Here is a 50,479-nt window from a genome sequence, read left to right as displayed (position 1 = left end):
TCTCTGAGCTTTCTATACTGTTTCAGTGATCTGTATTTCTGTTTAATATATTTTAAATTAAATAAAATTCTATTAAGTCAGGTTCATCTATTTAGGTTAATGCCTGTGACCAGTCAATAGTTTTTTTTTTTTTTTTTTTCCTCCCAATGGATAAATGTTTCACTATTACTGTTTCTCTAATTTAAGCATTTCTCTCAGATACAGGAAAGTTTATATATTTTAAATTTATAGGCCAATGTTCTGAAAATGTTTCAAAACTGTGTTATTTTTAATGACATATAGATTTATTAGCTATCAATGTGCACAAAACTATAAAGGACTTTAATATTATCACATACCCAACTTAAAATGAGGTTAATATTGTTGAAGCTGTATACTGTCATATGTTATCTAGATTTCCAGATATACTAAGGAAGTTTTCACGTGATTGAAAAAAAAAAGCCAGTTCATTTTGGGTCATATGACTCACTTAGTATTTCATGATGCCCCAGAACATTAAGAGAATATTCTTCAATATCAATTTGATTCTTTGTTCTTCTTGGAATGTTAGCAAATTCATAACTTTATTCATGGCATCTAAAGCAACTTCCTCTGTGGTCTGAAACATGATGCAAATAGTCATGAAAGAGACTTTGAAAGTGATTTCAAAAGGTGATAGAAAGTAGTTTTCAAAAGCCTTTAAAATTGTTTAGAATACTGTTACCAAACCAGGGGACTACTTCTTGTTTCTTTAAAGGCAATACTCCAGAGACAAGTGTAGGGCAGAAAATGTTGCTTTAGTCTGGAGGCCAGCAACAGGGGGAGAAGGTGGACCTCTGTCTGAGAATCAACTCCTGGTTGCTACTCAGGGGGCAGGAGGTTTTAAAGGGGAGTTTAAATGGCAACCCATTCCAGTGTACTCTTGCCTGGAAAATCCTATGGACAGAGGAGCCTGGTAGGCTACAGTCCATGGGGTCACAAAGAGTCAGACACAACTGAGCGACTTCACTTCAGGTTTGTACAGATGGAGGAGGGAACAGAACAACACAGTCAGCTCTTACAGTCATCTTGATAATTAATGTAGCAGTCTGATCAGCTTCATCTTGGTTATTTTAAGTATAGTTAACCTTTAGTTTCAGAGTTTGTTCCCATTTCTATGAAGCAAGTTCTCAGAATTATGTTAAGTGGATCAGCTTATGTCATGGTTTCAGTTTGGTCATTATATAATCATCTTCCTCCATGTGATAGGGGCTTCTGTGTCTGCAAAACAGCTTACAGGATATGGTTCAGAATATTATCTATAGTTATTGAGGAGTAATTAAAAGTTCTTGGCTATGCTTAATGTCTAAACTATTATTATTTAGTCTGATTGGATTATTTTCCTCAGTTTCTACATTTAATGTAGTTTCTACATTTTCTCACTTCTCTGATTAAACTTGTTCTTTGGCTAAAGTCTTCCACAGACAAAAGGCAGATAGAGGACGTGGAGGAACAAGGACCATAGGGTCCTGCTCTGTTTCAATACTCTCATGGACCCATAGCCAGGCAACGAAGGACTGGTAGCCAGGAAGAATCTAAAAATGTTACAATCTAAGATACTTAAGTGAGTTAAAACAGGTAGTCATCAACTTCTTTGAAGAATTTAAGGACTTCTTTATTAAGCTTTATAGAGTACATATCTCATCTCAATTCATGTAATATCACTACATCCTGAGAGATTTTAGAGAGGAAAAAGATAACATTAACCTTTCTGAGAGAAGAGAAACTTATTCTTTGGGAAAGGTTTGGCAATGAGTGACCTGCCATTGCCCAGCTAAATTTTCTCTGGGTCTCATTCAGCCAAACTTGGATCACTTTGGCCTTGAAAATGCAGGATATTGTCTATTTCTCAATTCCCTATTTAAAACTTCAGGTAAAATCACACAGCATGAGGGTGAAAGGAAAACCAAGTCATTAAAGAACAAAACAAAATAAAGCTTTTAAAAAAACACACATATACAAATGCACCTATACGCAGTTATATTTTTAGTGAAAGTTCATGCTTGTTATCTTATTTCTAATATATATTTTGTTTAGGCTGGCCAGCAAGACCTTATAATGTGGAGTTGTTTATGCTTTCAAGAGCTGAGATGATGAACTCATTAATTCCTTCATTGCTATGGCACTGGAAAGCTGTTTCCTGGATTTTATTAGGCCCCAGGGATCCCAGATGAAGAGTATTGTTAACTCTTTACCATAAAATTCTTATGTTAAAAGTCCCTGAAAATAAAAAAGTGGCTAATGGCAAATGGCACTTCCTGACTATATACAGTTAATTACTGTATATATAAAAGAAGATATAAAAAAGATATAAAATATAACATATTATTTAACTTTAGAACATCTGTATAAGATGAAGTTAAATTATCTCCAGTCAAAAGCTAAAGTTGCCAAGCACTTATAGGGTTAATAACTTGTTCAAGACTGACTATGAAGCAGAGGTCAAATGTAAAACTTAGATCTACTATCTCTTTTTGTGTGGAACTAACAGCAGCGTGAATTGTTCTTTAGGGTAAGGAGTATGTATTTTTCTGCTGATTTGAGGCAGTGTTGATGTTAATAAAGAGCATGAACTTTGAGATTATGATGGTGTGAGTGGCAGCAATATGATAATAATCCTGGTAATAGTTAACTATTTTGAGTAATTTTTATGTGCCAGACAGCATGCTTCATCTTTATACATGTTAAATTATTTCATTTATGACATTATGACAATGAAAATGACACAATGACAATGGTTTTATGAATTGGATACTATCTATTAAAATGAAGACTTTTTATGCTCAAAAAAACAAAAACAAATTTACTTTCCCAAAGCTACATAGGTGGTAAATTAAAAAATTTTTATAACAGTGGCCTTTCCAGTACAAAGGTAAATGCTTCCATCAATAGTGTGTTATTTCCCAACATTTGAAACTTGATTTCAACATTTAAAATTTTGTGTAGTTGGGCAAGCTGCATAAACTCTAGAAATTTGTTATGATTATATGAATTTCAAAGCTATTATTATCAAGTTCAAGTGCAAATGTATGTTACAGAAATTACAATGCCTGTAAATGTTCAATAAATATTAATCTTATTCATAGCCATGCTGTGATGTTGTTCCATGTTGTTTTAGCTAATTAAATTCAATACTTGTAGTATAAGTGAGTGAAAGATGCTCAGTCATGTCTGACGCTTTGCAACCCCATGGACTGTAGCCCTCCAGGCTCCTCTGTCCATGGAATTCTCCAGGCAAGAATACTGAAGTGGGTAGCCATTTCCTTCTCCAGATAATCTTCTTGATCCAGAATGTGTGGGCAGATTCTTTACCACCTGAGCCACCAAGGAAACCCAATTGTAATATAGACTAAGGTTATTTATAAGACAGAGTGTGGGAAAGGAACACAGCCTCATTTCTAGGTATACAGCAAACAAAGAGCAAAAAACAGTGGAAAGTCATATAATGGAATTATTTATTGCAGAGATAAGCTACCAATGATCATATGAAAACTAAATATGAGGTAAGCAGCTCAGGGTCATACAGCTGGTTCATGGAAGAAGTGTGCTAAATGCCTTTCTTCAGCTTCCCAAGGCTGTGCTTTGAAGAGCCCCACAAATAGTTTTCCTAACATTAAAGTATTTTAGCTTTCATCTATTTATAAAAGAGCTAATAAAATGTGTCATTTTAAGGTCAAGTTCAGCTAAATATCAAAGTATCACTTTTAAAAGAACAATGTATTCATTTATCATGTTTAATATTCATTTTTCTATGATTAAGGCATATCCTTAATATCTTTTGGTACATCATATCCTTTGGTACAATATTTCATTATTTTAATTCTGTAATGGGCTTGAGAGTGAATTGTTTTGTTCAGGTTAATGTGGTCTAACATTGGCTTTTATCAATGCGAAGGATACTATATTATTTCTAGGTCATATAATTAACCTCCAGAGATAGTTACATTTCAAGGGACATTTTTCAAAGAAGTAAACAAAAGATGTCTAGGGAAAACAGCCATTTTTTTTTCAACATTTTGTGAGCTTTCACCAACTCAATTTCTTTTAAACAGAGTAAATTATACACCACTCAAAAGTATCATTCTTTTAATGATTTTGTGGCTCTGACTTGTAACTTCAGGATACTCATTTACAGCTTTCAGGAGTTTAAAGGTAAGTTAAATTTGATTACCTTTCTTCGATGAATACTTTCAGTATTTTTAGGAGTCATAATGCTACTTTAGAACATTGGACACATGCAAAATTTAAATTCAATTCAGGAAATATTAAAAGACACTGATATTATTAGTTTACCTTCTATGTATGATCCATAATAACCAGATATTGGCAAAAACACAAATATTCCAAAAGTTACCAAAACTTGTGTATAAATTAAATTAAAACATTTCATTGTACAATTCTCATACATGAAACAAGGTGAAAAATGCATAATATCTCCCTTAAGAAATGGTTCCAAATGAAATTTTACATAAGCAGTTAAATATATATGAATATTGAATGAAAACAAACATTATTAAAAGAAATCATTAGTGTAATTCAGTTGTTCTAAAAGTCATTCCCTATGTTCTTTAGTAATCTTTTCCATGTGTTTATGAAGCACTTTATTGTGTGTGATATTGAACAAAAAATAATGCTGATTTTCTATTTTTTCTACTTTAAATATTTCTTGTATCTCTAATTAGCTAAGCCTCATGGTCAAAATCTACAACTTGTAGTATAGGTCTACCAACCACCTTACCGCAATTTCGCACTTCTCTTATGTCACTGTATTAACATTTATTTCTTCAGTGTTTATATTTAAAAGGTAGTATAGAATAGTAATTAAGATTGCTGGCTCTGTCATCAGACTATGTGGGTTCAAACCCAGTCCTGCCACATACTGTGATGTTACTTGGACAAGTTACTGAAGCTTTCTCTATGTGGATTTTCCCCTGGGTAAAATAGGGGTAATAGAACTTAAATTAGAAGATTTTAAAAAATGATTAAATAACATAATACATGCACTGAAAGCAGAGTTGTGTGTTTATATGCATATGTGTATGAATGTGCATGTATTTTGAAAAATTAATTAGAATGCAAACTCCTTGTTGATTGGGTCTATGACCTACTGCCACTTCCCAGTATATCCCAAAGTACTAACTTGATGATCAAAATTATAGCTGTAAGATAAAATAATTAAATTCTTGATTATTACACCTAGAATATTGGAGTAGTTTCATTTCATTTCAGGATACATTTATTAGGACTTCCCAGATGTCTCAAGTAGATATCTCAAGTAGTAGAGAATCCCCCTGCCAATGCAAGAGGTACAGGAGAAGATCCCTGGATCAAGCAGATGCCCTGGAGTGGGAAATGGCAACTTGCTCCAGTATTCTTGCTTGGAAAACTCCATGGACAAGGAGCCTGGGGGCTACAGAGCCTGGTGGGCTACAGTCCATGGTATCACAAAGAGTCAGGCCCAAATGAGTGATAGAGCACAATCACGACAAATGCAATTACATTTATTCATCTCATTACAGCAAAGGCCTTGGAATTACAAAGTCAAATATATATTCCAATCTAGGGACAAGAACCTAAGTTCTGATTAGGGAAGTGAAAGTGAAAGTGAAGTCACTCAGTTGTGTCTGACTCTTTGTGACCCCATGGACTGTAGCCCACTAGGCTTCTCCATCCATGGGATTCTCTGGGCAAGGATACTGGAGTGGGTTGCCATTTCCTTTTCCAGATTAGGGAAGTAGACCCTGTAAACAGACAATAACAAAATATTAAAATATATAAAATAATATCAGTATATTCAATATATGGAAATGGAGAAGAAAAAGTGACTAATTTTGTCTTTAGGTCACCAAGAGAGCTTTTCAGAGGATGTGAAACTTGTACAAGTATTTAAGAAAAAAATAAGAGTTGTCGGGATCAGTTTAGTTCAGTCACTCAGTCCTGTCCAACTCTGCAACCCCATGAACTATAGCACGCCGGGCCTCCCTGTCCATCACCAACTCCCAGAGTTCACCCAAATTCATGTCCATTGAGTAGGTGATGCCATCCAACCATCTTATCCTCTGTTGTCCCCTTCTCCTCCTGCCCTCAATCTTTCCCAGCATCAGGGTCTATTCCAATGAGTCAGCTCTTGGCATCAGGTGGCCAAAGTATTGGAGTTTCAGCTTCAACATCAGTCCTTCCAATGAACACCCAGGACTAATCTTCTTTAGGATGGACTGGTTGGATCTCCTTTCAGTCCAAGGGACTATCGAGAGTTTTCTCCAACACCACAGTTCCAAAGCATCAATTTTTCTGTGCTCAGCTTTCTTTATAGTCCAACTCTCATATCCATACACGACTACTGGAAAAACCATAGCCTTGATGAGATGGACCTTTGTTGGCAAAGCAATGTCTCTGCTTTTGAATATGCTATCTAGGTTGGTCATAACTTTCCTTCCAAGGAATAATCTTCTTTTAATTTAATGGCTGCAATCACTGTCTGCAGTGATTTTAAGAGAAGAGTATCAGCTCAAAGACAGAATCATACAAATGCAGCAGCTAGATAGAAGGATATGGATCTTTTTTTTTTTTTTAATAGGGAGGGTCAGAGAAGTTTAAGTGTAAAAACCATTGCTAAATTCTCTAAACTTTCTCCTTTCAACATGGGGTTTTGATTAGGTGTTATAGAGATCATGATGGTTAGCAGGTGAAAGGGAGGAACTGAATTTAGAGATAAGGAGACTAATTTTAAGACTATTGCCTTAGTACATTATGGATGATGATAAGGGCCAAAAAGTAAGACTCAGGAGAAGGGAGATAATAATAATGACAGTATTAACAATGGCTGTGCTGTGTTCAGTCCTTGTCCAACTCTTTGCAACCCCCATGGACTGCACCCCACTAGGCTACACTATCCAAGAATTCTCCAGGCAAGAATACTGAAGTAGGTTGCCATGCCTTCCTCCACGAGATCTTCCCAACCCAGGGATCGAAGCCAGGTCTCCTGCCCAAGAATACTGGAGTGGGTAGCCTATCCTTCCTGACCCAGGAATTGAACTGGGTATCCTGCCTTGCAGGAGATTGTTCACCATTCAAGCTACCAGGGAAGCCCTAAAAATGGCTACCATTTATCAAATATATACCATGTTTTATGAGCATTCATGTTATATCTGTCATCTTATTTTTCCATCACAATAGCTTTATAAAGTAAATAAGTTACCACTGCTGTTTTAAATTGATGAATTGAACTTAAATTTGTGATTTGTCCAGAGTCCTCCTGATAATAAACAACAGACCTGGCATATAAATTTGAATTAGAGACTTTACAGTCTTAACAGCTGAGTTAGTTCATGAAGAGAAGGTGCTTTTCTCAGGTATTTGTTGTTGTTTGGTTGCTCAGTTATTCCAACTCTTTTGCAAGCCCGTTGACTCAGTAAGACATAAGGCTCTTCTGTTCATGGAATTTTCCAGGCAAAAATACTGTCATGGGTTGCCATTTACTCCTCCGGGGAATCTTCCCCAGCCAGGGATCAAACTCATGTCTCCTGCATTGGCAGGCAGACTTTTTACCAGTGAGCCACGGGGGAAGCCCCTTTACTGGGAATATTTGAAAGATCATGTTGATGTATGGCAAAACCAATACAGTATTGTAAAGTAAAATAAAATAAAATTAAATTAAATATGAAAAAAAAAAGAAAGATAAAAAGATCTGTGAGCCAAATGGTTTTGGAAGAGTCTGCTGCTGCTGCTACCTCACTTCAGTCGTGTCCGACTCTGTGCAACCCCATGGACTGCAGCCCACCAGGCTCCCCCATCCCTGGGATTCTCCAGGCAAGAACACTGGAGTGGGTTGCCATTTCCTTCTCCAATGCATGAAAGTGGAAAGTGAAAGTGAAGTTGCTCAGTCGTGTCTGACTCTTATCGACCCCATGGACTGCAGCCTACCAGGCTCCTCCATGCATGGGATTTTCTGGGCAACAGTACTGGAGTGGGGTGCCATTGCCTTTTCCCTTGGAAGAGTCAAGGAGAAGGTCAAATCTAACATGGCACCCAGATTTCAGACTTAGGTGGTGAGGTGAACGTGGTGTTATCAAAATATGAGGTATATAGGGATTCTAGGATAAGAACTCAGAGAAGGCAATGGCACCCCACTCCAGTACTCTTGCCTGGAAACTCCCATGGACGGAGGAGCCTGGCAGGCTGCAGTCCATGGGGTCGCTAAGAGTCGGACACGACTGAGCGACTTCACTTTCGCTTTTCATTTTCATGCATTGGAGAAGGAAATGGCAACCCACTCCAGTGTTCTTGCCTGGAGAATCCCAGAGATGGGGGAGCCTGGTAGGCTGCCATCTATGGGGTCGCACAGAGTCGGACATGACTGAAGTGACTTAGCAGCAGCAGCAGCAGCAGGATAAGAACTGGTTTGCTGGAGAGTGAGGTTATTGAGTTAAATTTGCTGTTATTGAATTTCGACTTGGCTAAGAAATGCTGGGGGAAGACAGGTGGTAGCAGTTGGATACCTAGGCCAGGAGCTCAGAACAGAAACCTAAAAAAATAATGGTAAATATTATCTTCTAGAGGCATCGGCTTACAGGTGGTTGTTAAAATCATAGAAAAAATGTGCAAAATAACATAAGGGAGCCAACCATGGGATTTCAAAGAAAAACAATACTTCTGTTCTAAATAGGTAGAAATATTTTGGGTATTTTTGAAAACCGAGAATAAACAGAGATGAGAAATTGGTCTATACTATCTGTGGTATGCTTGGCTATACTGCAGCAAAAAAAAAAAAAAAAAATCAAATACCAAAATATCTATGGTTTAACACAATAAATACTTATTTTTCACTGTCACTGTCTGAGGAAGATATCTCAATCTTGTACCTGAGTGTTTGAACACGTATGCTCCCAGGGCTCCAAGGCAGTAGAACAGAAGACTGGAGGGTAGAGGCATGGTTTTACATCACCCACAGCCCATCAACTAGAACTCAGGTCCTTGCTCTCTATCTAACTGGCTAGAGAGACTGAAAGATAGTCTTGATGCTCAGAAAGAGCTAAAGGTGTTGTGAATGCACTGCACCTCCCTGGCTAGCCCTTCCTCTATCACCAGTGCCTGGAAATAGTATTTGATGTTCAGTGTGTGTGTATGTGCTCAATCATGTCTGACTCTTTGTGACCCCATGGACTGTAGGCTACCAGGCTCCTCTGTCCATGGGATTATCAGGCAAGAATATTGGAGTGAATTGCCATTTCCTCCCTCAGGGTATCTTCTTGATACAGAAATTAACACGTCTCCTGTGTCTCCTGCATTGGCAGGCAGATTGTTTACCACTGAGTCACCTGAGAAGCCCTTGATATTCAGTAATGTCCAGAAAATGCTACTAGGTAACTATATCAAAATGTGTTATTTTGGAAGGAAGGGAGAGAAACAACCTCTAACTGTGCACATTTTAAACTTTACATTTCTTATGCTTTTTTTTTTTCACAGTTAGGAATTCATGAAACTTAGCCAAGGCCAACAGGAAATACTGCAGTACTATGGGGCTTCCCTGGTGGCTCAGAGGTTAAAGCGTCTGCCTCCAATGTGGGAGACCTGGGTTCGATCCCTGGGTTCGATCCTTGGGTCGGGAAGATCCCCTGGAGAAGAAAATGGCAACCCACTCCAGTGTTCTTGCTTGGAGAATCCCATGAACGGAGGAGCTTGGTAGGCTACAGTCCATGGGGTCGCAAACAGTTGGACTCGACTGTGACTTCACTTTCACAGTACAATTATATCATAGGACAACACAGTCATAAATTTGCTTTTGAGATATGCCAAACACAAAAATTAACTTATCATTATCTACTGGTATTGCAACTTTGTGGTCTTTATAAATCCTCAAATTCTTGGTTAAAAAAAGATAACTAATATCTATTGCAATTATATAATCCTTTTTCAATAATGTTCAGAAACATCGCAGAATCAGTTTTATCACGAAGCTCTTACATGAGGACAAAACTGCTTTTAAAACTAGGCACTGTGGCAGGTTAGTGGACATCCCTATTTCTGGTAAATTCTAACCAGAAACCTGGTATATCCTGGACACATTAATCACCCAGAAATGACCTGAAATTTGTAGCTTCTGCTTCAGCAATACGTGAACCGTGAACTTCCATATGTTCAAGCTGGTTTTAGAAAAGGCAGAGGAACCAGAGATCAAATTGCCAACATCAGATGGATCATCAAAAAAGCAAGAGAGTTCCAGAGAAATATCTATCTCTGCTTTATTGACTATGCCAAAACCTTTGACTGTGTGGATCACAATAAACTGTGGAAAATTCTGAAAGAGATGTGAATACCAGACCACCTGACCTGCCTCTTGAGAAACCTATATGCAGATCTGGAAGCAACAGTTAGAACTGGACATGGAACAACAGACTGATTCCAAATAGGAAAAGGAGCACATCAAGGCTATATATTGTCACCCTGTTTATTTAATTTATATGCAGAGTACATCATGAGAAATGCTGGGCTGGAAGAAGCACAAGCTGGAATCAAGATTGCCAGGAGAAATATCAGTAACCTCAGATATGCAGATGACACCACCCTTATGGCAGAAAGTGAAGAGGAACTCAAAAGCCTCTTGATGAAGGTGAAAGAGGAGAGTGAAAAAGTTGGCTTAAAGCTAGACATTCAGAAAACGAAGATCATGGCATCCGGCCCCATCACTTCATGGCAAATAGATGGGGAAACAGTGGAAACAGTGTCAGACTTTATTTTTGGGGGCTCCAAAATCACTGCAGATAGTGATTGCAGCCATGAAATTAAAAGACGCTTACTCCTTGGAAGGAAAGTTATGACCAACCTAGATAGCATATTAAAAAACAGAGATATTACTTTGCCAACAAAGGTCCGTCTAGTCAAGGCTATGGTTTTTTCGATGGTCATGTATGGATGTGAAAGTTGGACTGTGAAGAAGGCTGAGCACCGAAGAATTGATGCTTTTGAACTGTGGTGTTGGAGAAGACTCTTGAGAGTCCCTTGGACTGCAAGGAGATCCAACCAGTTCATTCTAAAGGAGACCAGTCCTAGGTGTTCATTGGAAGGACTGGGGCTGAGGCTGAAACTCCAATACTTTGGCCACCTCATGCGAAGAGTTGACTCATTGGAAAGGACCCTGATGCTGGGAGAGATTGGGGGCAGGAGGTGAAAAGAATGACAGAGGATGAGATGGCTAGATGGCACCACTGACTTGATGCACCTGAGTTTGAGTGAACTCTGGGAGTTGGTGATGGACAGGGAGGCCTGGTGTGCTGCAATTCATGGGGTCGCGGAGTCGGACATGACTTAGTGACTGAACTGAACTCACCCTAATTTGGGGAAGTATTCATACACTCCTCACTTTCTACATTCCAGGCATACAGACATTACTGAAACAGAGCAGGACCCCATGATCCTTGCCCCCACACCATGTCCTCTTCCTGCCTTTTGTCTATGGAAAAATTTCGTCAAAAAGAAAGTTTGATAAGAAAAATGAGAAATGTGGGGAAAAAAAGAAAAACAGTCAAAGGAGACTAAATAATAATAGTGTAGCCATTAAACACTTTCAAGGTAATTCAGTGCTAAAGAATCCACCTGCTAATGCAGAAGACATGGGAAAGGTATGTTCTATTCCTGGGTCAGAAAGATCCCCTGGAGGAGGACATGGCAACTCTCTCCAGTGTTCTTGCCTGGGAAACCCCATGGACAGAAGAGGCTAGAGGGCTATAGTCCATAGTGTTGCACAGAGTTGGAGACAACTGAAGCAACTTAGCACAGTATTAAACATAGTCAAGGACTGTTAGCTCTTTCTTAAGAGATATAGACAATATTTTGGGCCATATCCTGTGAGCTGTCTTATAGATACTAAAGCAACAGGTGGAGAACTACATGATGACCAGACTGTACCCAGGACATAAGCTGCCACAGTGCTGGGAATTGGCCCTCAGATAAATGGGAGCAAATGGACCTTGGAACTGAAGATCAACTGTACCTAAAATAATCATGATGATGCTGGGCAGATCACCGATGATCAATTTAAAAATGACCATCAGAGTTGACTGTATTTCTACATGTAGCCTCCCCTCTTCTGTCTAGAAAAGCTCTCACCCTCTGCTTGCTGGGGAGAGTTGGAATTCTGATAGATGTCCACCACCTCCCTCGCACTTACCAGCATCTGAAATAAAGTAAACTTTGCTTTCATCAACCTGGCCTGTTTATTGACTTTACAGCAGTAAGCAACTGGAACACACCCCACACCGTTTTTGGTAACAGATTTTGGTGCCCAATGAGGGGCTGTCTCCTGTGCTTTCCTGGCACCTGGCTGTCTTGTGGTTTTCAAGGGGGAGCTGTGGTTGTGACAGTGTATTAACCTGCTGCTCGTGGCTAGCTAGCCCTAAGTAGGGGATTTGGGAGATGTTCCTGCTGCTAAGGCACTTCAGTCGTGTCCGACTTTGTGCGACCCCATAGACGGCAGCCCACCAGGCTCCCCAGTCCCTGGGATTCTCCAGGCAAAAACACTGGAGTGGGTTGCCATTTCCTTCTTCAGTGCATGGAAGTGAAAAGTGAAAGTGAAGTCGTTCAGTCATGTCTGACTCTTAGCGACCCCATGGACTGCAGCCTACCAGGCTCCTCCATCCATGGGATTTTCCAGGCAAGAGTACTGGAGTGGGGTGCCACTACCTTGTCCAGGTAGATGTTCCTAGCAGCTGCCAAAACCATTTGTTTTGAGGGTCTTCCCTATTTCTCCCCTGCTTGGCACTTGCTGGCAACTTAAGCTTTTTCTGGGTGTAGTGGAAACATATTTGCGACAAGCTGATGAACTCCAATACTGGATAAGTCCACCAATGTGCACATCGGCGACCTTCCTATTTGTGAGTGCCAGTGGGCATTCTTGCTAATTGGTTCTGATGTCTCTCTGCCACTGAGGACCATTTGTTAATGATATTTGGGCATTCTTGCTAGTTAATTCTGATGTGTATCTGATGTTGAGAGCTGTTTGGGGCATGAGGTGTAATTTGGGCATTTTTGCCAATTGGTTCTGATGTGCATCTGATATTGAGGACCATTTATGAGCACTGATTGCTATTTGGGCATTCTTGCCAGTGCCAGTTTGCAGTTGACAGTGTCTGCTGGATATTAAATATTAATATTCAATAAGAATTTTAAAATTTATTTTACTTTCACAACATTGTCCTTTATGTCAGTATGTATGAGCTTGGTGACAAAAAAAGTAACAATAATAACAATATATGGTTCTAGAAAATATAAAATAAAAATCCTGGTAGCTAGTCAAGGACTTGCTGTGCATTTTTTTGGTTTTTCTCTGACATATTTTGACACAGTGGGTAATATGGCTGGGAAGGCTCTTACTATTTCATCTGCTGAAAAGACTGACCTTTGCAAAAGCTGCATGGTTGAGAATAAGTCTTTTCATATTAAGTGACTCACAGATAGTAAGAATCTGGTAAACATTAATGGACTGAATACAAATTGATGGCATTTCCAGAAACTTCCCCAGGAAGATCATATTATCTCCTCTAGAAATCCTCTACTAGCATAGATATGTTTCATATGTGATTATATTACAGAGCACAAAGAGCCTGAAACTCATAGGATGAATTGCAAAACAAGGCAATTTAATGGGGCAGGTGGAGGATTGAAAAGCAAGTCAATGTCTCGCTCAGCCTTTACATATTGATGTAAAAAGTGTTAATTACATATTTCATAGCAATACCCTGAAACATTTCTCATTTTAATAGTTTTTAATACATAAGAGAAAAACAAAAAATAATTTAGAAACTTGGAGTAAAGAGCCTGCGTTTTAGTACCAGCCTATAAACTATTTCTTGTGGAAGGGAAGCTGTGGGTAACTGGAAGAAACAAATTAGGGCAACTGGAAACCTGAGGCACAGTATAATAGAAATGTGAAAATAGAGGCTATAAGGTATGAGAAATATTAGGTAGTGGAGCAAACATTAGCTATTTTGAGAAGTTAGTATATAGGAAAAGGAATCAGATCATGGATTTAATTTATTACATATTAAAAAAAATATTTTTTCTATCTGACTATTCCTCCCATCCCAAGATCTTATTTTGAGCAGGAGGAAAGGATGAGGGATTTGGGGAAAATAAAAGTGTCTGAGCACTGCCACACAAATGTGTCAGTTTCCTGTGTGTTCTGAGGCTAAGTTACTTAAGATAAAATGGCATCTCTTTATGAAATTCTTGTGCTGTAAAATAAATTGGATTTTAACTAGAAAATATTTGTTAAATAGTTTGAACCACAATCTTTCACAAATCAAAGTAAATTTGTTTAATTTGAGGAATTAGATGATACTGTTTTCTTTTTTATTGAGATATAATTGACATATAACATTATAGTAGTTTCAGGTATGCATGCATGCCTGCTAAGTTGCTTCAAGAGTGTCTAACTCTTTGCAACCCTGTGGACTGTATCCCACTGGGTTCCTCTCCTGTGGATTGTATCCCACTGGGTTCCTCTGTCCATGGGATTCTCCAGGCAAGAATACTAGAGTTGGTTGCCATGACCTCCTCTAGGGGATCTTTTCGACCCAGGGATCGAACCTGCATCTCTTATATCTCCTGCATTGGCAAGTGGATTCTTTACCACTAGTGCCACCTGGGAGGCCCCAGTTTCAGGTATACAACATAATGATTCAATATTTGCATGTATTGCAAAATAATCTACACAATAAATCCAGTTAACATTCATCACCATGTATAGTTACCAAATATTTTTTCTTGTGATGAGAACTTTTAGGATCTACTCTCTTAACAACTTTCAAGTATGCAATGTAGTATTATTAACTATAGTTTGTGCATGTGTGCTCAGGCATGTCCAACTCTTTGTGATCCCCATGGACCGTAGCCCAACAGGATCTTCTGTCCATGGGATTTCCAGGCAAGAATACTGGGGTGGGTTGCCATTTCCTCCTCCAGGGGATCTTCCAGACCCAGGGATTGAACCTGTGTCTCCTGCATTTCCTTGTACTGGCAGGCAGATTCTTTACCACTGAGCCACATGGCAAGCCCCTTCAACTATAGTTTCTACGTTGTAAATTATATCTCCATCACTTATTCATGTTACAACTAGAAATTTGTACCATTTGACCCTCACTCACCTGTTTTGTTTTCAGAGGGACAGTAGTCTTGAAGCAGGATCTTATTTCCCTGTCCAGGGATTGAATCTAGCTGGCAGCCCACCAGGAATTAGAGGCTAGAGGCAAAGTTCCCTGATACTTACCCCATTTGAAAGCAAAAAATGTTTCAAGGAGGCAAAAACTGCAAAACAGGTACAAAGTTTACTATTAGAGACACAGTATAATGTATGGAAGAGCACACAGAGAAAGTTTATTTCTGTCAGAAGCAGGATACACACCCCCTAGAGGAGTGCAGGCATCCTGAATGAAGAGCACAGTAAAATGGTGATTTAAATTGTTGATATAGGACAGAACTTCTAGTCTTTGTTTTCATTTGGCCAATAGTTTTGTTACTTTTTTCACACCTGACTGGTCCTTAGACCCTCCCAAAGATGTGTGTGCCTTTTTGCTAAGATGGATCCCACCACAGAGGCCGATGGGTGCATGTCCACACTTATTATGGGATGGGATCTCCTCCCTTTTTGATGTCCAAGAAGCCTTCCTTCCTATGCATGTGCAGACAGGGAAGTCTACCTTGACCTCAGGAATGGGCACCTTGTCCCTTAGTGTCTGGGTGAAAACAAAGCTTCAATTTTACTTCACTTGATAAACACCAGCTGTCCAGCCCAGGGGCCCATCTATCTCCTAACTCAATTTTGCCCAATCCCTTCCACCTTTGACAATGACCAATCTGTTCTATCTATGAGCTCATTAAAAAAAAAATACTATCATTTTTGGATTACACATGTAAGATCATGTGGTACTTGTCTTTGTCTGACTTGTTTCACTTAGCATAATGCCCTCAAGTTCCATTCATGTTATTGCTGAAGAAAAGATTTCAACCTTTTTAATAGTTAAATAATATTCCATTAGATAAATAGATATACATACAAATATCATGTTTTTTTTTTTTCATTTATCCCTGATGGACACTTAGGTTATTTCCATGTCTTGGCTGTTGTAAATAATTCTGCAGTGAACATGGGGCTGTATATATCTTTTTAAATTACTGTTTTCATTTTCTTTGATTAGAATACTCAGAATTGGAGTCATATGGTAGTTCAATTTTTTTTTTTGATGACTTTCCATACTGCTTTCCATATTATTGCACCAATTTACATTTCCACTAAGGTGCACAAATGTTCCTTTTTCTCCACATTTTCCCCAACACTCTGTTGTTTCTTTGATCACAATCTTCCTGACAAGTATGAGGTTATATCTCATTGTGGTTTTGATTTGCATTTCCCTGACAGTGATTTTGAGCATCTTTTCATGTAACTGTTGGTATGTATGTAATATCTTTAGAAAAATATTTCTTTAGATACCCTGCTCACTTTTAAATCATATTGTCTTTTTTTGCTATTGAGTTGTATGAGTTCTATGTATTTTGGATATTAGTCACTTATTAGATAAATAATTTGCAATTATTTTCCAGGTTGCATATTAATTTTGTTACTGGCTTCCTTTGCTGTGCAGAAGCTTTTCAGTTTCAGATGGAGTCCCACTTTTTTTTTTTTTCTTCTTCTGTTACCTTTATTTCTGGTTTCAAATCCAGAAAATCATTTCAAGAGCTTCCAGTCTATGTTTTCTTCTATGAGGTTTATGGTTTTAGGTCTTACATTAGAGTCTTCAATCCATCTTGAGTTAAGTTTTGTGTATGGTGTAAGATAATGGTACCATTTCATTCTTTTGCCTGTAGTTGTTCAGTTTTCCCAACATTATTTCATAAAAAGATTCTCCTTTCCCTACTGTATATTCTTGGCTCTTCCATTGTAAATTACTTGACCATGCAATGCATTGGTGGAGCACTGTGGTTAAGACACGTTCTCCTGACTTTAAATTTCAGTAGCTTTATTATAATGGCACCCCACTCCAGCACTCTTGCCTGGAAAATCCCATGGATGGAGGAGCCTGGTAGGCTGCAGTCCATGGGGTCGCTAAGAGTCAGACACGACTGAGCAATTTCACTTTCACTTTTTCACTTTCATGCATTGGAGAAGGAAATGGCAACCCACTCCAGTGTTCTTGCCTGGAAAATCCCAGGGACAGGGGAGCCTGATGGGCTGCTGTCTATGGGGTCGCACAGAGTCGGACACGACTGAAGCGACTTAGCAGCAGTAGCAGCAGCTTTATTATTTAACATAAACATGTAAATGAATTGTGTGATACCTCTTTAGTTTTTATAATACCTTCTTATGCCACTGATTCATAATGCAGAGTCTTGTGACTAGGCTACTTGATCTAGAGTACTGAAATATCACTTTATTTAATACAATATTAACTTGTTTCTTAATTTGATTGATGTGGTTAAAACAAAGACCTGCTCCTCTTTGCTTAAAATCTAGTCTTTCAAAAATGGACAGCAAGCTGGATATATTCAGGAGAGAGTTGGTGGATGTTCAGGGCATCCCTCTTTTTTGGAGCATTGTTGAGGAGCCCAGGTGGAGTCATTTGAAAATCGACCAGATGACCTTCTGATCGCCACCTATCCCAAATCTGGTAAGATCTTTTCATTTATTTGTACTAGCTGATTGGTTATTGATTCACCTGTGTAAGCCCAATGATCGACAGATCACTTGACAAGGGGATATCTGGAGCAGCTGTTGGACAGTTTTAAGTTATACAAAGTCACTTCTTATTTTGAAAGGTCTGCAACTGAGTGGAGGCTATATCCGAGTGGAAATTAATGCTATTGGAATTTCTTTTTAAAGTCAAGCAAAAACAAACTACACAGATAAAGAATTTAAGAACATTAGAATACATATGCACACATAAACTTTCTATACAAGTTAATGTTTAAATATTTTGCTTATTTTAATATTTAAACATATTTTGTAAAACAGTGTTTTGCTATTTCAAACGTATTTATTTTGTGAATATGTTGAGAAGTATTTTGACCTGAGACCAAACTAGGGTGGAGGTAATGAAGATAATGGCAACCTCCTACAAAAGGTCCCTTGCACGCACTGATGCACTTAGTGCCCCTGACCTTGCAGCAGTCCAATAAGAACTGGACATGGAACAATAGACTTGTTTCAAATCGGGAAAGGAATACACCAAGGCTGTATATTGTCACCCTGCTTATTTAATTATATACAGAATACCTCATGAGAAATGCCGGGCTGAATGAAGCACAAGCTGGAATCAAGATTGCCGGGAGAAATATCAATAACCTCAGATACACAGATAACACCACCTTTAAGGCAGATAGTGAAGGAGAACTAAAGAACCTCTCGATGAAAGTGAAAGAGGAGAGCGAAAAAGTTGGCTTAAAGCTCAACATTCAGAAAACTAAGATCATGGCATCTGGTCCCATCACTTCATAGCAAATAGATGGGGAAATAATGGAAACAGTGACTTTACTCTTTTGGGCTCCAAAATCATTACAGATGGTGACTGCAGCCATGAAACTAAAAGACACTTGCTCCTTGGAAGAAATGCTATGACCAAACTAGACAGTATATTAAAAAGCAGAGACATAACTTTGCCAACAAAGGTCCATCTAGTCACAGCTATGGTTTTTCCAGTAGTCATGTATGGATGTGAGAGTTGGACTATAAAGAAAGCTGAGCACCAAAGAATTGATGCTTTTGAACTGTGGTGTTGGAGAAGACTCTTGGGAGTCCCTTGGACTGCAAGGAGATCCAACCAGTCCATCCTAAAGGGGATCAGTCCTGAATATTCATTGGAAGGACTGATCCTGTAGCTGAAACTCCAATACTCTGGCCACCTGATGCAAAGATCTAACTCATTGGAAAGGACCCTGATGATGGGAAAGATTGAAGATGAGAGGAGAAGGTGACGACAAAGGATGAGATGGTTGGATGGCATCACTGCCCTGATGGCCATGAGTTTGAGCAAACTCTGGGAGAAGGTGAAGGACAGGGAAGCCTGGCATGCTGCAGTCCATGAAGTCACAAAGAGTCGGACATGGCTGAGAGACTGAACTGAACTGAATTTAGAAGTATTTTGCTCTAAGCAAAATACCTTCTCACTTTAGTACACAATTTCAGAAAGGAGAGTTTAATATAACAATAAAAATCAATAATTTTTTAACTTCCCTAGTGGTTCAGTGGTTAAGAATCTCCTTGCCAATGCAGGGGACATGAGTTGCATCCCTGGTTCTGAAAGATTACATGTGTAATGGAGCCACTAAGCTCATGATCCACAATTACTGAGCCCGCACTCTAGAGCCTATATGCTGCAACTCTTGAGCCTGCATTCTGCAACTGCTGAAGCACACACACCCAGGGCCTGTGCTCTGCAACAAGAGAAGCCACTGTGGTGAGAAGCCCATGCACCACAACAAAGAGTGGCCCCAACAAAGACCCAAGATGGCTAAAAATAATGTAAGCAAATAACTTTTTTAAAAAGAATCAATATCTTGTATTTCTCAAAAACATATATGACTGAATCACTTTGTTGTACACATGAAACTAACACAATATTTTTAATCAACCATACTTCAATTTAAAAATGTGTATTCCTTCAGATCTTTTTATGATAGCTTTCCACTTTACCCAGTGTTAGATATATAGAAAGGTATCAGAGAGATGAGGCTCTCTCTTGCTTTTTATCCAGTTAATTTACTTGCACTCATAATCAACCAACTGTCCTGACTACAGAACTCTCTAAAGTCAATTTTCCTTTATATTCCTGCTTCATTTCTTAAAAGAATTGAGGAAAATAAAATTTTAATAAGTATACTGACTACCGATCTTTTTTTTTAGATTATAAATATTAAAACTACCTCAAAGCTATATGTTACAGGTCCTAGGAGGAAAGCCCTGCAAAGCTTGGGGGATTCTAATGTGCCAAAATTACAAACATTGCATGAGAATATAGGGTTCCTACTAGGAAGTAAACAAATGTATTATGCAGACCTTCATAGACATGAAAAATATGTTTCTTTTAGCAAAAGCTTGCTTTTCCTTTCTCTTGTCGCTATTATAGAAAAGAACTGTACACCAAGCTCAAATTGTTTAGGACCAAATCTACTTTACATTTCTTTGTTGAAGTATAAGCTTAGGAAAGGAAATATAGTCACTGATAACATATGTGTTCGTTTCTGCTTTTTTTTGATATATTCACAAGCAGCAATACATTAAGTCAACCTTTGTTTTGTTTTATTTTTAATTTTTATTGGAGTGCAGTTGATTTACAATGTTTTGGGTATATAGCACAGTGAATCAATTATACATATATTCACTCTTTTTTTTAGATTCTTCTTCCCTATAGATCATTACAGAGTATTGAGTTGAATTCCCTGTGCTATATGGTAGATCTTTATTAGGTATCACTCTTCTATATAATATATATTTATATATATAAATATATAATACTGTGCATATATCAATCCCAATAACTCAATTTATCCCTCGCTCCCCCTTTTCCCCTTAGTAACCATAAGTTTGCTTTCTACATCTGTGTTCCTGTTTCTGTTTTGTAAATAAGCTCATTTTTACTGTTTTTGTTGTTGTTGTTTAGATTCCATATATAAGTGATAACATATGGTGTCTGTCTTTGTCTGACTTACTTAACTCAGTATGTCAATCTCTAGGTCTATCCATGTTGCTGTAAATTGAATTATTTCATTGTTTTTAATGGTTAGCCCATAGTCCATTGTGTATATGTACTGCACCTTCTTTATCCATTTCTCAGTTGATGGACCTGTAGGTTGTTGTATATATGTACTACAGTAGGAATAGTCCATTGTATTAGACCACTAGTCCTCCCCAGGTGGTGCTAGTGGTAAAGAACCTGCCTGCCAATGCAGGAGACATAAAAGCTGTGGGTTTGATCCCTGGTCAGGAAGATCCCCTGGAGGAGGGCATGGCAATCCATTCCATTATTCTTGCCTGGAGAATCCCATGGACAGAAGAGCCTGGCAGGCTACACACAGTAGAATCACAGAGTTGGACACGACTAAAGCAACTTAGCATGCACACATATATGTGCTACATAGCTCAGTGGAATAGTTGTCCATTGTATATATGTGTTATATCTTCTTTATCCATTCTTCTGTTGATGGACATGTAGGTTGCTTTTATGTCCTGGCTATTGTAAACATAGTGCTGCAATGAACATTAGCTGCATGTATCTGTTCAGATTATAATTTTCTCTGGATATATTGGACAAATGTATATACTGCAGAAATATAAATCAATGGAATAGGATAGAAAGCCCAGAGACACATCAACACACCTATGGTCACCTAATCTATGACAAAGGAAGCAAGAGTATACTATGGAGAAAAGATAGTCTTTTCAATAAATGGTTCTGGGAAAACTGAAAAACTACATGTAAACAAAGAAATTAGAATACTTCTTAACACCACACAAAAACATAAACTCAAAATGGATCAAAGATCTAAAGGTGAGGCTGGATACTATAAAACTCTTTAAGGTAAATAGGCAGAATACTCTCAGACATAAATTTTAGCAGGATCTTTTCTGAGTCATCTCCTAGGATAATGAAAATAAAAACAAAAATAAACAAATGGAACCTAATTAAACTGAAAAGCATTTGCACAGCAAAGGAAAATATAAACAAAATGAAAAGATAGCCTTCACAGTGAGAGAAAATACAGTATTTACAAAAGAAACAACCAACAAGGGATTAATCTCCAAAATATGCAAAAAACTCATGCAGCTCAAAAACAAAAACAAAAACAAAAACAATAACCTAACCATTTGTTAATTTTTGTTTTTATTTCCACTAGTCAAGGAGGTGTATCAAAAATGATCTTGCTGCAATTTATGTCTGCTGCTGCTAAGTCGCTTCAGTCGTGTCCAACTCTGTGCGACCCCATAGACGGCAGCCCACTAGGCTCCTCTGTCCCTGGGATTCTCCAGGCAAGAATACTGGAGTGGGTTGCCATTTCCTTCTCCAATGCCTGAAAGTGGAAAGTGAAAGTGAAGTCGCTCAGTTGTGCCTGACTCTTAGTGACCCCATGGACTGGATCCCACCAGGCTCCTCCATCCAAGGGATTTTCCAGGCAAGAGTACTGGAGTGGGGTGCCATTGCCTTCTCCGATTTATGTCTGAGAGTGTTTTAATTATGTTTTCCTTTAAGAGTTTTAAAGTATCCAGCCTTACATTTAGGTCTTCAATCCATTTTTAATTTATTTTTGTATATGGTGTTAAGGGGGCTTCCCTGGTGGCTCAGTGATTAAAAAAAAAATCCACCTGTCAATGAAGGAGATGCAGATTCAATCCCTGGGTCTGGAAGATCTCCTGGAGAAGGAAATGGCAACCCACTCCAATATTCTTGCCTGGGAAATCCCACGGAGAGAGGAACCTGGCAGGCTACAGTCCATGGAGCCTGGTGGGCTACAGTCCATCACAAAGAGTTGGGCATGACTTAGCAACAAACAACAATAACAAATGATATTTGGGAGCATTCTAAAGACAATTTTTGGAAGCTACCATTATTCAAACAGTTCATCTATGAAAGGAATCCTTGAAGGTGAACTTTTTCTGGCATAGTAAGAGCTAAATGGCTTCATATAAATTAATCCTACACTCTTTATTCCTGTTATTTTCTTTTTAGTTCATTTCCTTTACAATCTATTGAGATTACATCTTAAAATTACTAATATTTGGTGCCCTGTTGATTTTTTTATAAAAAGTTTCAAGTTAATGAACTCATTAATGAGCTAAACCATATGCTATTTTTTTTCAAATATTGTGGAAAGTAAACATTTACAGTTCAAACCATAAATTGGCATCTTTTTCAATCAGATTTCATTGGCCACCATTTGAACCACCCACTAATAGGAAATAAAATGTGCTATATTGTACTTTGGCATTTAGGTCTCTTTTTCTCCCCCTCATGAATCATCGCTTAAGCCAAAACCATTTGCTGTCATTTAGTCACTAAGTTGTGTCTGAATCTTTGCGACCCCGTGGAGCGTAGGCCACCAGGCATCTCTGTCCATGGGATTTCCCAGGAAAGAATACTGCAGTGAGTTGCCACTTCCTTCTCCAGGGGATCTTCCTGATAGAAGGATCAAATCTGCATTTCCTGAAATATCAGGCAGATTCTTTACCACATGAGGGAAGCCCAAGCCGAAATCAGACCAAGCAACAAAATGTTCAAGGGTGATAATGATTTGACTCATCTTTTTCTTAGTACTATAATTGTCTATGTAGAAGGATAGAGGAGAGAGACTCATGCTCATGATGTAGGGACAAGGAAGAAGAAGAGTTGTCCACAAGAAAGGACTGAATAGTAAGGAAGTCTAAAGTACTCAAAATTGCATCTATAGACAGATCATTCTTCAGAAATGCTGTGTGCACAGATCAGTTATTTAATTTGTATATTTAGTTTCGATCTACGATTATGCAATTTAGAGACTATCATTACACACTGGGTAAAGAGGAAGAGGATAGAAACAATTAATAAAGTATTTTTCTCCGAGGTACTACGATGTTTGTTTTGTTTGTTTGTTTAGCAGTGCCTCAACACCCTGATCATTGAGTGCCGTAGACAATTGGGTAGACTATATTCTCATACACTTAGGTCCATTTCTCAAAAGACCAGTGAGGCACAATCTCAGAAGATCAGAGTGACTTGGTCTGCCCTGCTCATTCAGAATCCATTGTCTTTTGTTGATGAATGACACGTGAGTCTCTATGGATGCATTTACAATATCTTGTTTCCCTTGTTCACCATTCCACCAAATGTTGAACATTTTTACCTGAAGTGCTCTTTTGTCCCCCAAACTAATAACCTTTTTAGTTAAATAGGAAATATACAAGTTTCTGGTCAGATTCACTAAATGTGACTAATTCCCTCATCCATTTCACCCAGGAGGGTATGCTATTGCTATTTAAATTCTGTCTCCTTAAAAAGTCATCCTTACGTCGTTTGCCTGCCTTACTCTTATGGTTATTTTAATCAGATTTTAGACATATAGATACACATACATACATATGTACACAATACATATGTATATGTTCAAGATAGATACTGATATCTCCTAAGAAAAGAGATACTGATATTTCCTATCTCCTAGGAAAACAGAACGCAAATGAAGAACACTTTTTTTTTTTTAATATATTACAGTGCTTCTCTACCTCTATTAACCCTCTCATATACATTTTAACACAGAAGTTTTGAGTTTCTTTGATTCTTTTTTCCTCAGGAACAACCTGGATTAGTGAAATATTGGATTTGATCTATAACCATGGGGATGCAGAGAAATGTAAAAGAGATGCAATATACAAACGAGTGCCATTCATGGAATTAATAATTCCAAGACTTACAAATGGTAATATCTCTTAATGTTCCTTTTCTGTATAGGATTAAATCCCTATTTTTGTGGTGTTTGAAAGTGTTGTGATGGAAAATGATACAAATAGAGCTTGCGCATTGAATCATAAGTGTCTACAATAAAAGAGTAAGAATTTGGCTATGCCAATACCCTTATTATGGTCAACTTCCACCCAAAGATAATATCTACATATGAGGACATTTTAATGAGTATATTAAAGCTTTCAACATTTAAATAATGTGTGATCATTATATGTAGAAAATTCGGTGTTTGATTCATTATAGAATCATGTCTACTATTATGTAGCTGATGTTCACAGACTCAAATAAAATGATGATGGGAATATGTGGTTTTGTATTATTAAAATATTTAAAATTAGTCATGGATCTCATGGCTTAATTTGATTTTAAGATTTGAATATAAAAAAGCTGGAAAGAGATTTGGAAGTCCTGTAGTTAAATTTTCCCATACTGTAAATAAGTAAAAGAGGAAGATAAATGAAGGAAAAACTTGGACAACTAGCACTTGACTTACTGCCTCAGCAAGTCTTTTATCTGAGGATTTATAGACACTTCTAAAGATAATAAGCCCCATTATTTACAAATAAAAAATCCTAGCTCACCAGAATTTATCTGTTTTTACTTTATTGTGGATCTCAGAAGTATATGAGGATATGCAGTCATATATCCATTTCAAGTCACATAGTGGAATTAATGTTTACAAAGTCTTAGGTTATATTTTAATTAACCTTATGATTCCATATTTAAACTGTAGTTTAACTTTTATGCTTGCAGGTGTTGAGGACTTGAATGACATGCAGTCTCCTAGATTAGTGAAAACACACCTACCTGTCCAACTTCTCCCTTCTTCATTTTGGAAAAATAACTGCAAGGTAGCAAATTTTTAAACAGCAAACTTTATGTTGTGATTACTTTGACTAATTATGCAGAAATTAAGATGGGAAATTGCAATCCCTGGATAAATCATTGAAAAAATAATAATTTTGTCCATATATCCCAAGGATCAAAATAATACCACTGGACACAAGTGCTATAGATAAAGGATTATTCTCAGTGCCCAAACACTGAGAATCACTCAGGCTTTCTTGTTTTTAAAATGCCTTCTTGTCTAAATCCCTTCACTCATTGCTTTTAAACAATGGATATTTAAATAATCCATAACTCCTTCATTAACTCAGTATAATTTTAATTTACCAATATGAACTTATATATAACTTATAACATACAGCATATTATAATTTATAACATTTCCCTGATGGCTCAGTGGTAAAGAATCCACCTGCCAAGTAGAAAAGGGAGGTTGGATCCCTGGGTTGAGAAAATTCCCTTGAGAAGGAAATGGCAACCCACTCCAGTATTTTGGCAGGGGAAATCCCATGGAGAGAGGAGCCTAGTGGGCTGCAATCCATAGAGGTGGCAAAAGAACTGGACATAACTTAGTGACTAAACAACAGCAAAATATTACGTTGCAGTTTAGCTAACTACTATATTATGGATTTCACTGGTTGCTCAATGGTAAAGAATCTGCCTGCCAATATGAGACACTGGTTCAATCCCTGGGTCAGGAAGATCCCCTGGTGAAGAAAATGGCAACTCACTCCAGTATTCTTGCCTGGGAAATCCAGTGGACAAAAGAGCCTAGGGGGCTACAGTCTATGGGGTTGGAGATGACTTACAACAATGGACTTGTTGTAACAATAACAATGGATTTGTTTCAAGCTACCTTTTCAATAAGTATTTTAATTCATGTAATGTTTATAGTGGAAAGTACATAAATGCTAAGGATATGGATTGACGAGTTTTCACAAAGTGAGCATACCCATGAAATTAGACCCCAGAACAAGAAATTGACCAAGGAATTAAATGAGGAATAGAGCCAGATAAAGCTCTATTCCTGTGCATTTCCAGACAGGAACCCATCCCCATTTGCAGAGATAATCATTATTTGTGAATGTTTTCATCATAAAGTGATTTGCCTGTTTTTCTTGTAAAGTTATTCTCTTGAATGTTTCAGTTCAGTTGCTCAGTCGTGTCCGACTCTTTGCGACCCCATGAATTGCAGCACTCCAGGCCTCCCTGTCCATCAACTGCCGGAATTCACTCAGACTCATGTTCATCGAGTCAGTGATGCCACTCAGCCATCTCATCCTCTGTCGTCCCCTTCTCCTCCTGCCCTCAATCTCTCACAGCATCAGAGTCTTTTCCAATGAGTCAACTCTTCGTATGAGGTGGCCAAAATACTGGAGTTTCACCTTTAGCTTATTCCATTTAATGTAATATCTGTGGGATCAATTCTTACCATACTTGTTATTTTGCTTTTGTCTTGGTTTCCTTAATATAGACCTGTTTACATCATAAATTGTGGTATCATGAGCAAAAGTAGCTCACTAGAGATGCAAATTCTCAGGCCCAAATCCAACCTACTGAATCAGAAATTACGGGCTTAGGGTCCAGCAATCTGAGTTTTAATAAGACCTCCAAGCATATTTGGTTCATATTAACATTTGAGAACCACTGATGTTAGGCATTCCAATATGTACACGTGAATATTCCACAAATTACTTATTCATGGTATAATTGATGGACAGTTGGGTTGTTGTTTATTATCAGTAATAAAAATAGTTCTGCAGTGCACATTCTTATGCAAATATAAAATAGCACATATATGTATACATTTCTCTTAGTTACATATCTTGGGATAGTACTGTATCTTAAAGTATGCATTTGTCCAGCTTTAGAAAAAAATTTTCCAATTTCTTTTCCAAGCATATGCACTAGTGTACACTTTGATCAGTAGTATATGAGTCTAAGTTCTCCATGTCCTCATCAATCCAAAATATAGCTAAAAATATTTACTTTTAGCCATACTGGTAAATGGTGGCAAACTGGCGGCATCTTATTGTGGTTTTACTTTATATTTTCCTAACAATTAATTATTTCAAGCAACTTTACATAGCTTAGATATCACCTTTTCTGAGGTATGTGTGTAAATCCTTTGCCTTTTTCTAAAGGGGCTTCTTTCTTTTTAATTAAGCTAGAAGTTCTCCATATAGTCTTAATACAAGTGTTTTCATGAGATAATTTAATTTCTCTATGTCTTACTCTGTTTTTTTTTTTTTTTTCTTTTTTAACTTTCTCAGCAATATCTTTTAAAGAAGTTTTTAATTTTGGCGTTGGTGGATATATCAGTTTTTTTCTTTATGATTGGAGCTTTCTGTAATTGTTTAAAATCTCATCCCCCAAATCATGAATATATTCTCCCTTCTGTTTTCCTCTAAAGGCTTTATTGCTTCAATTACCACCTTTATATCAAAATATCTGTTTAATACCTATAACATAAGTAGTAATGTTCTTTTTAAAACAAATTTTGATATAATAATATTCTTTCTCTATGACCACATTATGCAAAGGTTTAAAAAGTCAGGGACTTCTGGTCCATACAGCATATAGTCTTATAGAATACATCAAATACTGTGGAAAAGACAGCCAAAATATACATATATATATATATATATATATATATGAAAAAATAATTACATATCAGCAAGGTAAGTGCCAGTGCATGAAGTAAAGTAAAGATTCTTTGGGGCAAAGTAGTCTCTCTCTCTGGCTATGCTGCACAACTTGCAGCAACTTAGTTCCCAAACCAGGGATAGAACCCCATACCCCCTGAAGTGGAAGCACAGGGTCCTAACCACTGGACTACAAGGGAAGTCTTGAAAGAAGTCTCATAAAAGAAGGAAAATTTTCATCAACATCTTAAAGAAAAAGTAGGAGATTTTCAGATTAACGAGGTCAGTTTAGAAAAAGAAAACTATATGTACATAGCCTAACATGTGAAACAGCAAGGCATGAGGCAGATTCCACAAATGGTTTAATGTGGTTGGAAAATGAATCTGGAAAGCTAGACAGTCACCAGACCTGTAGATCTGAGAAAGGTATTTAGAGCATGTCTTTATCACCACATCTTTAATAGAATGAGCAAAACAGCTGTTGTTTTTCAGCTGTAGTTTTTCTTTTGAAAAATTGATTGATTATACTTTATTTATGTTATCCAAAATGTCTTTGTATGTGTGTTTGTGTCTACCTTTGTTTTTCATTCAAAATCTAATTAAAACAAATGTGATAAGGAAGTAAGGATATAGTTTATCATCTTAAATCTTGAAGTAAAAACTCATAGAAACTCCCAGAAATACCTTGGTGTTAGGAGAATTGGGGAGTATCTCTGAGAGCCTTTTATCTATATTTCTATCTCACAGACTTCATTAAAGAAATAGAAGGGGTGATAAGAAAGCAGTTGATTCATCACCATGGTTGAAACAGAAACCAATTGAGAATATTTGCAAAGTTTATTATTTTCTCAAAAAATTATATCAGCAACAGAGTCCAAGCTCTAAACTTTTGAAAAATCCCTCTCCATTCATGTCACTTCTTTCTTCTTTCTAAGCCTGTCCAGAATATGAGAACTACCAGTGGTATGGGATTATAAAAGTTCCCATTTCCTTTCTCCATCAGTTGGAAAAGAAGAAGAAAGCTCAGATTCTGTTTAGATGAAAGGAGATTTCTTCCTGAAATACATTTTTACTTAGAAATATATTTACTGCATAAGTGGCTAGTGCTTCAGTGTTTTCAGGTGTGCTTTTACAGGGGATAAGTAGGCTTAATGGACTTCATAGGATTTGCCAGCAAGGCATAGCAATATCACTTTTATTGGGAAATGTATTCAAAATGTCTGCCTTCAAACATACTTGGCATCTTAATACATAAATTTTACTTCCATGTCAATCATTATAAACAGCAATGATCGTTATGTACATTGATTAAATGTACCCAAATAATAGCTTCTTTTCAATAAAAGATAAGGTGTTTTTTCAGCTTTATAAACTTGCTTTTTCCTTTCATTATTAGTTTTAACAAGTTATACAGAGAAATATTCTCAATTTAAGAGCAAGTTTAGTTCATTCTTAAAATTCAATATTTACTGTAATTCTTATTATACTTGGTTTTCCATGTGTTAAGAGATGTTCTTCTTTTGAAAGACTAAAGACAAATCAGGGAAGTGAGATATAAGTTTTTGTGTTATATATAGTCATGAATATACTATGTCAGAATATAAATATAAAGCTTAGGTTATGATTAAAAAAAGGAAAATAAACATTCTGCCAAGGTAAGCAAAAAAATACAAGTGATTAAAGAATATAAATGACTTGATGATTTTCCCTATCTCCCCATAGATGGTCTATGTGGCACGGAATGCTAATGATGTAGCCGTGTCTTACTATTATTTTTACCAAATGGCAAAAATGCATCCAGATCCTGGTACCTGGGAGGAATTCCTAGATAAATTCATGACTGGAAAGGGTGAGTCTAAATCTTATTTTAATGATAGAGTTCCATTGTGAAAAATCTTTTTACAAGGAGATATAAGGTTTAAATACAAATTTTGTATTTATTATAAACCTAATATATGCCCAACATTCTACTAGTGTATGAAGAAGATAGACAAAGCAAAAGATAAAACATATAGTCTCTTCCCTTTAAAGACTTTTGGGGAATATGAGACTTACAGAGTCATCAATCCTAAGTCTCTGTTTTGTTACTGCTTAGTGACCACTGATAAGCACTTTCTTACTGTCCCTCCCCTTATATTGTTTTGATTTTGTACATATCTTTTGGACTTTCTTTTCTCTACCATTCCTCCATTTTTATTATATAAACTGGAAATTCTTGAGTGAAAATTTTATATTCAAGTCTTTGTTCTTCTACAGAGCCTCTTTTAGGAAACATATTCATGCCTATGGTAGTAACTCTATGCTTCTTCCACATCCCATTCCTAACCTCTCAATCCCTGTCTTTCTCTCCCTCTCCCTCTCCCTCTCCTATGAACTTCAATACCACTTACCTTCTGTGATACTTAGTATCTGCCATCTTGCTCTTGTAATTTTAGTTTTATTTATTTGTAGCTGTATCTTTTTTGCTAGGCCTGTCATAGAAAAGTACCACAGACTGAATGGCTTAAACAACTCACATTTATTTTCTCACAGTTCTGAAGGTTAGACGTCCAAGATAAAGGTGTACTCAGGGTTGATTTCTGAGGCTTTTCTTCTTGTCTTGTAGGTGACCATCTTCTCCCTATATCTTCATATGGTCTCATTGTACATGTTTGTTGTAATTTCCTGATGACCTCTGAACCTCCTTTCGGGTCATCCTTGAAGAAAGAAGCATGTTCGCAGCCACATGGCCCTATTGGTCTATTTCTTGCCTGTAGGGACCCAGAAGTCTAACAGTCTTCTCACATTTCAACCTGCCACCGTCCCTTCAGTGCAAACTGGCAGTGTTTTCACTGAGATAACTAATTGTATTTTTAAGTCACACACTGAACCTCTTTGATGAATGCTGCCAATCACATCCTTGGTGTTTTTTCCAGAGTATGCTTCCTCAGATCCTTTTTCAATATGGATAAGCTGAGAATTTTCTAAATCTTCAATTTCTAGTTCCTTTTTGCCTAATAACTACTTCTTCAGTTTATTTCCAAAATCAGTTGTAGTCTGAAGTACTAGTGATCGGGACTTCAACATAAGAATTTGAGGGGACACAATTCATCATGTAACAGAAGTATTTCATCCTTTCTAAGATTGTAAGTTGGGTGAGAACAGGAATTATTTGATATGTTTTTCTTATCCTACCACCCCTCATTCCTGAACTAATAAGTAATCATACTGATGTGTGAGGATGACTGGGAATAATGTTGAACAATTCTTTACTTCATGTAAATATTTTAATTATGTGATCATTTTATGTCTCAATTTAGTGGCTTTTGGTTCTTGGTATGACCATGTTAAGGGCTGGTGGGAGAAGAAAAAAGATTATTGCAAACTTTATCTGTTTTATGAAGACATGAAACAGGTAAGAGCAAACTACTATTTCTTCATTTTTAAGGAAACTTAAGATTCATCTTTGTATCACACTTTCTTTTCTTTTTGATCTATAAATATGAGTAATCTGTGTGTGCTAAGTCACTTCATTCTTTTCGGACTCTTTGCAACCCTATGGACTGGAAGCATTCAGGAACTAGACCACTCAGGTATGACCTAAATCAAATCCCTTATGAGTATACAGTGGAAGTGATAAGCAGATTCAAAGGAGTAGATCTAATAGAGTGCCTGAAGAACTATGGATGGAGGTTAGTGACATTGTACAGGAGGCAGTGATCAAAACCATCACCATGGAATAGAAATGAAAAAAGGCAAAATGGTTGTCTGAGTAGGCCTTACAAATAGCTATGAAAAGAAAAGAAGTGAAAGGCAAAGGAGAAAAGGAAAGATATACCCATTTGAATGCAGAGTTCCAAAGAATAGCAAGGAGAGATAAGGAAGCCTTCTTCAGCGATCAGTGCAAAGAAATAGAGGAAAACAATAGAATGGGAAAGACTAGAGATCTCTTCAAGAAAATTAGAGATACCAAGGGAACATTTCATGCAAAGATGGGCATAATAAAGTGCCGGGGACCAGCCCCGGCTGATCCAGGGTATTCGAAGGAGAGACGGCGTAGGCGAAGATCAGGAGACAATTGCTTAATTAAATGTTAATTAAGGATATAAAGAGTAATAGAATGAGGATAGCTCAGTAAAATTCAGTGAAGAAAAGAGGCTGAAATAAGGATAGCTCAGTGAGGAAATTCAGTGGAGAAAAGAGGCTGAATAATTCAGCCAGAAGGTAAGAGAAAGAACGACATGGTGAGACCAAGTTTCGGTGAACAAGGCCCCGCACTTTATTTTCCAAAGTAGTTTTTATACCTTAAGTTATGCATAGAGGATAATGGGGGAAGGGGTAGAGTCAGGCAGCAAGCCAGGCTTTCTTCCTGCAAACTTATCATATGCAAAAGCTTAGGTGATTTGCATCATCTTCTGGCCCGGAGGCCTGTTAACATTTTAAGACCCTTTCTTCAGAAAACTTATTTTTCTCTAAAGGTGATTGGTCAGGAGCCACCCTCCAAAAGCATTAGATAAAGTTGCATTCCTACAGCGCAAAGGTGTGGTGGGCTATAACAAGAAAAAGAATTAACTCAAGGGTCCCAGGTTACAAACATTAAAGCTACTACTTACACCAATTATATTAATCAATACACTGCCAGGGACACAGCAGGTAAGGGATATGGAAACTTAGCAGCAAACATTGGCCCAACAAGTGAAAATCCCTTCACCAATACAATTTCTAATCAATCTTTTAACTACTCAAAAGAATCTGTGTTTAGACAGTTTAGAACATCTCCTGCCTCTCACAGTTGGGAGGCTCTGAACAATCACATGAGGCCGGAAAAACCTATTCAGGCAGGCTAGAGGATTTCCAAAGGAGTTTGTAGGTTAAACACTGTCACACCCAGGAATTATTAACTGGAGCTGTAAGCTAACTTTTTTCAGAGAGGTAGTGGGGGACAGCCCCCCGTAAAGTCAGAGGTGTAGGTGAAAGCACAAAGCAGAAAGTAGGCAGACTCTGGTTTTGGGGGTAGATTGCTTGAGAATTTCCAGGGAGACTCCTGAGGCTTGATCCCGCCTTTGCGTATGCCAAGCCTCCTTCCTCATGACCTTTGCCAGAGGCGGAGCTCGCTCCCCGCAATAAAGGACAGAAATGGTAGGGACCTAACAGAAGCAGAAGATATTAAGAAGAGGTAGCAAGAATACGCAGAAGAACTATACAAAAAAGACCTTCATGATCCAGATAATCATGATGGTGTGATCACTCACCTAGAACCAGACATCTTGGAATGTGAAGACAAGTGGGCCTTAGGAAGCATCACCACAAACAAAGCTAGTGGAGGTGATGGAATTCCAGTTGAGCTATTTCAAATGCTAAAAGATAATGCTGTGAAAGCACAGCACTCAATATGTCAGCACATTTGGAAAACTCAGCAGTGGCCACAGGACTGGAAAAGGTCAGTTTTCATTCCAATCCCAAAGAGAGGCAATGTCAAAGAATGCTTAAACTACTGCACAATTACACTCATCTCACATGCTAGCAAAGTAATGCTCAAAATTCTCCAAGCCAGGCTTCAACAGTTCATGAACTGTGAACTTCCAGATGTTCAAGCTGGTTTTAGAAAAGGCAGAGGAACCAGAGATCAAATTGCCAACATCTGCTGGATCACTGAAAAAGCAACAGGTTTCCAGAAAATCATTCTGCTTTATTGACTATGCCAAAGCCTTTGACTGTGTGGATCACAACAAACTGTGGAAAATTCTGAAAGAGATGGGAATACCAGACCACCTGACTTGCTTCCTGAGAAATCTGTGTGCAGATCAAGAAGCAACAGTTTGAACTGGACATGGAACAACAGACTGTTTCCAAATCAGGAAAGGAGTACGTCAAGGCTATATTTTGTCACCCTGCTTATTTAATTTATATGTGGAGTATATCATGTGAAATGCCAGGCTGGATGAAGCACAAGCTTTAATCAAGATTGCTGGGAGAAATATCAATAACCTCAGATATGTAGATGATACCACATTTATGGAAGAAAGTGAAGAAGAACTAAAGAGCCTCTTGATGAAAGAGGAGAGTGAAATGTTGGCTTAAAACTCAACATTCAGAAAACTAAGATCATGGCATCTGGTCCCATCACTGCATGGCAAATAGATAGAGAAACAATGGAAATAGTGAGAGACTTTATTTTCTTGGTCTCCAAAATCACTGCAGATGGTGACTGCAGCCATGAAATTAAAAAATGCTTGCTCCTTGGAAGAAAAGCTATGACCAATATAGACAGCATATTAAAAAGTAGAGACATTACTTTGCCAATAAAGTTCCATCTAGTCACAGCTATAGTTTTTCCAGTAGTCATGTATGGATGTGAGAGTTGGACTATAAGGAAAGCTGAGTGCCAAAGAATTGATGCTTTTGAACTGTGGTGTTGGAGAGACTCTTGAGCATCCCTTGCACAGCAAGGAGATCCAACCAGTCCATCCTAAAGAAAATCAATCTTGAATATGCATTGGAAAGACTGATACTGAAGCTGAAACTCCAATACTTTGGCCACCTGATGCAAAGAACTGACTCACTGGAAAAGACCCAGATGCTGGGAAAGATTGAAGGCAGGAGAAGGGGGCGACAGGGAATGAGTTGGTTGGATGGCATCACCAACTCAATGGACATGAGTTTGAGTAGGCTCTGGGAGCTGGTGATGAACAGAGAAGTCTGGCATGGTGCAGTCCATGGGGTCTCTAAGAGTCAGACATGACTGAGCGACTAAAATGAACTGAACTGGACCAGAACCCACCAAGTTCCTCTGTCCATGAGACTCTCCAGGCAAGGATAATGAAGTGAGTTGCGATTTTCCTTCTCCAGGGGATCTTTGCCAACCAGGGGTCCAACTGATGTCTCTTAGTCTCTTGCTCTGGGAGGTGATTTGTTTGTTTGTTTGTTTGTTTAATTCTAGTGCCATCTGGCAAGTCCTCATGACTAATCTTCTGTTCTATTAATTCAGCCTTGAAACTTGATCTTTTACTTAATCTACTCCTTTCTGCTAATACTGTCTCCTACTCTAGTTCAGCCAACTGTCTTGATATATTTGAACTAATTTTGCTTCTGTTATTCACTCAGAGAGAATGATCTTCTTAAAATCTGAATCAAAGTATGTCCACTGTCTTCTAATAATCTTTCAATGACTTCTGTCTCTGCTGCTGTTGTTTAGTCACTAAGTTTTGTCCAACACTCTATGACCCCATGGACTTTAGCCCACCAAGCACCTCTATCCATTGAATATTCCAGGCAAGAATACTGGAGTGGGTTGCCATTTCCTTCTTCAGGGTATCTTCCTGATGCAGGGATGAAACCTGTGTCTCCTGCATTGGCAAGTGGATTCTTTAGCCTTGATGAGCCACCAGGGAAGCCCCAAAGTATAAAACATTAAGATAATTTATAGATTTGCACATTATTTAGTCCCTGTCTGTCTCTCCAATCTTTACTGATGCCATTTTCCATTTCTCAAAAAATTGAGCTTACTTGAAACATTTTTCCTACTATTTTTAGATTAACCTCTTCTCATGCTTCATGTCGTGGGTATTATCTCTCCACAGAGCTCTTTCATGTTCACAAGATCAGATAACTTATCTTTTGTCTACTAAAGTCTCTTTTGCTTCTATTGTTATTTTCATAGTATCAACCACCTCTAATTATTCTATGTATATGTTTATTTATGGTTTTTTAGTCTCCTATACTATTATGGCAAGGATATTGGTGAAGCAATGTAATTTTTATTATGTAATCTCTAAAACATATAACTTTTATTTTTTCTCTTCAGTTTAATCATTAGCATTGAAAAGAATTCATTCTACAATTTGATTGAAAACTTATCCTGTCCTGATTATTTAGGTAATTCATTTAAGGAATATGTCTCATCTCTTAAACTGAATGTCTCTCAGAGAACCTGTCCACACCTAAATTCCCTTGGATGACTATGATTCATTCATCTCTTATTTGGGAAATCTATTCCACACACATCCCCTAAAGAAACTACCTTACCCACCTAAGGCAATCCTCTCTGGAAGATTTGCTAGTCAAATTCTCAGCTTCCCATGCAACCTGTTCAAACCACTTTGCACTTGCCACTCTGGATTATGGTGTGGTATATTACCCTAATTATGGGACAAGAAGCAACAAATAGAGATTGAAGATGATAAGCAGTATCTTGAAAGAGAAGTTCCCACATTAGGTCATAATAAGGTCTTTGAGCTAAGGAAGTTTTGTTTTTGTTGGTTAGTCGCTAAGTCGTGTTTGGCTCTTTGCAACCCCATGGACTGAAGCCTGCCAGATTACTCCATCTATGGGATGTCCCAGGCAAGAATAATGGAGTGGGTTGCCATTTCCTATTCCAAGGAATTTGAATCTTCTCAAATATGGGAGGAGAATCTACATCTTCTGTCAGAAAAAGCTCAAAATTAATCAAGGGTTCCAGTGTCTCTGTTATCAGATCTGCCCGAAATATTACCATTCCAAGCCTTCTCCACCCTTTCCCCTCACTCTTCCACGTACCTTTCACATGATAGACTAGTCACAACTGGGGATTCAACTTTGATAGTAATTCTTCCGCTTGAAGAATTAGGGCGTGTATCTTATTGCTACCATGTTAAGTTATGCAGTTATAAGAAATAGATTCTATTATAGCCACCACAGAAACTTTCTGGTTCTGTTTCCATGAATTGAGATGGATGTCTTAGGAAAGTGAAAGCTCAGATTGTTTTCTGGCTGATCTCATCAATTCACTAAGATTATGGCTCTCTGTTTCAGTCTGGTTTAGAGCATCAAGAAGAACACTTCCTCAGTGGGTAGCAGGGCACAAGCTATTTGATCTGAATGCAACTCTTTCATTACATCTAACATGCTCTTCTAGGTCCAGTCCTGATGCATAGAGAAGGAAAGTCACAAGGAATACATTAAATGGATCTCTCCTCTTCATTATTGTCTCTTTTTCTTCCCTACCACTCCTTGGGCTGGAAAGTGCACAGGTTTTTATTTTACTGTCCTCATATACTCAGACTATCAAAATATCTATATAAGCGTGAGAGGTAGAAAGAATATCTTTTTTCTAATATAAGAGATTTCTCTGAGAGGTATATCTATTCGTTATTTTATCAAGATATAATTGACATATAATATTAGTTTCAGGTATACAAAAGAATGATTCAATATCTGTCTACAGTATAAAATAACCACCACAATAAGTCTAATTGATATACATCACAACACAGAGTTATATATATATCTTTTCTTGTGATGAGAATTTTTAGATATACTCTCTCTGCAACTTTAAAACTTATAACAGAGTATTATTGAGTATGGTTAACCATTATTCCTAGCCTTAGAAAACTTTCAGCTTTTCACCTTTGAGTATGTTAGCTCTGGATTTATATGTGTCCTTAATTTTACTGATGTATGTTCCTTCTCTATTCCCTTTGTTGAGAGTTCTTAATCATAAATCTGTATTAAATTTTGTCAAATGATTTTTTCTGCATCTATTGAGATGATCATGTGATTTATATTCTTGATTTTGTTAATGTGATGTATCACATTGATTGATTTGCAGATGTTGAAACATTTATGCATCCCCAGAATAAATCTCACTTGATTATAGCATCAGTTCAGTCCACTTCAGTCACTCTGTCGTGTCCGACTCTTTGCGACCCCGTGAACTGCAGCACGCCAGGCCTCTCTGTCCATCACCAACTCCTGGAGTTCACTCAAATGCACATCCATCGAGTAGGTAATGCCATCCAGCCATCTCATCCTCTGTCATCTCCTTTTCCTCCTGCCCCCAATCCCTCCCAGCATCAAAGTCTTTTCCAATATGTCAACTCTTTGCATGAGGTGGCCAAGAACAGGACTTTCAGCTTTAGCATCATTCCTTCCAAAGAACACCTAAGACTGATCTCCTTTAGAATTGACTGGTTGGATCTCCTTTCTGGGCAAGGGACTCACAAGAGTCTTCTCCAACACCACAGGTCTAAAGTATCAATTCTTCACAGTCCAACTCTCACATCCATACATGACTACTGGAAAAACCATAGCCTTGACTAGATGGACCTTTGTTGGCAAAGTAGTGCCTCTGTTTTTGAATGTGCTGTCTAGGTTGGTCATAACTTTCCTTCCAAGGAGTAAGCGTCTTTTAATGTCATGGCTGCAATCACCATCTGCAGTGATTTCGGAGCCCATAAAAATAAAGTCAGCCACTGTTTCCCCATCTATTTCCCATGAAGTGATGGGACCGGATGCCATAATCTTCGTTTTCTGAATGTTGAGCTTTAAGCCAACTTTTTCACTCTCCACTTTCACTTTCATCAAGAGGCTTTTGAGTTCCTCTTCACTTTCTGCCATAAGGGTGGTGTCATTTGCATATCTGAGGTTATTGATATTTCTCCCTGCAATCTTCATTCCAGCTTGTGCTTCTTCCAGCCCAGCATCTCTCATGATGTACTCTGCATATAAGTTAAATAAGCCGAGTGACAATATACAGCCTTGACATACTCCTTTTCCTATTTGGAACCAGTCTGTTGTTCCATGTCCAGTTCTAACTGTTGCTTCCTGACCTGCATATAGATTTCTCAAGAGGCAAGTCAGGTGGTCTGGTATTCCCATATCTTGAAGAATTTTCCACAGTTTATTGTGATCCACACAGTCAAAGGCTTTGGCATAGTCAGTAAAGCAGATATAGATGTTTTTCTGGAACTCTCTTGCTTTTTCCATGATCCAGCAGATGTTGGCAATTTGATCTCTGGTTCCTCTGTCTTTTCTAAAACCAGCTTGAACATCTGGAAATTCACAGTTCATGTATTGCTGAAGCCTGGCTTGGAGAATTTTGAGCATTACTTTACTAGCATGTGAGGTGAGTGCAATTGTGCAGTAGTTTGAGCATTCTTTGGCATTGTCTTTCTTTGGGATTGGAATGAAAACTGACCTTTTCCAGTCCTGTGGCCACTGCTGAGTTTTCCAAATTTGCTGGCATATTGAGTGCAGCACTTTCACAGCATCATCTTTCAGGATTTGAAATAGCTCAACTGGAATTCCATCACTTCCACTAGCTTTGTTCATAGTGAAGCTTTCTAAGGCCCACTTGACTTCACATTCCAGGATGTCTGGCTCTAGGTGAGTGATCACACCATCATGATTATCTTGGTTGTGAATATCTTTTTTGTACAGTTCTTCTGTGTATTCTTGCCACCTCTTCTTAACCCACTTCCAACAACACAAGAGTTGGCTCTACACATGAAAATCACCAGATGGTCAACACTGAAATCAGATTGATTATATTCTTTGCAGCCAAAGATGGAAAGCTCTATACAGTCAGCAAAAACAAGCCCAGGAGGTGACTGTGTTCAGATCATGAACTCCTTATTGCCAAATTCAGACTTAAATTGAAGAAAGTAGGGAAAATCACTAGACCATTCAGGTATAACCTAAATCAAATCCCTTATGATTATACAGTGGAAGTGAGAAATAGATTTAAGGGCCTAGATCTGATAGATAGAGTGCCTGATGAACTATGGATGGAGGTTCGTGACTGTACAGGAGACAGGGATCAAGATCATCCCCGTGGAAAAGAAATGCAAAAAAGCAAAATGGCTGTCTGGGGAGGCCTTACAAATAGCTGTGAAAAGAAGAGAAGTGAAAAGCAAAGGAGAAAAGGAAAGATATAAGCATCTGAATGCAGAGTTCCAAAGAATTGCAAGAAGAGATAAGAAAGCCTTCCTCAGCGATCAATGCAAAGAAATGAGGCAACCAACAGAATGGGAAAGACTAGAGATCTCTTCAAGAAAATTAGATATACCAAGGGAACATTTCATGCAAAGATGGGCTCCATAAAGGACAGAAATGGTATGATTATAGCATATGATCCTTTTAATGTGCTGTTGAATTTAGTTTGCCAGTATTTTGTTCATGTTTTCTGCACTGATATTCACCAGAGATATTGACTTGCAATTTTCATTTCTGATACTCTACTTGTCTAGCTTTGTTGTCTGGGTAAGGCAGGCTTCATAAAATGAGTTTGGAAGTATTCTCTTAGCTTCTACTTTTTGGAAGAGTTTGAGAAATATTCATATTAATTCTTCTTTAAATGCTTGGTGGAAATCTATTCTTAATATTAGATATGCTATAAAAAGAAGATAAAGGGGTTTTGAAAATTTCATCTTGTCATAATTATATCTTATCTTAATTATACCTTGCCATAATATCATAGGGCTTCCCTGGTGGCTCAGTCTGTAAAGAATCCACCTACAATGCAGGAGACCCAAGTTTGTTTTATCACCATCTATTATTCTACAGGATAATTCTACTTTTGAAAGTGAAAAGTTGAATATTGACCTATTTTTTTTTTTTCCATTTTTTGAAACAAATCTTACCTCTTCCTTTTAGCAGATGGTTGTCTGGTATAATCAAGAATAAGATTATACACTTGGGAAAGGAAATTGAAAAGGCCATATAAAACTATAAAAATATTTCCTCTGACACATTGAAATGTGGATCCTTATAAAATGCATTGCTTACTTCATGACTAAATCTACCTGAAATAATCCTGTTTCTTTATAATATTTTTTAGGATCCAAAGTGTGAAATTCAGAAGTTATTAAAATTTCTAGATAAAGACCTTCCAGAAGAAACTGTGGATAAAATCCTCTATCATAGCTCCTTTGATATGATGAAGCAAAATCCTAGTGCAAATTATACCACTATGCCAAAATTTTGTATGGACCATTCTGTGTCTCCCTTCATGAGAAAAGGTAGCTTTATATACATTATATATTAGCTTCTATACAAATTGATAGTAATATTATGGACATTGTATGTAGGCAGATAAGAACAATATCAAAGTAAATGGGAAGAGATTAAGTATGTTGGGGAGAAAGTTTTATGAAAAAAATTATTAAAGGAAATAATTCATGGCAAAAATATTTATTATTATTGTAAGTCTAACATGTAAGACAAGCTTCCTAGTAAAAAATGTTTATTCAAGAATCTATGTGTTGATAAGTATAGATTTTGACATTCAATGATGTATCAGAAGGATAACTGTTATTTGTCTGAATTATCTAGATATTCTTCATATTCCCTAAAATTTTTGCTATGGTTGGTAACTAGCTTAAATAATGCTGGGAATAAATTAATGAAAAATGAAAGTGAAGTCGCTTAGTCGTGTCTGACTCTTTGTGACCCCATGGACTGTAGCCTACCAGGCTCCTCTGTCCATGGGATTTTCAAGGCAAGAAAGAGTACTGGAGTGGGTTACCATGAAAGAAAATCCAATTCCTTGAGATTGTTTCTATGATTATGATAAATCATTGCATACTCAAGTATTGAACTGTAGTCAACATTTTGCACAAAATATTCCTTTACTGAATATATGTTGAGTTGAAGTGTGTGTGTGTGTGTGTGTGTGTGTGTGTGTGTGTGTGTGTGTATGGTTGGATGGCATCACCAACTCAACGGACACGAATGTGAGCAAAATCTGGAAGATGGTGAAGGACAGGGAAGCCCAGAATGCTGTAGTTGGACACGACTAAGTGAATGAACAAAATGTGTGTGTATGTCTTTGTCCTTATGATGAGATTGATAAATTCTGTTAGTTGCGTATGCATTAGTCATCTTTGCTAAAACAAACAACCCCAAGAATCTCAGTAGCTTAGGGATTTGTTTTTTGTTTAATATTGTTGTATGTTGGCCAACTGTGGCTGCAGCAATTTTGTTCATTTCTTTTTGACTCTGATTAGTTTTGTTTGACTCTCATGGGCTCTGCCTCTTATGTTTTCTCTTTCTGAAACCCAGACTGAAAGAGCTGCCCTTTTGTGAGCTATGCCCTCAAAAAAGAGAGAAAGATCAAGAAAGATGTTGGAAACTTGCCAGGCCCTTTAAAGTTTCTGTTCAGATGTGCTATATACCACATACATTCAAATTCCTTTGGCCAAAGCATACAAAAAATCCAAGCCCAAAGTTAATGAGGCAAGGAGGAATCACACAACATGCTACAATGGACATAGGTGTAAAATCTTTTTACAGTGAAGAAGAGAGTAAATATTAATATAATCTAAGACAGTTTTGGAGGAACAGATGTTTTGATGAGAACCTGTAAAGGCACTATTAAAGGAAATTGTAATTATAATGCATCAGTACATTCTAGAGATATTTTTAGGAGGTTAGGAACTGTGCAATGGATAAGCCTTGCTGGGAATATCTGGATCTTGGCCAGGTATGATTTTGCCTCCCAGGGGATGTTTGACAACATTTGAAGTCATTGCTGGTGATCATGACTAGGGGTTCGCTGTTGGCTTCCAATGTATAGAGGCTAAGGATGGTGCTAAAACCTCCCACAATGCACAGGACAACCCCCACATCCTCCCCAGCAAAGAACTGGCTGACTTCAAATATCAACAGTGGAGATATACATAAATAAAATGTCAAGGTTAAGAAGTCCTAGGCCAGATTGATGGTTGTTTTGGCATGTTTTCTTCATTTTTTCTCTAAAACTGGGCTTCCAAATGTGTCTTCTTAATTGCCCTATGAAAATGACATTGTTTCTATCAGATATGCATTATAAATACTACTTCCTATTTCTTCCTTTAAGGTTTTAGATGTGGTTAGTATCAAGAAGATTGAAAGAACAATACAATAATAATGAAATAGATTTAATTACATTGAATATAGTAGTTTCTAAATCTTACTTGATCATAGAAACTTTTTAATAACTTTAGTAACTTTTTATCATTTTACACTGGAAAAGATAGTTTTAAAATGTCTGAAAAGCTTTCTGGTCCTTTATTAATCAAGCTCTTAAAATCAAAGAGTAAAGATTTTGAGACATTGGATTTTTCTCTCAGTGACATTTCCTGAAGCTATTCAACAAGTTATTTCTTTATATAAGATATTGGAAAAACCCACGGAGATTTTTGGAAAATTAGGAAGGTCTAAGAGTCTGGGAGTGGGAGTAGGAGGTGAAGAACAGAGTTATGGAGTAGATATGGCAGTATAAAGTTAGAGGTCTAAAAATACAAGCTAGTAATTAAGCTTAAAATTGATATTAGAAATTTTTAACATTAGTTTAAAATTTACCACCTCATCTTTCTTTTCAGGTGTTTCAGGAGACTGGAAAAATCAGTTTACTGTAGTCCAGTATGAAAGATTTGAAGAGGATTATGAAAAGAAAATGAAAGGGTCTACATTGCAATTTCATTCTGAGATCTAAGAAATACTTGCTCTTTTTCCAGCTGCTTTAGTTATGTGTAATGTTTTCCTATTTACTGACATTAGTGTTTTATAAGAGAATATTCAAAGAATTTCAGAGTTTGCATATGAAAGATCAACATTGTTTTATTATTTTAACTACCTTCTACAATGTTTTTATTATGCTTTATTATTCCTAAAGACTAAATAAAATTAAGTCTAAAAATTTATAATTGTACTTTTTTTTTTAAGTTTAAGGCCTGCATTGTTGGACTGGTAAGGAAGATATTTAACAAAATCTTCAAGATAGATGGATTAGACCCAAAATACCCTCTTAAGAAGGCATTATATTCTCTTCATTGTATGCTTAGAATGGTATCAGCATAATAAAATATCAATGACATTTTTGTGTATTTCCTTAGAGTGTTTACTGAATAGTTTATTAATCATGGTCTTCTACTCTTATAGTTTATACATTAATAATCTAAAAGTAATAAATAAACATATATTACCAAAGTATGTAATAATAATAATTCATTAGTTACTATCAGAGATAAAAATCAATAATGAGTCATCATAGTATTGCTGCATCGCTTCAGTCGTGTCCGACTCTGTGCGACCCCATGGACTGCAGCCTACCAGGCTTCTCCGTCCATGGGATTCTCCAGGCAAGAACACTGGATTGGGTTGTCATTTCCTTCTCCAATGCATGGAAGTGGAAAGTGAAAGTGAAGTCGCTCAGTCGTGTCTGACTCTTAGTGACCCCATGGACTGCAGCCTACCAGGCTCTTCTGTCCATTGGATTTTCCAGGCAAGAGTACTGGAGTAGGTTGCCATTGCCTTCTCCCATCATAGTATAAAGCTCATTAATATTTATTAACTACTTCCTATGTATAAATAGGCCTTCCCTGGTGGTTTAGATGATAAAGAATTCACCTGCAATGCGGGAGAGACCTGGGTTTGATCCCTGGGTTGGGAAGATCCCTTGGAGGAGGGCATGGCAACCCACTCCAGTATTCTTGCCTGGAGAATTCCCAAGGACAGAGAAGCCTGGTGGGCTATAGTTCACAAGGTCACAAAGAGTTGGACTCTACTGAGTGACTAAACATATAAATAACATATATATGTATAAATAAAGTAACTTAGATATAACAAAGAATTCGAAGAACTTTAATCCAGACTTGGAATAAAAATAAAATACAGATAACTAATTGTAAGAAAGATTAACAAACATTTGGTCCTACTCAAAATGTCCATAAGACATTTGATCCTGTTCAAAAGATCCACAGGCACTTTTGATCTATGCCAAATGGTTTTGAATTTGACGAAATATAAAGTTGGCTCAGTTGGTAAAGAATCCATCTGTAATGCAGGAGACCTGGGTTCAATCTCTGAGTTGGGAAGATCCCCTGGAGAAGGAAACAACAACCCAATCCAATATTCTTGCCTGGGAAATCTAATGAACAGAGGACCCTGGTGGGCTATAGTCCATGGGGTCACAAGTGTCGGACATTATTTAGCAATTAAACCACCACTACCAAATATAAAGTAATTTTTGGCATGGTTCAAATGTCTACATGGACGTTTTGGAAAGGACCAAATATGCCCACTTTTAAAGGACCTTTTAGCATGGACCAAATGTCTAATAGATGTTTTAGACAAGACCAAATGTCTTGCAAAGGTAAGAAAACAAAAACCAGCCACAACACTAATAGCTGATGTTTATTGAGAACTTACTCTGTACCAAGTACTATGTTATACAATCTATATGACTTCACTTCAACTGATCTTCATTCAGTTCTTTAAAATAGGTATTCTAATTTTTCACAATTTTGCTAGTCAGTGGCAACGCACTCTAGGACTCTTGCCTGGAAAATCCCATGGACGGAGGAGCCTGTTGGGCTACAGTCCATGGGGTCGCAAAAAGTCGGACACGACTGAGCGATTAAACTAAACTAATCTTCAGAGAGTAATTATGTGGCCAACCATACATGTCAAATATTCCCTAAAAGCATTTAGAGGGGATAGCTTAGTTTCTGGTTATTTAATCTTTTAAGTCTCAGTTATTCATTCTTATCCTCATATTCTCTCATGAACTTATCCTATATTCACCTTCCTTCATGCTCTCCAATTCTGCTGTTGCATGTTATTCATGCCTCATGATTCTCAGATAATTTAGATGAGAATACAATTACAAACATAACTGAAAATCTTCTCTGATGTGGAAAAAACAGATGCTCTCAAATTTTGTTCTTTCTGAATATTTGATATATAATCTGGCAGTCTCCAAATCTTTCTGAACAATCACCATTGCAATAACATACTTTAGGCATACTCCAATAATATATACAAACCTATTTCTTTGTAAATTATATATTTTTGTATAAATATATTATGTATGCTGTGAAATAAACATATACATTAATTAAAAAGAGATAAATATAGAATAAAATAATCCAGAATATATTATTTATCTATTATACAAAGTACACTTACTATTACTAAAATAGTTTTAGAATAATTTAGAATGAGGAACAATGTGATTGAAATGGCTTTATGATTTTTAAAAATATTTTTGTATTTCTTTTTACAAATTTTTTAATTTGTGGAAAATTGCTTTATAAGGTTGTATTGGTTTCTGCTGTACAACAATGTGAGACAGATATAATTATATATGTTTTCTCCCTCTCAAGTCTTCCTTCCTCCCCACTCCCATCCCACCCATCTAAGTCATTCAAGAGAGCCAGGCTGGGCTCCCTCTGTTATATAGACACTTCCCACTAACTATCAGTTTTACACATGATAGTGTATATATGTCAATGCAACATTTTGATTTGAAAATATGCTTCTAAATTTAGATTATTTAAGTATTTTGCTTCAGTTACTGTAAAGGTGAAAAACATATGTTACTCAAACCATACGTTGAAAAGTAAAAAAATGTAAATTTTTTCCTGTGCTTACCAAGTCATGTACTCAGCTTTCAATCTTACCTAACATTTAGGACAAAGAAGCCTGGTGTGCTGCAGTCCATGAGATCTCAGAGTTGGACACGACTGAGCGACTGAACAACAGCGACCATTTAGGAAAAGCATTATGCTGGAATTTGGTAATAAATTTGTATCTTCATGCAGTATGAGGTGTCATTTATGTTGTATTTTTTTTAAATTTTATTTTATTTTTAAACTTTACAATATTGTATTAGTTTTGCCAAATATCAAAATGAATCCACCACAGGTATACATGTGTTCCCCATCCTGAAACCTCCTCCATCCTCCCTCCCCATACCATCCCTCTGGGTCGTCCCAGTGCACTAGCCCCAAGCATCCAGTATTGTGCATCGAACCTGGACTGGCTTCTCATTTCATACATGATATTTTACATGTTTCAATGCCATTCTCCCAAATCTCCCCACCCTCTCCCTCTCCCATAGAGTCCATAAGACTGTTCTATACTTCAGTGTCTCTTTTGCTGTCTCATACACAGGGTTATTGTTACCATCTTTCTAAATTCCATATATATGCGTTATTATACTGTATTGGTGTTTTTCCTTCTGGCTTACTTCACTCTGTATAATAGGCTCCAGTTTCATCCACCTCATTAGAACTGATTCAAATGTATTCTTTTTAATGGCTGAGTAATACTCCATTGTGTATATGTACCACTGCTTTCTTACCCATTCATCTGCTGATGGACATCTAGGTTGCTTCCATGTCCTGGCTATTATAAACAGTGCTGCGATGAACACTGGGGTACACGTGTCTCTTTCCCTTCTGGTTTCCTCAGTGTGTATGCTCAGCAGTGGGATTGCTGGATCATAAGGCAGTTCTATTTCCAGTCTTTTAAGGACTCTCCACACTGTTCTCCATAGTGGCTGTACTAGTTTGCATTCCCACCAAGAGTGTAAGAGGGTTCCCTTTTCTCCACACCCTCTCCAGCATTTATTATTTGTAGACTTTTGGATTGCAGCCATTCTGACTGGTGTGAATGGTACCTCATAGTGGTTTTGATTTGCATTTCTCTGATAATGAGTGATGTTGAGCATCTTTTCATGTGTTTGTTAGCCATCTGTATGTCTTCTTTGGAGAAATGTCTATTTAGTTCTTTGGCCCATTTTTTGATTGGGTCATTTATTTTTCTGGAGTTGAGCTGTAGGAGTTGCTTGTATATTTTTGAGATTGGTTGTTTTTCAGTTGCTTCATTTGCTATTATTTTCTCCCATTCTGAAGGCTGTCTTTTCACCTTGCTAATAGTTTCCTTTGATGTGCAGAAGCTCTTAAGGTTAATTAGGTCCCATTTGTTTATTTTTGCTTTTATTTCCAATATTCTGGGTGGTGGGTCATAGAGGGTCCTGCTGTGATGTATGTCAGAGAGTGTTTTGCCTATGTTCTCCTCTAGGAGCTTTATAGTTTCTGGTCTTACATTTAGATCTTTAATCCATTTTGAGTTTATTTTTGTGTATGGTGTTAGAAAGTGTTCTAGTTTCATTCTTTTACAAGTGGTTGACCAGATTTCCCAGCACCACTTGTTAAAGAGATTGTCTTTAATCCATTGTATATTCTTGCCTCCTTTGTCAAAGATAAGGTGTCCATATGTGTGTGGATTTATCTCTGGGCTTTCTATTTTGTTCCATTGATCTATATTTCTGTCTTTGTGCCAGTACCATACTGTCTTGATAACTGTGGCTTTGTAATAGAGCCTGAAGTCAGGTAGGTTGATTCCTCCAGTTCCATTCTTCTTTCTCAAGATCGCTTTGGCTATTGGAGGTTTTTTGTATTTCCATACAAATTGTGAAATTATTTGTTCTAGGTCTATGAAGAATACTGTTGGTAGCTTGATAGGGATTGCAATGAATCTATAAATTGCTTTGGGTAGTATACTCATTTTCACTATATTGATTCTTCCAATCCATGAACATGGTATATTTCTCCATCTATTAGTGTCCTCTTTGATTTCTTTCACCAGTGTTTTATAGTTTTCTATATATAGGTCTTTAGTTTCTTTAGGTAGATATATTCCTAAGTATTTTATTGTTTCTGTTGCAATGGTGAATGGAATTGTTTCCTTAATTTCTCTTTCAGTTTTCTCATTATTAGTGTATAGCAATGCAAGGGATTTCTGTGTGTTGATTTTATATCCTGCAACTTTACTATAGTCACTGATTAGTTCTAGTAATTTTCTGGTGGAGTCTTTAGGGTTTTCTATGTAGAGGATCATGTCATCTGCAAATAGTGAGAGTTTTACTTCTTCTTTTCCAATCTGGATTCCTTTTATTTCTTTTTCTGCTCTGATTGCTGTAGCCAAAACTTCCAAAACTATGTTGAATAGTAATGGTGAAAGTGGGCACCCTTGTCTTGTTCCTGATTTTAGAGGAAATGCTTTCAATTTTTCACCATTGAGGATAATGTTTGCTGTGGGTTTGTCATATATAACTTTTATTATGTTGAGGTATGTTCCTTCTATTCCTGCTTTCTGGAGAGTTTTTATCATAAATGGATATTGAATTTTGTCAAAGGCTTTCTCTGCATCTATTGAGATAATCATATGGTTTTCATTTTTCAATTTGTTAATGTGGTGTTTTACATTGATTGATTTGTGGATATTGATGAATCCTTGCATCCCTGGGATAAAGCCCACTTGGTCATGGTGTATGATCTTTTTAATGTGTTGTTGGATTCTGATTGCTAGAATTTTGTTAAGGATTTTTGCACCTATGTTCATCAGTGATATTGGCCTGTAGTTTCCTTTTTTTGTGGGATCTTTGTCAGGTTTTGGTATTAGGGTGATGGTGGCCTCATAGAATGAGTTTGGAAGTTTACCTTCCTCTGCAATTTTCTGGAAGAGTTTGAGCAGGATAGGTGTTAGCTCTTCTCTAAATTTTTGGTAGAATTCAATTGTGAAGCCGTCTGGACCGGGGCTTTTGTTTGCTGGAAGATTTTTGATTACAGTTTCAATTTCCTTGCTTGTGATGGGTCTGTTAAGATTTTCTATTTCTTCTTGGTCCAGTTTTGGAAAGTTGTACTTTTCTAAGAATTTGTTTATTTCTTCCACGTTGTCCATTTTATTGGCATATAATTGTTGATAGTAGTCTCTTATGATCCTTTGTATTTCTGTGTTGTCTGTTGTGATCTCTCCATTTTCATTTCTAATTTTATTGATTTGATTTTTCTCCCTTTGTTTTTTGATGAGTCTGGCTAATGGTTTGTCAATTTTATTTATCCTTTCAAAGAACCAGCTTTTGGCTTTGTTGATTTTTGCTATGGTCTCTTTTGTTTCTTTTGCATTTATTTCTGCTCTAATTTTTAAGATTTCTTTCCTTCTACTAACCCTGGGGTTCTTCATTTATTCCTTTTCTAGTTGCTTTAGGTGTAGAGTTAGGTTATTTATTTGACTTTTTTCTTGTTTCTTGAGGTGTGCCTGTATTGCTATGAACTTTCCCCTAGGACTGCTTTTACCGTGTCCCACAGGTTTTGGGTTGTTGTGTTTCATTTTCATTCGTTTCTATGCAAATTTTGATTTCTTTCTTGATTTCTTCTGTGATTTGTTGGTTATTCAGCAGTGTGTTGTTCAGCTTCCATATGTTGGAATTTTTAATAGTTTTTCTCCTGTAGTTGAGATCTAATCTTAGTGCATTGTGGTCAGAAAAGATGCTTGGAATGTTTTCTATTTTTTTGAATTTACCAAGGCTAGCTTTATGGCCCAGGATGTGATCTATCCTGGAGAAGGTTCCATGTGCGCTTGAGAAAAAGGTGAAATTCATTGTTTTGGGATGAAATGTCCTATAGATATCAATTAGGTCTAACTGGTCTATTGTATCGTTTAAAGTTTGTGTTTCCTTGTTAATTTTCTGTTTAGTTGATCTATCCATAGGTGTGAGTGGGGTATTAAGGTCTCCCACTATTATTGTGTTATTGTTAATGTCTCCTTTCATACTTGTTAGCATTTGTCTTACAAACTGTGGTGCTCCCGTGTTGGGTGCATATATATTTATAATTGTTATATCTTCTTCTTGGATTGATCCTTTGATCATTATGCAGTGACAATCTTTGTCTCTTTTCACAGCCTTTGTTTTAAAGTCTATTTTATCTGATATGAGTATTGCTACTCCTGCTTTCTTTTGGTCCCTATTTGCATGGAAAATCTTTTTCCAGCCCTTCACTTTCAGTCTGTATGTGTCCCCTGTTTTGAGGTGGGTCTCTTGTAGACAACATATGTAGGGGTCTTGTTTTTGTATCCATTCAGCCAGTCTTTGTCTTTTGGTTGGGGCATTCAACCCATTTACGTTTAAGGTAATTACTGATAAGTATG

The 50,479-nt window shown here is 37.2% G+C and overlaps 1 protein-coding gene across 1 annotated transcript; it reads left to right on the top strand.

The window, feature by feature from the left end:
- The first annotated feature begins 3,846 nt into the window (after positions 1 to 3,846).
- Positions 3,847 to 43,577, top strand: LOC109560054 (sulfotransferase 1 family member D1-like). The gene is given in 9 exon segments (XM_070790975.1): positions 3,847 to 4,170; positions 17,522 to 17,610; positions 17,613 to 17,675; positions 24,325 to 24,450; positions 25,248 to 25,345; positions 29,708 to 29,834; positions 31,285 to 31,379; positions 40,560 to 40,740; positions 43,084 to 43,577. Coding segments are annotated over 8 exon segments (882 nt in total). The 5' UTR covers positions 3,847 to 4,170; positions 17,522 to 17,531; the 3' UTR covers positions 43,197 to 43,577.
- Positions 43,578 to 50,479: the final 6,902 nt, after the last annotated feature.

The sequence above is a fragment of the Bos indicus genome, chromosome 6 (genome assembly GCF_029378745.1).
Source record: "Bos indicus isolate NIAB-ARS_2022 breed Sahiwal x Tharparkar chromosome 6, NIAB-ARS_B.indTharparkar_mat_pri_1.0, whole genome shotgun sequence".
In the NCBI taxonomy this organism is placed as follows: domain Eukaryota; kingdom Metazoa; phylum Chordata; class Mammalia; order Artiodactyla; family Bovidae; genus Bos; species Bos indicus.
Note: the sequence above shows the minus strand (reverse complement) of the source record. Positions and strands in the feature narration are given on the sequence as shown.